Here is a 72089-nt window from a genome sequence, read left to right on the forward strand (position 1 = left end):
CTTTTATTTATGTTTCCAAGTGCTGTATCCAAAGCCTCACAAGGGTGGATGTGTTTGCCCAGCCTCTTAGCTTTAGTGGATTCTTTTTCTCCTGTGGATTGCTCTGAATGAAGGTAAGTGTGATTTTCTTAAGGTCTGACTTCAGGTTCAGAGGAGCCTTGTAGAGGCCAAGCCCAGAACTGACAATGGGTTTGAACTCCTCAAGAGGGTTTTGAGAGGGAGGTCATAGAGGAGAGCAGCCCTGGATGCTGGACGGGAGCAAGGGAGGCAGTTAGCTGGATGAGCCTCCACAGTTGGGATTCGGGAAAGAGTAGGGCCTGTGCCCAAAACTCTGCCAATCTGCTGAACTCTCCCTTGGTGCTGTGTGCTTGTGTCTATGTGCATGGGAATGTGGGTAGTAGCCAGGCATGGCCATTGGCAGGGCTTGGCTCTTTGATCTATGAGCCCACCCTGAGTCACCTGGAGCCAGAGACTGAGGCTTCCCTGTGCGTCTGCTCTCACACCCTGAAACATGAGGATCTCTCTACAGTGTCTTGCTAACACCCATGTTCAGGACTCCCCTGAGTCAGGTTTAGTTGCAAACATGGTGCTGTTCTACTTCAGATCCCTTCCTGGCCATGCACACTATGTTTGCATGAGGCATCTACAACAAACAACCACTGCCAGTTGTGGGCTTGCTGGTTTTTTTGTGCATTGTCTCCATTTAATGAAGCAATGGGGAAAAGGAATGCAGGATATAGGAATGTTTGTGTATACAGCTGTTCCATTGTGAATAACTACAAAAATGTGTGGAAGTACCTTCTAGTACTTGAAACTAGTGTCCATTGCACCCAGATCACCTGTTTGTCCTCCACAAAGAAGCTGAGTGCCCACGAATGTTCTTTGCTTTGCTTTGCTTGCTTTGCTTTTGTCTCATTTATAAATAAAATTATCAAGCAATATTCTTGTCCAAACTATACTCAAGGCTGGGGTTGTGGCTCAGGGGTCTCACTCTCGTCTAGCAAGCGTGGGGCCTGGGTTTGATCCTGAGAATCACATAAAAATAAAATAAAGTTCTTGTGTCCACCCACAAGTAATATATATATAACTGTACTCAAGCATAAGCCAGTGAATGCTGTGAGTGAACTCTCTGTTGAAACAGATAACAGTGAAGCACATACTAGGAGCCTGATCTTATCTCTGGTAGTTCCAAGGCAACTTTCATTTGGTACATACAGAAGAGTCTAGGCAACATGGAAGCATTCAGTGAATAGCGCTTGACCTGTGGAATCCACAATTGAAAGAGGTGTGCTTTAAGATTATTTCTAAAGCTCGAGTCCCAATCCTTTGTTCCAGTGAAGTTAATAAGTTCTTCAGAGAGCCTGAGTAGACATCCAATGGCACCCCAGGTAGAGTGCACAGTGAGGGCCACTGTGGGCCTCTGAAGTCCCAGGAGAGCTATGGGGCATGGTGTCCTGCTGGGGAAGGCCCAGGACTCAAGCAGGGCCCTGGCCCATCCCACTCACATCCTTTCCCCACACACCACTAGGCCTGGAGTTTTGTTCCTCTCCTCAGTGCTGTTCCTCCCACAGGGTACAGAGCAGAACATGACAGGTATGACCCCAAAAGAACTTACCCTGAATCCCCAGCACTTTCTCCAGGGAGTAGCTCACCAAGCTGGAAAGAGTCCAGGTGAAGAGGCAGGCCATGAGGCTGACAGTGACTCTCATCAGTGTGAATGAGAGCCCAGGAGGGACAAGAAGAGGGCCAGGCAGTAGTATGGAGCCCCTGCTCCCAGTCTTTCCCAGGGAGGGCACTGGCATAAGCCAGTGTATGCAGTAGGAGGCTCAGGGATGGATGCAGAAAATCTCAGCCTCAGGGCTTCTTTCAGCACAGCCAGCTCTAGCACATGGCAGAAAGGTGCCCAGCAGAAGTCTCAGCAGCCCCAGACCTACACACAGTGAGAGTCCAGACAACCCAGGTAGGACAGCTAATGTCTCCAGAATCATCACATTTCCCCAAATGTGATTAAGGGTCACCATGGATTTAGAAGCACTCAGGAATTACACATGAACAAGGAAGCCAAGATATTCAAACAGGAGCCCAGAACCGAACCCACAAGCTGTATGACGACAAGAAGAACAGGAAAGACTCCCTCAACAAAGATCAAGGCTGCACAGGGAACTGAAGGAACTACACTGAACATATTTTCATAAAGAAATGGCACTAGAGAAATGTGGTACACACGAGCAGGTGAAAAATTACCAATGGCAATGAACACGAATTGGCTAGCCCAGGTCACAGAAGCCTGAGAAATACTGAGCAGGGGTGCTGGGACTGGGAAACTCACCAGAGGACCCAGAGGACACAGGACACTGGTGCAGAAGGGGCACCCAGACACAGAGGACTGCTGGGCAAGGGGCACTGCATGCAAATATGCAGGGCAGATTGAGCACTGGTGGGTGAGGGTCGCTCAGACACAGGAGTCCGAGGACCCACATCAAGGTTGGGTGAAGGGAGATTTCAGGAAAGGAACACAGAACTGAGCCCTTTTACGGAGGGAACAGGAGCCACAGGAGACTGAGCACTGCTCAACCACAGTTCTCACAGGAACCTGAGGAATGATGGCGGTGGGGAGGTGAAGGACAGGACTCATAAAAGACTCACCCATGCTACCTCAGGGACATTCTCCCACAGGATCAGAAGACACTGAGTTCTGGTGGGTGTGGGCTCTCAACCACAGCTCTCAGCATCCCTGGAACATTTCCAGAGTATCTGTGAAGCCGAATCTCAGTTTCCTCAGAGATGGTGTGAGAGTGGGGCTTTTGAACAGGTCAGAGGAACTCCTCCAGGTTGATGGGAGATTGTCCTCAGCCTGGGTTCACACTCTCCTGTCAAGGTGTCTGATACAATTGATCCCCGGTTCCTAGAGAGTTTGTTTCTTAGGTAAAGTAGGACATCCATTGGCAATTTAGGGAAGATCCACAGTGCGGTGGGCAACGTGGTGTTAATCCACTGGTCCAAGGGACCGCAGAAATCCAGAACACTTAAATCATCCATGAGAACACAGCCATTTGAGGAAAGGTTTGCAAATACTGTACAAAGAATGACAGAACCAGGCCTGTGTACAGTTGGATTGAGATCCACTGACAGGTATCTCCTGCCTTCAACCATCAATACTAGGCCTGAGGGCTTGGCATCAGCAAAGGACAAGTCCAGTTGTTGGAGGAAAGAAGCATCCACATTACTTCAGAAATTCAATCTAGTGTTGACCTTGTCACTCAGAGAAGTCCAGGAGTGTTGTAGAAACAATATGGAGACAGGGTCTCAAGGCAAATAATTCAGGAATGAAACAGGTGGTCTAGGGATCAGAGCAGCCATGTCACTGCTGGGTGAAGTGGGCCCAGCCACACACCCAGAGGAGCCTGAAAAATGCCTGAGGAGGGGCGCTCACCCCCGGGGTTCAGAAGTCATTGAGCAAGGTGAGGGAAGGGAGATTGAAAGCAGGAACCAGAGAAGACTAGGCCCTGTTAGGCTAAGGGCACTCACCCAAGGACCCAGAAATGCCTGGGGAGACATCATTGATTTGAGAAACTCAGCACAAAAGACAGAGAAGTTGAGGAGAGTTGGGCCCAGTGCAATCACTCAGGGAAGACAGAAAAGAGACAGCACTGCTGGGTGAGGGGCGCTTAGGCAGATGTCCCCCAGGAGACTGAGCAAGGACGGTGCTAGAGCAACATAGCACAGGGCACAGAAAAGACTGAGCTCTCTCCAGGAGGGCAGCTCACACATAAGACCCTGCGCACACTGGGTACTGCTGAGTTAGGGGCGCTAAGCCAGAGTCCCAATGGCGGCTGAGCCGGGAGTGACTAAGGAAGGGAACAGAGCAAATGAGGGGAGGAGAAGGAAGACTGTTTGGTGAGGTTCTTTAACCCAGAGCACCCGGAGGACAATGAGCAGTGCCGGAATAGGGGCAGTCCTCCAGAGGAACCAGAGTTCTGAGCACACCTGGGCCAGGGCCACTCACCCAGAGGAACCAGAGGACACAAACCACTGGTACAGAAGATTGGTGAATGGAAGACACAGAGACAGAGGACTGGAGGTTAAGGGGCACCCCATCCGATGATGCAGGAGAGACTGAGAACTGTTGGGTGGGGGGCGCAACCCACGGGACTCAGAGGACCCGCAACAAGGATGGGTGAGGGGAGATTTTAGAAAAGGAGCCGAGGAGACTGAGCAATGTCACGTGACGTGGCACTCCGTCACAGGAGTGTCTGGAGACTGAGCACTGCTGGGCGAGGGGCGCTCACCCACAGCACTCAGAGGACCCTGGGAATGGTGGGGTTAGGGAGATGAAGGATAGGACTCAGAGAAGACTCCCCCATGGTTCCCTGGGGACATTCTTCCACAGGATCACAAGACACTGAGTTCTGGTGGGTGAGGGACGCTCATCCACAGCTCTCAGCACCCATGAAACCTTTCCAGAGTATCCCTGAGCACAATCTCACTTACCTCAGAGATGGTGGGACAGTGGGGCTTTTGCACAGGCAGAGGAACTTCTCCAGGGTGCTGGGAGAGTGTCCTAAGCCAGCTTCACATTGTGCATCAAGGTGTCTGGTGCACTTGATCCACAGGACCCAGAAGGTTGTTTCTCTGGTAAAAGAGGGCATCCATTGGTATGTCAGGGAAGATCCAACTGCGGTTGGTGATTCGATGTTCATCCACTGGTCCGAGGGACCTCAGAAATCCAGGCAAGGTCAAATCATCCATGAGAACATAGGCATTTGAGTAAACGTGTGCAAACAGTGGACAAATTATGAGTGAAGCAGGACCTGAGGTCAGTCGGATTGTGATCCAGTGAGAGGTGTCTCCTGGTGTCAGTCATAGGTCATAGGCACTTGGTCATGGCAGCAGCCAAGGACAAGGTCAGTTGCAAAGAGGAAGCGTCCACCTTTCTTCAAGATTCCATCCTAGTGTTGACCTTGACACTCACAGAAGTCCAGGATTGTTGTAGAAACCATATGGAGACAGTGTCTGACCCACAGAGTTCAGGAATACAACAGGGCTCAGAGCATATAGGTCACTGCTGTGTGAAGTAGACCCGGCCCCAATACCCCAAGGAGACTGAGATCTGCTGGGGGGCGAGGGCTGCCCACCCATAGGACAGTGGTGGGGGATGGGACATTCAGGACAGGACCAGGAAAAGAGTGAGCCATCTTAGGCTCGGGTTCCACACCCAGAGGGCCCAGAGGAGACCGAGGAGTAATATTTGCATTGGGGAACCAAGCACATAAAACGGAGAAGACTGAAGACAGGCCCTGGACACTCACCCAAGGAGCCAGAAAAGACTGAGCACTGCTGGGCAAGGGGTGCTCACCAAGTGGTCAAAGGAGATTGAGGAAGGCTTGTGCTAGGTCCATGTAGCACAGGACACAGAAAAGGCTGAGCTCTGGAAGGTGAAGGGTGCTCACCAACAGGACTCTGGGGACACTCAGCACTGCTGGATTAGGGGTGCTAACCCAGAGGACCAAGTGATAACTAAGCAATGAGTGGCTAAGGCAGGGAAAAGAGCAAAGACAGGGAGGAGAATGAAGTGTGTTTGGGGAGTTTCTTTAACCAAAAGTACCATGAGAAGACAGAGCAGTGCCGGAAGTGGGGCAGTGGCCCACAGGAATCAGAGATGTCTGAGCACTGCTGGGCAAGGGGTGCTCACCCACAGAACCCAGAGGAGATAGGACTCTTGTGGGGAAGTGGTGCTCAGTGGTGCTCAGTCCCAGACACAGAGGACTGGAGGGCAAGGGGAACTCCACCCTACGATGCACGGGAGACTGAGCACTGGTGGGTGAGGGTCGCTCAGACACAGGACTCAGAGGACCCGCACCAAGGTTGGGTGAAGGGAGATTTCAGGAAAGGAACACAGAAGACTGAGCCCTGTTAGGTGAGGGGCAGCCCTCCACAGGAGCCACAGGAGCCTGAGTGCTGCTGGGAGAGTGGCACTCAACCAAAGGTCTCAGAGCAACCCCAGGAAAGATGGCGGAGGGGAGATGAAGGACAGGACCCAGAAAAGACTCACCATGCTACCTCGGGGACATTCTCCCACAGGATCAGAAGACACTGAGTTCTGGTGGGTGAGGGGCGCTCATCCACAGGTCTCAGCATCCTTGGAAACTTTCCAGAGTATCTGTGAAGCTGAATCTCAGTTTCCTCAGAGATGGTGTGAGAGTGGGGCTTTTGAACAGGACACAGGAACTGCTCTAGGTTGATGGGAGATTGTCCTCAGCCTGGGTTCACACTCTCCTGTCAAGGTGTCTGATACAATTGATCCCTGGTTACTAGAAGTTTGTTTCTCAGGTAAAGGAGGACATCCATTGGCAATTTAGGGAAGGTTCACAGTGCAGTGGGCGACGTGGTGTTAATCCACTGGTCCAAGGGACAGCAGAAATCCAGGGCTTCTTACATCATCCATGAGAACACAGCCATTTGAGGAAAGGTGTGCAAATAGTGTACAAAGAGTTTCTGAACCTGGTCCTGTGTACAGTTGGATTGACATCCACTGACAGGTATGTCCTGCCTTCAACCATCAATGCTAGGCCCGAGGGCTTGGCACAAGCAAAGGCCAAGTTCAGTTGTTGGAGGAAAGAAGCATCCACATTTCTTCAGAAATTCACTCTAGTGTTGACCTTGTCACTCAGAGAAGTCCAGGAGTGTTGAAGAAACAATATGGAGACAGGGTCTCAAGGCAAAGAATAAAGGAATGAAACAGGTGGCCTAGGGCTCAGAGCAGCCAAGTCACTGCTGGGTGAAGTGGGCCCAGTCACACACCCAGAGGAGCCTGAGAAATGCTGGAAGAGAGGCGCTCATCCCCATGGCTCAGAAGACCTTGAGCAATGGTGGGCGAGGGGAGATTGAGGGCAGGACCCAGAGAAGACTAAGTCCTCTTAGGCTGAGGGTACTCACCCAGAGGACCCAGAAATGCCTGGGCAGACATCATTGACTTGGGAAACGCAGCACAAAAGACAGAGAAGTTGAGAAGAGTTGGGCCCAGTGCAATCACCCAGGGAAGACAGAAAAGACAGAGCACTGCTGGGTGAGGGGCGCTTAGGCAGATCTCCCAGAGGAGACTGAGCAAGGACGCTGCTCTAGAGCAATATTGCACAGGGCACAGAAAGACTGAGCTCTGTCCAGGGAGGGCGGCTCACCCACAAGACCCTGAGCACACTGGGCTCTGCTGGGTCAGGGGCGCTAAGCCAGAGTCCCAATGGCGGCTGAGCCGGGAGTGGCTAAGGAAGGGAACAGAGCAAATGACGGGAGGAGAAGGAAGACTGTTTGGTGAGGTTCTTTAACCCAGAGCACCCGGAGGACAATGAGCAGTGCCGGAATAGGGGCAGTCCTCCAGAGGAACCAGAGTTCTGAGCACAGCTGGGTCAGGGTCACTCACCCAGAAGAACCAGAGGACACAAACCACTGGTACAGAAATGTTGGTGAATGGAAGACACAGAGACAGAGGACCGGAGGTTAAGGGGCACTCCATCCGATGATGCAGGAGACACTGAGAACTGTTGGGTGAGGGGTGCACACCCACGGGACTCAGAGGACCCGCACCAAGGATGGGTGAGGGGAGATTTTAGAAAAGGAGCCGAGGAAACTGAGAAATGTAAGGGAGTTGGCACTCCTTCACAGGGGTGTGTGGAGACTGAGCACTGCTGGGCGAGGGGCGCTCACCCACAGCACTCAGAGGACCGTGGGAATGGTGGGGTTAGGGAGATGAAGGATTGGACTCAGAGAAGACTTCCGCATGGTTCCCTGGGGACATTCTTCCACAGGATCACAAGACACTGAGTTCTGGTGGGTGAGGGACGCTCATCCACAGCTCTCAGCACCCATGAAAACTTTCCAGAGTATCCCTCAGCCCAATCTCACTTACCCCAGAGATGGTGGGACAGTGGGGCTTTTGCACAGGCAGAGGAACTTCTCCAGTTGCTGGGAGAGTGTCCTAAGCAGCTTCACATCGTCCTGTCAAGGTGTCTGGTGCACTTGATCCACAGGCCCCAGAAGGTTGTTTCTCCGGTAAAGGAGGGCATCCATTGGTATGTCAGGGAAGATCCAACTGTGGTTGGAGATTCGATGTTCATCCACTGGTTCAATGGACCTCAGAAATCCAGGCAATGTCAACTCATCCATGAAAACACAGGCATTTGAATAAACATGTGGAAATAATGGGCAAAATTTGATTGAAGCAGGACCTGAGGTCACTCGGATTGAGATCCACTGACAGGTGGCTCCTGGTGTCAATCATAGATCATAGGTGCTTGGCCATGGCAGCAGGCAAGGACAAGGTCAGTTGCAAAGAGGAATTGTCCACCTTTCTCCAGGAATTCACCCTGGTGTGTTGACCTTGGCAATCCCAGAAGTCCAGGCATGTGGTAGGAACCATATGGAGACAGTGTCTGACCCACAGAATTCAGGAATACAACAGGTGGCATAGGGCTCAGAGCAGAGAGCTCACTGCTGGGTGAAGTGGGCCCAAACCGAAAACCCCGTGGAGACTGAGATCTGCCAGGCCAGGGCTGCTCACCCATAGCACTCAGAGGACCCTGGGCAATGGGGGGTGATAGGAGATATAGAACAGGATCAATTAAAGCCTGAGCCCTTTTGGACCGGGTCCCACATCCAGAAAACCAGAGGTGACCAACGAGCAATTTTCGGCTTGGGAAACTGAGCACATAAAACGGAGAAATCTGAAGACAGGTGGGCCCTGGACACTCACCCAGAGAAGCCAGCAAAGACTGAGCACTGCTGGGCGAGGGGCACTCACCAAGTGGTCAAGGAGTTTGAGGTAAGCTTGTGTTAGGGCCATGTAGCACAGGACACAGAAAAGGTTGAGCTCTGTAAGGCGAAGGGTGCTCACCAACAGGACCCTGGGGACACTCAGCACTGCTGGATTAGGGGTGCTAACCCAGAGGACCAAGTGATGACTAAGCAGTGAGTGGCTAAGGCAGGGAAGAGAGCAAAGACAGGGAGGAGAATGAAATGTGTTTGGCGAGCTTCTTTAACCAAAAGTACCATGAGTAGACAGCAATACTGGAAGTGGGGCAGTGGCCCACAGGAATCAGAGATGCCTGAGCACTGCTGGGCAAGAGGCGCTCACCCAGAGGACCCAGAGGATATAGGATGCTGGTGGGGAAGGGCTGTTCAGGTGGAGGATCCAGACACAGAGGACTGGAGGGGAAGGGGCACTCCACCCTATGATGCTCGGGAGACTGAGCTCTGGTGGGGGAGGGTCGCTCAGACACAGGACTCAGAGGACTCGCACCAAGGTTGGGTGAAGGGAGATTTCAGGAAAGGAACACAGAAGACTGAGCCCTGTTAGGTGAGGGGCAGCCCTCCACAGGAGCCACAGGAGCCTGAGTACTGTTGGGAGAGTGGCACTCAACCACAGGTCTCAGAGGAACCCCGGGAAAGATGGCGGAGGGGAGATGAAGGACAGGACCCAGAAAAGACTCACCCATGCTACCTCAGGGACATTCTCCCACAGGATCAGAAGACACTGAGTTCTGGTGGGTGAGGGGCGCTCATCCACAGCTCTCAGTATCCCTGGAACCTTTCCAGAGTATCTGTGAAGCTGAATCTCAGTTTCCTCAGAGATGGTGTGAGAGTGGGGCTTTTGAACAGGACAGAGTAACTGCTCCAGGTTGATGGGAGATTGTCCGCAGCCCCGGTTCACACTCTCCTGTCAAGGTGTCTGATACAATTGATCCCCGGTTCCTAGAAGTTTGTTTCTCAGGTAAAGGAGGACATCCATTGGTAATTTAGGGAAGGTTCACAGTGCGGTGGGAGACGTGGTGTTAATCCTCTGGTCCAAGGGACTGCAGATATCCAGGGCTTCTTAAATCCTCCATGAGAACACAGCCATTTGTGGAAATGTGTGCAAATAGTGTGGAAAGGTGTGCAAATAGTGTACAAAGAGTGACTGAACCAGGTCCTGTGTACAGTTGGATTGAGATTCACTGACAGGTACCTCCTGTCTTCAACCATGAATGCTAGGTCCGAGGGCTTGGCACCAGCAAAGGCCAAGTTCAGTTGTTGGGAAAGAAGCATCCCCATTTCTTCAGCAATTCACTCTAATCTTGACCTTGTCACTCAGAGAAGTCCAGGAGTGTTTTAGAAAAAATATGGAGACAGGGTCTCAAGGCAAAGAATTCAGGAATGAAACAGGTGGCCTAGGGCTCAGAGCAGACAAGTCACTGCTGGGTGAAGTGGGAACAGCCACACACCCAGAGGAGCCTGAGAAATGCCTGAGGAGGGGTGCTCACCCCCAGGGCTCAGAAGACCTTGAGCAATGGTGGGGGAGGGGAGATTGAGGGCAGGACCCAGAGAAGACTAAGCCCTGTTAGGCTGAGGGCACTCACTCAGAGGACCCAGAAATGCCTGGGGAGACATCATTGACTTGGCAAACGCAGCACACAACACAGAGAATTGAGGACAGTTGGGTCCAGTGCAATCACCCAGGGAAGACAGAAAAGACAGAGCACTGCTGGGTGAGGGCGCTTAGGCAGATGTCCCAGAGGAGACTGAGCAAGGACGGTGTTAGAGGAACATAGCACAGGGCACAGAAAAGACTGAGCTCTGTCCGGGGAGGGCGGCTCACCCACAAGACCCTGAGTACACTGGGCTCTGCTGGGTTAGGGGCGCTAAGCCAGAGTCCCAGTGGTGGCTGAGCTGGGAGTGGCTAAGGAAGGGGAACAGAGCAAATGACGGGAGGAGAAGGAAGACTGTTTGGTGAGGTTCTTTAACCCAGAGCACCTGGAGGACAATGAGCAGTTCCAGAATAATGGCAGTTCCCCAGAGGAACCAGAGAGCGCTAAGCACACCTGGGCCAGGGCCTCTCACCCAGAAGAACCAGAGGACACAAACCACTGGTACCCAATGGATGCTCAGGGGAGGACAGAGAGACAGAGGACTGGAGGTTAAGGGGCACCGCACCCTATGATGCAGAGGAGACTGAGAACTGTTGGGTGAGGGGCGCACACCCACGCGACTCAGAGGACCCGCACCAAGGATGGGTGAGGGGAGATTTTAGAAAAGGAGCACAGGAGACTGAGCAATGTCAGGTGACTTGGCACTCCTTCACAGGAGTGTCTGGAGACTGAGCACTGCTGGGCGAGGGGCGCTCACCCACAGCACTCAGAGGACCCTGGGTAATGGTGGGGTGGGAGATGAAGGATAGGACTCACAGAAGTCTTCCCCATGGTTCCCTGGGGACATTCTTCCACAGGATCACAAGACACTGAGTTCTGGTGGGTGAGGGACGCTCATCCACAGCTCTCAGCACCCATGAAACCTTTCCAGAGTATCCCTGAGCACAATCTCACTTACCCCAGAGATGGTGGGACAGTGGGGCTTTTGTACAGGCAGAGGAACTTCTCCAGGGTGCTGGGAGAGTGTCCTAAGCCAGCTTCACATTGTCCGTCAATATGTCTGGTGCACTTGATCCGCAGGACCCAGAAGGTTGTTCCTCTGGTAAAAGAGGGCATCCATTGGTATGTCAGGGAAGATCCAACTGCGGTTGGTGATTCGATGTTCATCCACTGGTCCGAGGAACCTCAGAAATCCAGGCAAGGTCAAATCATCCATGAGAACATAGGCATTTGAGTAATCGTGTGCAAATAGTGGCCAAATTATGAGTGGCAGGCCCTGAGGTCAGTTGGATTGAGATCCAGTGAGAGGTGTCTCCTGGTGTCAGTCATAGATCATAGGTGCTTGGCCATGGCAGCAGCCAAGGACAAGGTCGGTTTCAAAGAGGAAGCGTCCACCTTTCTCCAGGATTCCACCCTAGTGTTGACCTTGTCACTCACAGAAGTCCAGGATTGTTGTAGAAACCATATGGAGACAGTGTCTGACCCACAGAATTCAGGAATACAACAGGTGGCATAGGGCTCAGAGCAGACAGCTCACTGCTGGGTGAAGTGGGCACAGCTGCAATACCCCGAGGAGACTGAGATCTGCCCGGCGAGGGCTGCCCACCCATTAGACAGTGGTAGTGGATGGGACATTCAGGACAGGACCAGGAAAAGAATGAGCTTTCTTAAGCTCGGGTCCCGCACCCAGAGGATCCAGAGGAGACCGAGGAGTAATATTTGGCTTGGAGAACCGAGCACATAAAACAGAGAAGTCTGAAGACAGGCCATGGACACTCACCCAAGGAGCCAGAAAACACTGAGCACAGCTGGGCAAGGGGCACTCACCACGCGGTCAAAGGAGATTGAGGAAAGCTTGTGCTAGGGCCATGTAGCACAGGACACAGAAAAGGCTGAGCTCTGTAAGGCGAAGGGTGCTCACCCACAGGACCCTGGGGACACTCAGCACTGCTGGATTAGGGGTGCTAACCCAGAGGACCAAGTGATGACTAAGCAGTGAGTGGCTAAGGCAGGGAAGAGAGCAAAGACAGGGAGGAGAATGAAGTGTGTTTGGCGAGTTTCTTTAACCAAAAGTACCATGAGAAGACAGAGCAGTGCCGGAAGTGGGGCAGTGGCCCACAGGAATCAGAGAAGTCTGAGCACTGCTAGGCAAGGGGTGCTCACCCAGAGGACCCAGAGGATATAGGATGCTGGTGGGGAAAGGCTGTTCAGGTGCAGGACCCAGACACAGAGGACTGGAGGGGAAGGGGAACTCCACCCTAAGATGCATTGGAGGCTGAGCACTGGTGGGGGAGGGTCGCTCAGACACAGGACTCAGAGGACCCGCACCAAGGTTGGGTGAAGGGAGATTTCAGAAAAGGAACACAGAAGACTGAGCCCTGTTAGGTGAGGGGCAGCCCTCCACAGGAGCCACAGGAGCCTGACTACTGCTGGGAGAGTGGCACTCAACCACAGGTCTCAGAGAAACCCCAGGAAAGATGGTGGAGGAGAGGAGATGAAGGACAGGGCTCAGAGAAGACTCACCATGCTACCTCGGGGACATTCTCCCACAGGATCAGAAGACACTGAGTTCTGGTGGGTGAGGGGCGCTCATCCACAGCTCTCAGCATCCCTGGAACCTTTCCAGAGTATCTGTGAAGCCGAATCTCAGTTTCCTCAGAGATGGTGTGAGAGTGGGGCTTTTGAACAGGACAAAGGAACTGCTCCAGGTTGATGGGAGATTGTCCTCAGCCCGGGTCACACTCTCCTGTCAAGGTGTCTGATACAATTGATCCCCGGTTCCTAGAAGTTTGTTTCTCAGGTACAGGAGGGCATCCATTGGCTCTTTATCGAAGATCCACAGTGCAGTGGGCTACGTGGTGTTAATCCACTGGTCCAAGGGAACGCAGAAATCTAGGGCTTCTTAAATCTTCCATGGGAACACAGCCATTTGAGGAAAGGTGTGCAAATAGTGTACAACGAGTGACTGAACCAGGTCCTGTGTACAGTTAGACTGAGATCCACTGACAGGTATCTCTTGCTTTCAACTATCAATGCTAGGCCCGAGGGCTTGGCACAAGCAAAGGCCAAGTTCAGTTGTTGGAGGAAAGAAGCATCCACATTTCTTCAGAAATTCACTCTAGTGTTGATCTTGTCACTCAGAGAAGTCCAGGAGTGTTGTAGAAACAATATGGAGACAGGGTCTCAAGGCAAAGAATTCAGGAATGAAACAGGTGGTCTAAGGCTCAGAGCAGCCAAGTCACTGCTGGCTGAAGTGGGCCCAGCCACACACACATAGGAGCCTGAGAAATGCCTGAGGAGGAGGTGCTCACCCCCAGGGCTCAGAATGGTGGGCTTGCGGAGATTGAGGGCAGGACCCAGAGAAGACTAAGTCCTCTTAGGCTGAGGGCACTTACCCAGAAGACCCAGAAATGCCTTGGTAGACGTCATTGACTTGGGACAGGCAGCAAAAAACACAGAGAAGTTGAGGAGAGTTGGGCCCAGTGCAATCACCCAGGGAAGACAGAAAAGACAGAGCACTGCTGGGTGAGGGGCGCTTAGGCAGATGTCCCAGAGGAGACTGAGCAAGTACGGTGCTAGAGCAACATAGCACAGGGCACAGAAAAGACTGAGCTCTGTCCGGGGAGGGCAGCTCACCCATAAGACCCTTAGCACATTGGGCACTGCTGAGTGAGTGGCGCTAAGGCAGAGTCCCAATGGCGGCTGAGCCGGGAATGGCTAAGGAAGGGAACAGAGCAAATGAAGGGCAGGAGGAAGAAGACTGTTTGGTGAGGTTCTTTAACCCAGAGCACCCGGAGGACAATGAGCAGTGTCGGAATAGGGGCAGTCCTCCAGAGGAACCAGAGTTCTGAGCACACCTGGGCCATGCCACTCACCTAGAAGAACCAGGGGACACAAACCACTGGTACAGAAAGGTTGGAGAATGGAGGAGACCGGGACAGAGGACCGGAGGTTAAGGGGCACCCCATCTGATGATGCAGGAGAGACTGAGAACTGGTGGGTGAGGGGTGCACACCCATTGGACTCAGAGGACCGGCACCAAGGATGGGTGAGGGGAGATTTTAGAAAAGGAGCACAGGAGACTGAGCAATGTCTTGTGACTTGGCACTCCTTCACAGGAGTGTCTGGAGACTGAGCACTGCTGGGCGAGGGGCGCTCACCCACAGCCCTCAGAGGACCCTGAGTAATTGTGGGTTAGGGAGATGAAGGATAGGACTCAGAGAAGACTCCCCCATGGTTTCCTGGGGACATTCTTCCACAGGATCACAAGACACTGAGTTCTGGTGGGTGAGGGACGCTCATCCACAGCTCTCAGCACCCATGAAATCTTTCAAGAGATTCCCTTAGCACAATCTCACTTACCCCAGAGATTGTGGGCAGTGGAGTTTTCCATAGGCAGAGGAACTTCTCCAGGTTGCTGGGAGATTGTTCTGAGCCCCGGTTCACACTTTCCTGTCACGGTGTCTTGTGCACTTGATCCAGAGGACCCAGAATGTTGTTTCTCTGGTAAAAGAGGGCATCCATTGGTATGTGAGGGATGATCCAACTGCGATTGGAGATTCGATGTTCATCCACTAGTCCAAAGACGTCAGAAATCCAGGCAATATTAAATCATCCAGAGAGCACAGGCATTTGAGTAAACGAGTGCAAACATTGAACAAATTATCAATGAAGCAGGACTTGAAGTCCATTGGATTTAGATCAACTGAGTGGTGTCTCCTGGTTTCAGTCATAGGTCTTAGGCGCTTGGTCATGGCAGCACCCAAGGACAAGGTTGGTTGCAAAGAGGAAGCATCCACCTTTCTCCAGGAATCCACTCTATTGTTGACCTTATCACTCACAGAAGTCCCGGATTGTTGGAGAATTAATATGGAGACAGGGTCTGACCCACAGAATTCAGGAATAAAACAGGTAGCATAGCACTCAGCACAGACAGGTCACTGCTCCCTGAAGTAGGACCAGCCCCAATACCCCGAGGACACTGATATCTGCCAGGCGAGGGCTGCTCTCCCATAGGACTCAGAGGACCTTGGGCAAAGGTGGGGGATGGGAGATTTAGGACAGGTCCAGGAATAGACTGAGCCCTGTTAGGCCTGTGTCACTCACCCAGAGGACCCAGAGGAGACCGAGCACATAAAACGCAGAAATCTGAAGAGAGATAGGCCCCGGACACTCACCCAGAGAAGCCAGAAAAGACTGACACTGCTGGGCGAGGGGCACTCACCAAGTGGTCAAAGGAGATTGAGGAAAGCTTGTGCTAGGGCCATGTAGCCCAGGACACAGAAATGGCTGAGCTCTGTAAGACGAAGTGTGCTCACCCACAGGACCCTGGAGACAGTCAGCACTGCTGGATTAGGGGTGCTGACCCAGAGGACCAAGAGATGACCAAGTAGTGAGTGGCTAAGGCAGGGAAGAGAGCAAAGACAGGGAGGAGAATCAAGTGTGTTTGGTGAGTTTCTTTAACCAAAAGTACCATGAGAAGACAGAGCAGTGGTGGAAGTGGGGCAGTGGCCCACAGGAATCAGAGAAGTCTGAGCACTGCTGGGCAAGGGGCGCTCACCCAGAGGACCCAGAGGAGATAGGATGCTGGTGGGGAAGGGGTGCTCAGGTGCAGGACCCAGACACAGAGGACTGGAGGGCAAGGGGAACTCCACCCTAAGATGCACGGGAGACTGAGCACTGGTGGTTGAGGGTCGCTCAGACACAGGAGTCAGAGGACCAGCACGAAGGATGATTGAAGGGAGATTTCAGGAAAGGAGCACAGGAGACTGAGCCCTGTTAGGTGAGGGGCAGCCCTCCACAGGAGCCACAGGAGCCTGAGAAGTGTTGGGAGAGTGGCACTCAACCACAGGTCCCAGAATAACCTGAGGAATGTCGGAAGAGAGGAGATGAAGGACAGGGCTCAGAGAAGACTCACCCATCTTCTGATGTGAGGTTGGTACTACTGTGTAGGTCTCCTGGGAATCTCTCTGAATGTCTGCCTCATAGTGTCCTCTCCCTTGGTGCTTTAGGAACAGTCTCCAGGAAGCGTGTTGGGCTCTGCCCACCCTGTCTTCTCTCTAGTCATTATGTTTGTGATGTCATTATGGCTTTGGGGGTGGGGCAGGCTCTGTTGCTGATGCCACTGTGGTCTTGGAGAGTGGGGGGTGGGTCCTCACGACTGACTGTGTCCCCCAGTCTAACCTTCCTTGGACCTTATGCCCTCTCCCTCTACTGATTGTAGTCAGAGGCCTTAGAGTCTTAGTCAAATTGTTTGACACTGTTGTGACTTGATTTCTGTGAATGATTTTGTTGATGGTGTCCTGGGGATCAGGGTTTGGGGCTCAAAATGTGACTGTGGAGATTGGGTATGAGAGCCTCAGTTTCCCTTCTAGCTTCTGCTGAATTGAGACGTCTCTTTGCCTCCGCTTTCAATAGGGCCCCCAGGCATGGTCTGTAAAACTTGTTTCCTCTGTACTCAGTTCTGAGACCCTTGGTTCTCCCTTCCTCTTCCCTCCACTTCTTCAGCCATTACCTGTCTCATGCCTACTGCTTGGTGCCTGGCACTGCTGGGAACCCCATCCAGTCATGCTGCTTGGGTCTTCTGACCCTGAAAGCAGGTTTCCCACAGACTTCTGTGTGGCTCTCATCGAACGGTGAGAAATAAGTCCCACCACAGGGCCATGATCTGTTGTAGACCCTTGGCCAGTGGCCCACACCGTGTCCCCAGTGCTACAGAGCAGGGGTGTGTCCTTGGTACCCACATTCCTTCCCTCACTGACTTTCCCAGGGAGCTGTGGTGTTGAGAGTAGGGTGGTATCTGTGCTGCTAACTGTCTCAAGGACAAACAGGACTGCTGGGCCCCTGTGCTTACCAAGGTTGTAAAGAGATATTTGTCCGAGGAATGTGCGGTTGCCTGTGTCGGGGTACCGCGGACCCCACCCTAGCCTGGCTTTCAGGGACTTCAATATGGCACCTGGCATTGAGCCAGAATGGCCTGGTTTGCAACAAACAGCTGACACTGCTTAAGGAAGTTGACCTGATTGGACGAGGTGACTTGTGCTTGCTGCGTGCTCTCTTCATGCCCCTAGTGTATTCTATATAGTAATCATGCTCTCCCCACATGCTCTGTAACCTGATTGGCTCATGATTCATATATAATGACTGTGACTTCCTTGTTAGGAGAACAATAAAGAGCTCTGACGAACAACCAGTGTGTCGTGTCTCTCTCTGCGGGCAGAGGGAATGCGATAAGTGGTGCCAAAACCCGGGAAACAACAAACCAGCAGCAACTACCTAGGTAAGTTTTAGAGATTAATGTTATAAATAATAAAAAAGGAGTGATAAAGGCAGCCTTGACGTTCGCGGTGAAGCGACTATCAGGACACACGGAAGGTGGTCCGGGGACACGCGGAACGCGGTCCGATTAAAGTGAAAGTAAGGACACACGGAAGGTGGTCCGGGGACACGCGGAACGCAGTCTGATTAAAGTGAAAGTAGGCACGTGGAAGGCGGCCGCTATAAGCTAGAGCATGGGTTCAGAAACGTCCAGAGTTCGCATGGAGGGGCCTCTAAGAGCTCTATTAAAGGTTAATGGAACGCCTTTGAAGGCCTCCTCAGCGAGGAGATTCTTACATACAGTAGAGAATATAGCTCCTTGGTTTCTGGATGAAGGGTTATTAAATGTCCCACAGTGGGAACACTTGGGCGAAGACTTACACAAAGCTAATCAACAGGGAACATTGCCCACTGGCACTATGGCTATATGGGCTCTCGTAAAAAGTTGTTTAACCTCACAAAAGGAGAAATTTCAACCCCCTTTAAATGAAGGAAATAACATTTTAGAGGAAGTGAAAGAACAAAGATCGTTATGTTCCTTTCCTCCCCTTAAGTCTGACCATAGCGAGTCAGAAGAGGAACTATCAGATGAGGAACTTGAACGAAGGGTCAAAGATATGCAGTTGACGCCACCTGGTGGTAGGAAACTATATCCATCACTTAAAGACTTAGAAGGGAATATACAAAAATCATTTAGTGGCCCATCTACACGATTGATTCCACCACCTCGTAGCTCCTATACACAGCTGAATCCCTCAGAACCTACAGCACCACCTCCTGAGTATAATTTATATTGCCCAGAGAACCCCCCAAGACGATCCTGGAGGGAATGTGAGCCCAATACAAGTTCTTGTTTTCCTGTATTTGAGAACCCACAGAATCAGAGATATCACCAACCGTTGGATTTTAAATTAGTAAAGCAACTAAAAGAAGCAGCTGGTACTTATGGCCCTCAAGCTGCATTCACCATGTCACTTGTAGAGACTATTTCTTCTTTAAATTTGATCCCTAGAGATTGGGAGAATTTAGCTAGGGCTACTTTGACTGGTGGACAGTATTTAATGTGGAAAACAACTTGCCATGAGATCTGTTTAGACACAGCTAGAAGAAATGCAGCAGCAGGCAACCCTGCATGGAACATGGATATGCTCACAGGGCAAGGGCAATATGATAATATTCAGGCTCAAATTCAATATCCTCCCGCGGTGTATCAACAAATTGCTACTGCCGCAGTAAGAGCTTGGAGAACTCTTCAAGGCTCGGGGGATTTACAAGGTCAATTGTCTAAAGTGATACAAGGTTCTAATGAACCATATGCAGATTTTGTAGACAGACTGATACAGACGGCTAGTCGAATCTTTGGGGAAGCTGATCAAGCTATGCCTTTGATCAAACAATTAGTTTATGAGCAGGCTAATAAGTGGTGTAAAGAAGCCATTAGACCCTGGAAAAATAAAGATTTATCCGCATATTTAAAGGTTTGCAGAGATATAAATGATTCTACTATCCAGGGACAGGTGTTAGCTTCTGTCATTATACAAGGGTTACAAAAATCTAACCCTCATAAAACCAGCCCATTGTATAAAACAGCCCCCGGGGCTTGTTTCCTTTGTGGGCGATTTGGACATTACAAAGCCAATTGTCCAAATAAAAACCAAAAACCACATGATCCAGGATTATGTTCTAGATGTAAAAGGGGTAATCATTGGCCAAATATGTGCCAATCAGTTAAGGACAAAGATGGTAATTATTTAGGACCTAACTCAAAGCTGACAAAAAACGGGAAACAGGGCCTACCCCGGGGCCCACGACAAATTTGTGGGGTAATTCAACAGGTTCCAAGACAATGGTACCCCCCTACAGAGAAGGGAGGAAATCCAGAGCTACTAGAGGGAGTGCAGGATTGGACATCTGTGCCGCATCCAGACTGGTCTTAACTCCTGACATGGGAGTTCAAATGATAGATTCGGATTGGAATGACAAAATACCACAAAACTCGGTAGGACTATTACTAGGAAGAAGCTCAACTACTCTAAAAGGACTTATAGTTCATCCTGGGGTTATTGATCCCAATTTTGAGGGAAAAGTAAAAATTATGGTTTCATCTTCAAGAGGAATTACGGTAATATCTCCGGGAGATCGCATTGCCCAGATGTTAATTCTGCCAAGTAGCCATATCCTATGGCCCAGTAGGGATAGAGTTAGGGGATCTCAAGGATTTGGATCTACTGGGGATCCTCTCGCTTGCCTTACCATGAATCTTGGGGATCGTCCATTATTAGAACTTACCATAGGGGGAAAGAAATTTACAGGATTGCTAGATACAGGAGCAGATAAAAGCATTATCTCTTCCAATGACTGGCCAAAGGGCTGGCCACTTGTTACAGCCAACCAGACCCTAAGAGTACTGGGCGTAGCTTCCAGTCCTGACCAAAGTGCAGCTTCCTTACAATGGAAAGATAATGAAGGTCATTCTGGAGTATTCCAGCCATATGTGTGTAATTTACCCATCTCCCTATGGGGAAGGGATATTTTGCAACAGATGGACATGAAACTAACCACTGATCAGATCTATCAAGGAACTCCAGTGAAAAATATGTTACAACATATGGGGTATGAGGAAGGGAGAGGTTTAGGCAAGCACAATCAAGGTAGTACTTCCCCTCCAAGTATGCCTACTCCAAAAACTAATACCACAGGGCTGGGTTTTTCCTAGGGGCCACTGAAACAGATAAAATTCCAATAATTTGGAAGAATGATGAGCCTCGATGGGTACCTCAGTGGCCCCTAACCAAAGAAAAATTAGAGGCTGCTCAGAATCTAGTCAAGGAACAGCTTGATGCTGGTCATGTTCAACCCTCTACCTCTCCTTGGAATACAACTATTTTTGTTATTAAAAAGAAATCAGGGAAATGGAGACTGCTTCATGATCTCAGGGCAATTAATGATCAGATGTACCCTATGGGGCCCATTCAGTGTGGCCTGCCTTTAGTTTCAGCTTTGCCCAAAGGGTGGCCTACTATTATAATTGATATAAAAGATTGTTTCTTCTCCATACCTTTACATAAAAGTGATTGCTGGAGATTCGCTTTCACCTTGCCTTCTATCAATCATGCTCAACCTGATCAAAGATTTGAATGGGTAGTATTGCCCCAAGGTATGGCTAATAGTCCTACCTTGTGTCAAATTTATGTGGATAAAGCTCTAAAATCCACTCAAGAAAGATATAAACAGCTTTTAATTTATCATTACATGGATGATATCCTCTTATGTCATAAAGAAGAAACCCTTTTAAAGGAGTCTTTAATGTTCATGACCAAAGAATTGACATCATGGAGTTTAACTATCGCCCCAGACAAAATACAAACAGGAAATCTACAAGACTATTTGGGAACTAAATTATCAGCTACTACAGTACGACCTTTAAAACTTACCATAAGGGTAGATCACTTAAAGACGCTTAATGACTTTCAAAAGTTATTGGGGGACATCAATTGGATTAGGCCTTATCTAAAACTGTCTACAGGAGAGCTAAAGCCTCTCTTTGATTTACTCAAGGGAGATCCTAACTTAAATTCTATAAGAGTTCTAACACCTGAAGCTAGACAGGCTATTCAGCTAGTTCAGAAACGTCTGAAATCTTGTCAGGTATCTCGCTGTGATCCAACTCAACCCCTGTCATTTATTGTCATTCCAGAAGCACACAGTCCATCAGGTGTTATCTGGCAGGGGGGTCCTTTATGTAGCCTTAATTTGCCTAGTTCTCCCTCAAAGATGCTTCAATCCTACCCCGATGCCGTGTCCCAGCTAATATTCAAAGGTATAGAAAGTTGTATATCTACGTTTGGGACACATCCAAGATTTATTATTACACCCTATACTGCTAAACAATTACAATGGTTAATTAGTTATAATACAGATTGGACTATACTTAGATGTTCTACAAATGCAGAATTTGACAATCATTATCCTAAACATCCCTGGATTCAATTTTGCTTAAACACTCCTATTATTTTCCCTAAAACAACGAAGGCTAATCCCATACAAGGAGGTGTTATGGTGTTTACTGATGGATCCAAAAATGGATCTGGAGCTGTAATTATTGATAAAGAGGTACATACTACTATTATTCCAGCCTCTTCTGCCCAAATTGCTGAATTAGCTGCAGTTATTCTAGCCTTTAAATTATTAAAAGATAAACCATTTAATTTGCTTACTGATAGCTGTTATGTTGCAAACTCGTTGGCTGTGTTAGAAACAGTGCCTTACATTTCTCAACGCTCCACCGTTGCCTCCTATTTTAGCAGCTTACAACAGTTGATCCATGAAAGATCCCGTCCCTTTTATGTGGGTCATATTAGAGTTCATACCAAGCTGCCTGGACCTTTAACAGAAGGCAATAACTTAGCCGACATAGCTACTAAAGCAACCTATGTTTTCTCAGTTACAGAACAGGCCAAACTTTTCCATGATAAGTTTCATATAAACTCCACTACCCTACGCAGAAAATTTCCTATTACAAAAGATATTGCCAAATAGTCAAAGATTGTCAACACTGTGCACCCCTTATTCCAGTTCAATCACTTGGAGTAAATCCACGTGGCCTTTTGTCTAATCATATTTGGCAAATGGATGTCACCCATGTCCCTGAATTTGGAAATCTAAAGTATGTCCATGTGTCTATTGACACATATTCAGGAGTTATTATGGCCTCTCCCTTAACCGGAGAGAAAGTAAACAATGTTATTCAACATTGTTTACAAACATTTGCTTGTTGGGGCATTCCAAAAATTATTAAGACAGACAATGGACCTGCTTATACCTCTAAAAGTTTTAAACATTTTGCTGACACATTTGATATACAATTGGTGACTGGAATTCCCTACAATCCTCAAGGCCAAGGTGTCATTGAACGCACCCACCTTACTCTCAAAAATTGTTTATTAAAACAAAAAGGGGGGATTGGGGTCTCCTATAGATCCCCCAGGGATAAACTTAACATAGTTCTTTTCATTTTAAATTTTTTAACTTTGGATGACAATGGGCGATCAGCTGCTGACTGTCATAGTTCTCCTAATTCCACCTCTCAACAATGGGTTAAGTGGAAAGATATCCTCACTGGGCAATGGAAGGGTCCAGACCCTGTCCTCCATTGGGTCCGAGGGTCTGTTTGTGTTTTTCCACAGGATCAACAGGTTCCAGTGTGGGTCCCAGAACGACTGACACGAGTCACCACAGTGCCTGCACAAGCCCCCGTCAAACAAACCATTGAAGATGACACCTCCGATACTTTTCCTGGGGGTAATCCTACATTTATTACTTCCCTTTCTGATATCGGGAACTAGTCCCCACATCCCTATGTCACTTATATGGCAAATTTATTCCCAGGCTGGTGATGTAGTCTGGTCAGTGGGAGGTATACATGCCCCCAGAACATGGTGGCCAAATCTACACCCAGACATATGTCAACTAGCCATTGGATTGGACACCTGGGATTTGCCAGAGGTAGATAATCCCAATAATATCCCTTTGCAGGGTCCAGGGATAGAAGACTACCCCCGTAATTATTTGGGAGATTATAGGGGGTGTCGGAACCCACAGCGACGATGCTTTCTTGGAAACACAGATTTTATGTGTGTCCCAAAGATGGTCGAAGTCACCAACAAAAGAGAATATGTGGGGGGCCTGAGTCCCTGTACTGTGCTGTCTGGGGGTGTGAAACTACAGGGGACGCATATTGGAACCCTTTGTCCAGTTGGGATTGGATTGTGGTACACCGTAATTTTACCCCTCCAGGGAAAGATAATTGTTACACCTCCAAATTATCACAGACTACTTGTGGCTTTAATCCTCTCTGCAATCCACTAAGGATTTCCTTTACTAATCAAGGAAAAAACAAAGATAATTTGCCTAACTGGCTTAAAGGAAGAACTTGGGGTCTCCGGTATTATGCTCCTGGATATGATTTTGGCCTTTGGTTTACTATCAAACTACGACAAGAAACAATCCCAGTAGCCGTAGGCCCTAATACAGTACTAAAAGATCAAAAGCCCCCTTCTCAATCGATACTTCATTTACCTAAACAACAGGTTACCCCAACTGTCACTCCTTCTAAGTCTCCGAGCACTGTTATTTCACTCGAAACCACGCCTGCCACTCCTGGTACTGGGGATCGTTTACTTAACCTGGTCAAAGGCGCTTTCTATGCTCTCAATCATACAGATCCTAACCGAACCAAAGAATGCTGGCTATGTCTTACCTCCAACCCCCCTTATTATGAAGGAATTGCCCTAGTTACCAATTGGACTAATAGTAGTAATCCTGATCTGAAATGTGCCACTTTACCCGGCTCCAAGCTTACTATCACTGAGGTCTCTGGACAAGGAACCTGTATAGGAAACATACCCCCTTCACACTCACATTTGTGCAGTATTAATTTTATTTTAGGTGAAGGTAAAGGAAATAGTTATCTGTGGGGCCCAAATGGAACTTATTGGGCTTGTAATACGGGACTGACTTCTTGTGTGTCTACCACAGTTTTAAACTCCAGTTCCGATTTTTGTGTTTTAATTCAATTATGGCCTAGAATTTCCTATTTAACATCCGACTATGTGTTAGGGTCCCTTGAAGGACGGAGTCGTTACCCTAGAGAACCTATAAGTATGACCATAGCCCTCCTTCTGGGCATAGGTGGGATAGCTGCAGGCATAGGGACTGGAACTGCCGCCTTTGTGCAAGGGAGCCAATTGTTGCATCTCCAAATAGCTATGAATGAAGACTTAACGGCCATGGCAAAATCTATTACCGCGTTGGAAAAATCTCTAACCTCTCTCTCAGAGGTTGTTTTACAAAACAGGAGAGGCTTGGATTTACTTTTCTTACGTGAAGGGGGCCTATGTGTAGCACTAAAGGAACAATGTTGCTTCTATGCAGACCATACTGGAGTAGTCAGAGAAACCATGGAAAAGGTCACTGAAAGATTAGCTAAGAGACAAAGAGAATTTGAAGCCCAACAAGGATGGTTTGAACATTGGTTTAATAAATCTCCTTGGCTCACCACCCTCCTATCCACTATAGCTGGCCCCCTTATCATCTTACTCTTAATTCTGACCTTCGGGCCATGTATTTTAAGTAAATTAGTCCATTTCATAAGACTTAGACTTGACACTATTCAAGCCATGATGATAATTCACCAACACCAAGTTTAATCTTCTTTTGATAACTATTTTCCAGCTTCAGTCTCTCCTACAGATACAGCCTTGCCTCTTCTTTTCTCCAGCTTTGAAGAAGCTCCAGCTTTCCTACCATTACCTTGTCCAACACCTTACATCACTTCCTTCCTGGTCCTGACTGCCATTGAGGCTAGAGGCTTCCCCCCATATATGGCAAATATGCTAGGCCGGTAGTCAACGACAGGTAATGTAGGAGGTGGCCATGTACCAACCTAAGACAGAAGCTGTAGCATGCTCTACAGTCTTTGATGACAGGTAAGGACATGTGCTGGACCCCTCAACCTAAGACAGGCACGGTCTCAAGCCTTTTCTTTTAATGAAAGAAAGGGGGAGCTGTCGGGGTACCATGGACCCCACCCTAGCCTGGCTTTCAGGGACTTCAATATGGCACCTGGCATTGAGCCAGAATGGCCTGGTTTGCAACAAACAGCTGACACTGCTTAAGGAAGTTGACCTGATTGGACGAGGTGACTCGTGCTCGCTGCGTGCTCTCTTCATGCCCCTAGTGTATTCTATATAGTAATCATGCTCTCCCCACATGCTCTGTAACCTGATTGGCTCATGATTCATATATAATGACCCTGACTTCCTTGTTAGGAGAACAATAAAGAGCTCTGACGAACAACCAGTGTGTCGTGTCTCTCTCTGTGGGCAGAGGGAATGCGATATGCCTGGAGACCTTATCTGTCAAGGACAGGAGCGGGGCTTAGCCCCGACTCATCTCCTGCATAGTTCACCCCTTCCCTCCTCCCTTCTTCCACTAGGACCGTTCAGTTCTAGCAGGACCCAATGAGAATCAAATAGATTGGCCGGACCCAACCAGAGGAGGACTAATGTTTAACTGTTCAAATGTTAACCAATTAAAAGAACACTGTAAAACTGCTTGCCTTTCATTATAAAAACCCTGCTAACGAGGGCTCGTGGCCTCTCTGAGCGTCACCGGTTTTCGAGGACGCAGAGGACCAGGTTCGAACTTGGTAATAAATGACTCTTTGTTGCTTGCATTGATCGTGGTCTCTGGTGGTCTTTGCAGGGTCTCGAGCCTTTGGGCAGAACATATGGGGGCTCGTCTGGGATGCCCCAAGCCCACCCAGACACCTGATCATAGAGTCATAAGTGACACCTTCGGCCGGTGAGTAAGGCATTGCCGTGTGTTTTCTGGTCTGGATTGCCTGCAGGTTCTGGTTCTTGGCTGGCATAGTCCTGGCGGACGCGCTATAGGACCCCAGCAGGGTCTCGGGAGACGTCCCCTCGACCTGTCGGGCGACTTTGTCACATCTGGTGACTCTGTTACATCTGGGAAGCTTCTGTGCTGCATCTGGGCAGCATCTGTGCTGCATCTGGGCGACTCTGTTGCATTTGGGTGACTCTCACATCTGGGCAGCTTCTGTGCTGCATTGGACGACTTTGTCGCATCTGGATAACTCTTTGTCCCATTTGGGCATTGTGTTGCGTCTGGGCAACTCTTTGACACAATCGGAAATTGTTTGTTTTTGTTGACAAAGTACCAGCTAGCCAATTTTTGATTTAGCGTACTACGTGTCTGTCTGTTTGTGTATTGTACTATATGGTCTTTACTCTTGCCTTCTATTAAATTCTTCATTGTGTTAATCTGATCTTAGGCTTAGGGATACCCATTGCAGGGTACTTTACAGTCCTTCTCCTTGTTCCTTGTTTACTCCAATCCCCCTAGGCAGAGAGCTTAGCAGCTCCATTCCTCAAAAGTAGTAAGAAATAATGTTTTGTGATTTTCTGCATTCAAACCTAACCTGATTTCTCAACCAGGAAGAAAAAGGGTTAAAAAGCCCTAGGTGATCCCTCCCTCCCCCCTGCCTGGCCTTGCTAAAGCCTGCATTGGAATGTAAACTGCAGCAGTCTCAGGTGGAAAGGGGGGTAACCTGAAGAAAAGAAAAAAAAAAAGGTGTCCATTTTAAACTCCTGGGCTGCTACACAGAACTAACTCATTCTCTAGGATTCTTGTTTTGTTTTGTTTTTCTCTAATGCTGTATTTTTGAGCTCATAATTTTGATCCTGCATACCTAGGTTAATGATTTTTTTTTTTGATCAGTTCTATTTTTATTCAACTAGAGTTTTTGAACATCTGTTACATTGCAATGGAGATTCACCTATAAAGTTACAAGGCCTTTGATTTTGTATTATTTGTATGTCATGCTAATGTCATGTTTTGTCTGTATCAAAACTGAGCGCTCCTAAAATTAAAATTTAAAAATGGATCCAAATACTTTTATTCACATGATTTAAAAGGATTCAATTTAAATTGGGTAAACTAATAAAAGTAAAATGTCTTTAGAAATAACTCGCAAGTCTCTAGGTGGTCAAACTAATGGAATGTTGATGTTAAACAATGTCTAATATCAATTGTTTCTAGGACTTTTCTTCAACAGGAAAGAGACAGCAAATACTGTTCAGGACACTTGTCTGATATCTTGGTTTTTACAGAATAAGTGAATTAGAGTTAACATGTATGGGATTACTCAAATGTGTTTGTTGGTGACATCTGATTAATTTGCAAAGTTAAAATGCTCATTGTTAAATAACATCAAGTACTTTTAACTCCTTAAATTACATGGGGTAACATACTTAAACATTATTGGTGTCTTCATAGGTTGGTAAATTAAAAAGGGTTTAAAATTGCTTTGTGTCATTACTAAAAACAAGGTTATTAAGAGTTATGTTCTAACAGATAAAACCTCAACTCGGAGGGTGAACGTTCCATCTGCTCCCTTACCACTTCCCCCTGCTCCCCCTCCAGTTCTGCAAAGCTCCAAGGAGCTCTTAGATTTGGATTTAGAGCTACCATCTCCCCTTTCACTGTGTTTCAGTTAGAGTACTATAAACCACAAAGTATTTTATCTTGTTAAATCGGAGTAATTTGTCTAAATTCAAAAATTTCATAAGAGTTGTTTCAGAATGTGGACAAAAAGGGGTCAACAGATAGGAAAGAGAAAATAAAAGGTTCTGGGTTTGGAAATATATTTAATAAAAAGAAAGGAAAATGTTTCTGGGTAAGAAAGTGCCTGTGTGGTGGAATACATGAGGGTCTAAGTAAGTGCTAAGAAAGTCTGTGTGTAAGTAAAGGGCAAGTTTCAACAGGTCTGTGTGTAACTAAGTTGGTTGTGTGTATGTGAGACAGCTAAAGCTATTTAAGGTTTTTCCTAAGGTGAAATACTAATGTTCTGATATAAGCCAAAGTTTAATCTATATGGTAAAATGACATGGTAAAATAATAAGGATTTCTTAGAAACACTAATTTACTCTTAACTTTGTGTCTATTAAGTTTTATTCTTTAAAACAATTAGTCTTAAAAATTGGGGTTTATACAATTATGGTTAAACAACTGTTAAGAGTATTGTACTATGTTACAGAGTCTAAATTTTTCTTTAAAAACTGAATTTAGTAAGATTAAAGTGTCAAGGTAATTGTGAAATGGTCACTCCTTGTATATATTAAATGTATTCATATTTTCCAGGTATACAAGTTTTTAAAGCAGGAAATTTGTCAAGCTGCTATTCTCCAGAATAAACTTGTCTGTATTGGTAATATTAAACTTAAAGAGTACATTTTATTGGGGATTTATTTCTATCATTTAATGTTCTATTATGGGACATATTATCAGTAAGGTATATGTAAAATTGGTTACTTATTTCACTGAGATAAAAATGTAAATGTAAATGTATATCTAAGAGTTAGTGACAGCCTGATTTGTTTAAAGGTTCATATTGTAGAAGGTGAAAGCATCGTGCTACACAAAAGAAAAGTTAAAGGCTCTCTCAGCCTTTCTTTGATTGATTCCTGTTCTGGATATAATGTTAGACTGTGTTAACTAATGTTCATATGGACTCAGAAATCAATATATGTAAACTTCTTAAAATGACATTTAAGAAAGAGTATAATGCACAATAGCAAAAATGGGACAACAATGACTGAGATGGGGATCCCTGACTTCATGACTGTAGCATGCCTGGTGCCTGGGAGTGTTCCTGTGTAGGAGCACAAGATGCCTAACTGCTGTGGCAGTAGCCTCCCTGGGGAGGCTCTGTACAGGAGTCCTATCAGCTCTTACATTGATCTCAGGCACACAGCTCTTGGGCAGAAAGAAATTGTTTTGCTAGATAACCAGTGTTCATCAGTTCCCTTCTCTAGTTCCTGCCCACCTTACAGTAACTTTGGACAGTGGACTTCTTTGAGAGCTACACGGAGTTCCTAACATTGTACTTTGCAGTTGTGGGAAAAAGTTATGTAGATGGTCTAGTCTCTGTAACTCTCCTGAAAACAAAGAATAATGCTTACATAGTCTTTAACCTAATAATAAGACATGTATAAATGTTGCTAACATAACTCTTTAGATCTGCATTTCCATCAGAGAACAGAGCTCCATCTGATCTCAGCTTAATCTTCAAAATCTGTGTTTATAAACCTTTATTTTCTAATACTCCTTTGACCCTCACTGAACTTGAAAATTTGGTCATGCTGGTCATGGCAAAAGGGGCAAAAATTAGCTTTAGGATTAGAACATTTTACTTAAGACTTGTGAAGAGCCCTGCCTTACCTGAGATAAGGCTCTGCCTCACCCTGCTACATGTTAGAATGACTCCAAAGTAAGCCAGACTTTAACTCATTTAAAGTTGTGCTCAAAAATTTGATGTTTGTTGTAAAGATTACTGTGATCTCAAACAGGGTATATAATGTAGAACTCAGCCAAAATTCAAGATAACTATTATACAAGCTAAATATGTTTTTACTCTTGCTAATTTCATTTTGTAAAATGGTTGCCTGTTACTATTTTGCAGAAGGAGCTGCTTCCAGAACATACAACCTAGGTAACTTGTGATAATAGGCCATCACCTTCAAAATAGATAGTATGTGGTAGTACTTTAATAAAAGGGTAAATGACTGTAAAGTTATGGACATTAAAGTTAAAGCCCAGTACTCTTACTGTATGACTGGTGAGACTGGCTTGCTGGATGATTAAGATCAAACTTAGAAATTGGAATTAAATACAGAGGCCAAGAAAAAAACAGTATCTTGCCCTCAAAGTCAGCCTGAACCCAGGGAATAAGAGGACTTCTCTAAGGAGTGCTGCAACTCTGGGTCACACAACCTCCTGATCAAGGAGATTGTTGAGACTAGAGGATGAAAATCACTCAGTGCATCTGCTGCAGAGGAGGATCATGGAAAAAGGGAGACACCCCTAATGCTTTCAAGGAAAGCCACCTCATCGAGAAGACCCTGCCTAACCAATGGCACTAATAGAGCTAAGAAGTTGCTCTTAAGTTCTCTATGAGTGGCCCCTGTGGTAACTCAGCTGACTCTTTAACAAGACAGGAACCAGGTCAATTTGACCAGCTTGATCTTGGACACCCAGCAAAACAGTTAAAACCAAAATATAGCCATTCTTGGGCATTTAAAAGAAATAATAGTTAAAAGTAACTTAAGATGTACACGTGTTAACCCACTAAAATTAAGAGTGGAAGCTACAAAAGAAAGATTCTTAGGCAAATGTGCCTGATAACTATGAAGGAAAACTGCTAGAGTCAGAAGATTTTAGTCAGTTTAAGGCCTATAGTCACAGGTAGGCTTTATCTATGTTTGCTAGTATGATTATCTAGCCCTAAGTAACAGAAATATAGAGATCTCTACTTAACACAGGCTATACCAATAAAGGGATATTGTATAAAAATCAGATGACATTAAGTAGCTTAACTATATTTTCTGGGGACCTCAATGACATTAAGAGTTAAATATTGTGTTTACATTCCTGATAACCTGGACAATGTTAAAGTCCCCGAATAGAGGCCTTGTCCCCTCCAGCCTTTGCTAGGCCTTGTTATGGCAACGACTTCTCAGTTCTTCCACCCCCTGGTGAGGAATTATTGACTTCTGTCATCTTTATGATATTCATTGGCATGTTCCAGATTCTGCAACATTTATATTGTATCAATCTCATTTCATTACTCATGTCTTTCTTTTTTTTTTTTTTTCTTTTTTTTTCTTTTTTTTTTTGCGGTACTGGGGATTGAACTCAGGGCCTTGTGCTGGCAAGGCAAGCACTCTACCAGCTGAGCTATCTCCCCAGCCCTTCATGTCTTTTTGTTCTTCTCTCATAGAAGCACCCATCCCCAGATGCCTTTACAGACTGCTCTTCCCCAACCAGACTTCTACCTTGGACCCCTCAGTTGACCCGATTTCTAAAAAGGGAACTCCAAACTTCTTGCCCCACGCTGCCCACTTCCAGCTCGAAGAAGCCAGATAGGTCATCGCCCATTTTCCCTACAGCAGTGAAGGAGTTCCTAGTATTAGAGGGGTAAATGAAGTCAGAATTGGGGACAGGCAGTTAGTATAGAAATATGGGATCGGGTCAAATTAAGAAAGTGAAGGCCATGAAGGCCATCTGCTTCTGGAAGTTGGAGACTGCCCCTGGGAGAATAAAATGTTAAGGATCTCCTAAGCTCATTAATTACCAAATTTACCTGCCTTTAAAGACTGTAAGCAAGGAGGTCTATGTGCAGCTCTGGGAGAAGAATGTTGGTTTTATGCTAATCATTCTGGAGTAGTGAGGGAATCCATGGCAAAAGTCAGAGAAGGACAAACAAACAGAAAGAAAGAATGGGAAGCTAGTCAGAGCTGGTTTGAATCCTGGTTCAATTTTTCCCCTTGGTTAACTACTCTGGTGTCCGCTACAGTGGAACCCCTAATATTGTTGTTACTCGCTTTAACTATAGGACCTTGTATAATCAATAAGTTAATTGCTTTGTTAAAGATAGAATAAATACAGTACAGCTAATGGTGCTAACGGCCCAATATCAGCCCATTAAACAGCAAGAATTAAAACAATAGAGACCCAAGATTGGCTCTCTAAATGTTCTTGGAAAGGGAGGAATGTTGAGAGTAGGGTGGTATCTGTGCTGCTAACTGTCTCAAGGACAAACAGGACTGCTGGGCCCCTGTGCTTACCAAGGTTGTTAAGAGATTTTTGTCCGAGGAATGTGCGGTTGCCTGGAGACCTTATCTGTCAAGGACAGGAGCGGGGCTTAGCCCCGACTCATCTCCTGCATAGTTGACCCCTTCCCTCCTCCCTTCTTCCACTAGGACCGTTCAGTTCTGGCAGGACCCAAAGAGAATCAAATAGATTGGCCGGACCCAACCAGAGGAGGACTAATGTTTAGCTGTTCAAATGTTAACCAATTAAAAGAACATTGTAAAACTGTTTGCCTTTCATTATAAAAACCTGCTAACGAGGGTTCGGGGGCTCTCTGAGCGTCACCGGTTTTCGAGGACGCAGAGGACCAGGTTTGAACTTGCTAATAAATGACTCTTTGTTGCTTGCATTGATGGTGGTCTCTGATGGTCTTTGCGGGGTCTCGAGCCTTTGGGCACAACAGTGGTGTTAGAGGAGGCTGAGCTGTCTGGGCCCCCTGGGGATGGGAAGGGATCCTGGTGTGGTTGCAGGATAGCAGCACCACCTAGGGGTGTTACCTTGGGTGCAGGGGGGCCCAGGTTCTCTCTCCTCCTCACTTCCCTCTTCCTCCTCCCTCAGAGTTTGTGGGATTTACCAAGAAGTGCAGGGAGCCTGGCGATGATTCAGAGGGCAGTGTTCTCAATCCCCAATGCCCTGAAAAGATCAAACTGATGATGCGCTCACTTCACAGGGGCAGCTCAGAGCCTGGACCCTGCCCTGAGTCCCTCTCTCCTTCAGCTCATCTCTGTGGTCATGGTGGGGAGGGGCCCTGAGGCTTGGACCTGGTGTTGCACTACTCTTGAGCTAAACCCCAGCCTTCTCTGGTTTTTATTTTGAGACCAGGTCTCTCTAAGTTGCCCATGGTGGCTTCAGATTTGACCCTCTTACCTCAGCCTCCTGAGTATTATAGGAATTATAGGTGTGGGTCTCTGAGCCCAGCTTCAGCTCTCTTGTTAAACAGGAGACCTTCCTTCATAATGGCCTAATGTCGGGGAAGCTGGAAGAGTCAGACCCACACTGATGCCAGCCAGGAAGCACAGTAGGTCTAAAGTCACAGACACATACTAGTGCTCACACGTGCATGTCAGGCTGAAGCTTGCTCGTCCCCTTTGAGTAGGGCGAAGTACAGGGCTCCAGGGTCTCCTGCGACTACCACCCCACCTTCCAGCCCTCACCTGAGGGAGCTCCAGGCTGGGGCCACCTCATAGGGCTGGTCTCACAAAATTCCCAGCAGTGGTCTCTGGGCCCCAGAAAGGAGGCAGGCCCACCACGTCCCAGTGAGGTGTCCCCTGGTGTGGGTTCCCCACAACATCTCCCACTGGAGGTCCTTATCTGCAGCTGGGGAACTTTGAGAGATAAGGAATGCTTTCCTGTCTGGGTTCTCAGACCATCACTTTTCTCTCTGTCCTAACATGCTTCACCAACTAGGCTTTTGGCATGAGGGACCACAGCTGGAGACTCCCAGGGGGGCTGCCATCCCCACTCCTGAGGACTCAGACCAGTTGATGGATTTCCTGTTGTCCTTGGGAACCCTGAGCAGGGGACCTTACCTCCCACTTCAGCAGAGGACGGAACTAGTAGCCGATGGGGACACAACCCTGGCCTGGTCCTTTCACTTCCAGAGCTAGCCCCCAGGGTGACTTACCTTCAGGAGTCTGGAAATTTAAAACTCAGAGGCTCTCCCAGCCCACGTGACCTCCTGCAACTAGGAGAGACACAGAGGTCTTATTGCAGTTCTTACACTGAAGAACTCAACACAGCTCTCCTGGCAAAGGCCAGGGTTCTCCTGGGAAGGCTCTGGTGCCAGGTGCCTGCACTGTTCAGAGTACTCCTGCTTTTGAACCTGACAGGTCACAGGGAGGCCCGAGCACCTGGGATCCTTGTCCACAGATTCCAGTTTTTTCAGGTCACATCAGGCAAGATTCTGCCCTTGACCAATTGGTCTAGGCTCCTATTGTAACGGGATTCCTTAAAACTAGGATTTCTTAAGAAGCCTCGAATTTCTTTTTCCTAGCCCTAACCAGGGTCTCACTGACCTGTTCCTTCTTGTCTCTGCTAGGTCTTGGGAGAGGCAATGCCCTCCTGCTGAGGAGGTGAGCACTGGCTCTGAGGCCAAGAGGGTGCAACAGAACTCAGGGGACTGCAACCCCAGCTCTGTTCTGCTTAGCACCAGACAAGCCTCCACCTGAAAGGCCCCTCCTAGGAGTTGGGGGGTAGATTTGCTGTCTTCCCAAGAAGACCAAGCTGACTTCAATTTGGTGTTCCTTTTCATGTTGATTTTCTCTCGTCCCCGATGCATTCTGACCACCAAGTCCAGTCCCTGGGAATCCCAGGTTCAGGACTCTGGTCTAGCCCTGGCCAGCAGTTCTCTTTTTGCTCTGGCATTCAGAAATCCAAAATCCTCCCAAACATCCTCCCAAAGTCTTGGGTTCCCCTCCCCTTGGGTGCCCTGAAATGCCTTGGGGGAAGGAACCTGTCCAGGGATCCAGGGTGGCCAGAGCACTGGTCCTGTGTGGAGGCAGACACTGGGGACCCAGGACCACTGTGACGTGCAGACTGATGGACCCACTGCCTGCTCTCAGCTGATGATTGAGGATTGCCATCCTCCCCAGGGTTCCAGGACCTGCCAGACCCACCTACACTCCCTGGAAGATGGCAGCCATCTATGGGGATCCCATGTGATCTCCAGATGTCTGATTCCTCTGTGATTCGTGCACCAGGGGAGTCTTGGTTGACATGGCAGCAGGACTCCCTGGAGAAGTGTGGCAAACTTCTTGATCCAGGTGCTGGGAGTCCAGGCTGAGCTGCTGTGGCCTAAGGAGAGTGGAGAGAGCTCGCAGCACTTGAGCTCTCCACACTGAACCTGTTGTACACTTCACCAAAGTGGGGTTTTTAAACAGCACTTAGAAGAGGAAAAGGAGAGGCAATCTCTGTGGGAAGGGAAAGAGTTTTCTAGAAAACAATATCTAGCTTAGCTAGGCCGGAGGGGCGCCTGGGCGTTTGCCACACCATTTTGGCACTGCCTCTTCCCTTCTGCAGTGAGTCACAGCCCCAGGTCCTCTAAGAATTCTAGGAGGATGGAGGTGGGGAGATGAGAGAGGAGCCTCAGACAGGGGGAAATCCCCTGCAGCAGGGACTCCAGGATAGTTGAAGGGGGCCACAGGGGAAGAGAAAGCACATCTGGGCTGTGGGGAACTGGGGTCCAGGCAGGAGTGGGGGAGTCTGAGGGAGTGAGTGGCAGGGAGGCTTCCTAATCCTACACAATTCGGACAGCATACACCTCTGCCGGGAAAGAAGAGTTAAAACAAAATCTCCTGCCAACCCAGAAACATTCTTCACAAAAGAAGGCGAAGAAGACAGTTTAGCCTCAAATAAGCACTGAACCAGGACAAGACGTACCTCACAGCCATCTGCCAGGAGGCTGCACAGGAGACTCCCACTCACCGTCCCCTGCCCCAGCACCTCCACCCAGGGCACACACTTTGTGGAGGTACTGCAGCAACACCTGGGGCAGGAGGCCTCTAAGGCCTCACTGTCAGTTCCCGAATTGTCCTGGCAGTTGGGCCACTGTGTTTGTTGAGTGCCCTCCTTCAAAGGGAAAAGCAGCCTCCCTTGTGCAGTCGTTGTTTTCAGGTGCTGGTTACCAACCTGGGTGCTCCACCTACAGAGCCCCACACCCAGTTCTTCTCTTTGTTCTATTTTTCTTTTAAGACAAGGTCTCACTAATTTGCCCAGGCTGACTCAAGCTTGTGATCCTCCTGCCTCAGCATCCTGAGTGGCTGCTGTGACCTCTGTGTGCCACCAACACTCTTACCAACAAGGTAGGTTTGCTCCCTGTCCCTGAGGAAGTCAGGCCTCAGCCCCTGGGATCCAGGCCTCCCCACTCTGTGCCTGCACTTCCTCTGAGGCTCCAGGGCCCAGCAAACTGGTCTGGGCTGTGAACACATCAGGAAGCCCTGAGCTTTTGCAGGCTCCAGACCTCAAAGAGGGGAGGCTGGGCTCACAGGAGGTAGGCCTCCTCTTTCCTTCTATACTCAGGGAGGATGCAAGCTTTTTCTTGGTTTTGATTGGCATTGCCTTATAAAGCCCATTGGGACTAATGACACATTAACTAACTCAGGCTGTCTCCTTAATCTCTGGCGAGTGAGCAAGATCAAGTCCTCAAAGGCAGTTTCAATAGTTAATGACGAAAAATCGGAACACCATTAGGGATTGGTTAACAACAGTTCTGCGAATGTGATCAGCTCGTGCTTTCCATATAGTCCTATGGGACTCTTGCCTGCGTGACCCGCCCCTTCCCCGAACCTTGCTGACTTTTAAGATGATTGGTTCCTGCCTAGCCCCCACCCTCCATAAAAGCTGTGTGATTTCCTCAATAAATGAGATTCCTGCTATGCCTCGTAGGCTCACAGACCTCCCAGCTCTGGTGTGTTTCCTTTGCTGTGACACTCATCATCCTGTTCAGCCCTGTATTCTCATCAGGCAGACCCTTAAGAGGTACATCAGACTTTGTTGCCCGACAGGGAGCAACAACTGGTGCCCTGTTGAGGAAGACAAAGTCGCCAACAGGCCAATCAGACTCCGGGTGAGTGTACTCCCATAAAATATGGGATAGACTAATTCCAAGTGTGACCACTCCCTTAACTCCCTTAGGATTCTCCTTAGAAGTAGAGGATTGGAACTCTCAGATAGCCAGGTGTTTCAGACCTGGAAGGCCCTCACTGAGTCAGCCCCTTGGCTGCCTGAAGCAAACTTGTTTGACTGGTCCACATGGGATTGTGTAGAACAACTTGTTAGGAAGAGGGAAATCAGTTTAGAGGAGGATCCCCCATTGGGAGTCTGCCCTACATTATCCGCCCTTAAGGCCTGCTTCTCTCCAGGACCTCCCAAAGGGGACTCCAAGGTTCCCCGCAAAGAGCTGCTGTCTCCAGATGGCAGGAAATCTTCCCGACGGCCATTTTATGATACTGGGCAAGAACTCACTGACTCTAACCTACCCACTCCCTGTATGGCATTCCCGGTAAATGTTAAAATGTTAGTTTGAGAAGGAATGACTACTGATCACAAATTGGCCTATGCAGGGAAGAAAGATCGCTCCATGGGAAGGTGGATTGTGGCTACCGAAGATATTGGCACACAGCTTCCGCAAGTGAGCGGGCAGATGGAAAGGGATTCCTTATCTTCAAGTCTCTTCTTTCTTCAAGTCTCTTCTTTCTTGTGCTTCTCTGCTCCTCCTGCAAACTCAAACGCCTCCTTCTTCTCCCCCTCCTAATCCCTCCTCCTCCTCCAACTTTGACTCAGCTGTTTCTGCTTCCATTCCCCAGACTCAGCTGTTTCTGCTTCCATTCCCCAGCCCAGCCCACCTAGTCCTCCTGCCTCGAGGTCCCACATACGCCGATGTGAGGGAGTAACCAGCCCAACGATCAGTGGCATGTCCTAGTGAGGAGTATGATATAGTAGCCCCATTCCCCACAAGTAGTGGGAGATAATTGTTTCACAATTTTCTGGGTCCAAACCTGAATTGAACCAGGAAAAAAGGTTAAAATGCCCTAGGCACAAAGTTTCTGCTAAAACCTGTCAGCTCCTTCCAGATCTCAGACAAGACTTACATGGAAATGTAAATGGAGGAAGCCAGAATGCTTAGTAAGAGAGTGGTCTCAAATTCAAGAAAAAAAAAAAAAAAAAAAAAAGAGCAAAAAGAGTCTGATCTAAACTCCAGCAAAAGTAAATTTTATGGTGTTTTACTAAAGTAATTAACGGCCATATCATTTTTCTAGGGCTCTTTTTTTTTTTTTAATTCTACATTCTTTTTAAGCTCATGACTTTTCTGATCAGTTCTATTTTTTTTATTCAACTAGAGTTTTTGAACATCTATTACATTGCAATGAGATTCACCTATAAAGTTACAAGGCTTTTGATTTTGTGTTATTTGTATGTTGTGCTGTCTGATGTCATGTTTTGTTTGTATCAAAATTGAGCGCTCCTAAAATTAAAATTTAAAATGGATCCAAATATTTTTAATTCACGTGGTTTAAAAAGGTTCAGTTTAAATTGGGTAAACTAATAGAAGTAAAATGTCTTTAAAATTAAATCACAAGTCTCTAGGTGGTCAAACTAATAAAATGTTGATGTATATAAAATGTCTAACATCAATTTTTATAGGACTTTTCTTCAACAGGAAAGAGATGGCAGATACTGTTTACACTTGTCTGACATTTTTGTTTTTTTTACACTTGTCTGATATCTTGTTTTTTTTTACAATAAGATGAGTGAATTAGGGTTGACATCTATGGGACTACTCAAACGTGTTTGTTAGAGACATCTGATTAATTTACAAAGTTATTCCATGGAGTAACATACTTAAAAACATTGTTCTTTGTATATTAAATGTGTTCATATTTTCCAGGTATATAAGCCTTTAAAGCATAAAATTTATCAGGCTGCTATTCTCCAAATTAAACTTGTCTGTAAAGGTAAACCTATCATTTAATGTTCTATGTAGGAAAAGCTCTCTCAGCCTTTCCTTAATTCATGTTTTAGATATAATGTTACGTTGTGTTAACTAATGTTCATATAGACTCAGGATATGTAAACTGCTTAAAATGACATTTAAGAAAGAGTGTAACGCGCAGTAGCAAAAATGAGACAACAGTGATTAAGATTAGAGTCTCTGACCTCATGACTCTGGACAGTGGACTTCCTTGAGAGCAACATAAAGCTCCTAACATTGCAATTTGCAGCTCTACCATCTGAGATCTACAGGTTCAACTTGATTCCTTGGCCGCTGTTGTCTTGCAACAGCGAAGGAAGGAGGGCTTTGCCTGTTCCTTGGTGAAGAGTGTTGTTTCTACGCCGACTGCTCTGGCATTGTACAAGATAAAATCAAAAACCTACAAGAAGATCTGGAACATCGTAGGACTGAGCTCCACTCTTAATTTCTTCTGGACTTGGTTACAGGGGTGGCTCCCCTACCTCCTCCCACTTATGGGCCTGCTAATCACCATTATCCTTGTGTTCACCTTTGGGCCTGCGGACTGCACAAGAAAGGCATAAAATATAGCTTTCCATTTCTATGACAAAATACCTGAGATTAACAGCTCACAAGGAGGAAAGGTTTCAGAGGTTTCAGTCCATGGTTATCTGACCATGAAGCTCTGGCCTGTGGCAGCACAGCACATCATGGTGGAAGTGTGTGGCAGAGGAGGCCTGAGCACCTCATGGCAGCTGGGATGAAAAGAGACAGGAAGGGCCAGGTCCCCAAAGCCCTCACCTCTTCCCTCCAGGCCTGCCTCCCAATAGCACCACCAACTGGGGACCAACTTCAATACATGGGCCTCTGGGTGGACACTCACCTATACCACAGCAGGGCACAGGCAGCCTGCAGAAGGAGGGTGTGCAAGTGCAGGGCTCAGTCATGGTCAACGCGTGTGCTGGGCAGGCACTGGTCTCTGACCTGGATCATAGGGTCAGCTATCCCTGTCCTGAGAGATTTCCCAGCACAACTCCAGCAGACACTGGCCTGGGGGTGGCGCCACCCCAAATGAACCCTCTCCCACCTTTTTGTAGTCTGAATGTTTGCCTGCCCCAAATTCATGTTGACTCCTCAACCCCAATGCCATGTTATCAGGAGGGGCTTTTGGGAGATCCTAGGTCAGGAGAATGGATGCTTCAGAAGTGCCATATATAAGGGCCCACAGGGCTCCCTGCTCCATCCATCAGGTGAGGAACAATGGGGAGACCAGACTCCAAATCTGCAGTGTCTTGATCTTAGGTTACCAGCCTCCAGAAGCCTGGATGTGAATTTCTGTTGTTTAAGAGCTGCCCCGTGTGGGTTTTGTTGCAGAAACCCGAATGCACCAAGACATGTAGTAATGGGAGTGGACTGACTGTAACAAACATGTAAAGTGTGTTTTGGAGATGAGTGAAGGTTAGCGACCCAAGGAGTTGAGAGGTGCGTGCTGGAGAAAGCCCGCATTGCCACACATAGACCTTTGCTAAAGAAAAAAGCAGGTACAAATGTACAGTAACTCTGCAGGCTGAGGCAAGAGGATCACAAATTCAAGGCCATCCCCTTTTAAAAACATAGCAAGGCACTCTCTCAAAATGAAAAATAAACAGGATCGGGGATGTGGTTTAGTGGATGAGCACCCTTGGACCGACTCCAGTAGCAAAAGAAAGTGGGGAAAGAAGATAAAGGAATGAATAATACTTACTAAAGTATCACAAGGTGAACTATTCAGGACATGACAGGTACAGGGACCACAGTCACTAGGTTTTGCAGTGGGCAAAAAAGATTGGGCTCAGCCCTTAATACTGCAAGGACAGGGGGCTTTGTAGCCAAGGGGCAGGTAGAATCCATGAATGCAAAATGGATGAATGGTGTGGACATGAGATGTCCACCAAAGCTCACATGTGAGACAGTGCAAGGTCCTTCAGAGGTGGAGTGGTCAGATCATGGGAGCTGTGGGTGTGACCTAATCAGTGTCATCATCCATTGCTGGATTAATTACTTAAATGGGCTAGTAGGCAGTCAATGCAGGCAGAGGGGGTGGCTGGAGGAAGAGGGTCACTGGAGGTGCACCTGTGGGGACTATACCTTGGCCCCTTGGCCTGCCCTCCACCCACTCTCCCTCCTTCCTGACTGCCATTAACAGAGCAGCTTTCCTTGGCCATATGCTCCTGCTACAACCTTCTCACCTTGAGTCCACAGCAATGAGTCGGCCAACTATGGAAGGAACCTCCAAAACAGTGAGACAAAAAACTTTTCCTCCTCTACATTGTTCATGACAGACATTTTGGTCACAGATCAAGAAGCTGACTAGCACAATGACCTGAAACAGCAGAAATGAGGGGGACTCTGGCTAAACTGAACCAATAGGAGTCTGACAAAGGCAGGCCAGAAAGACCACAAGTCACCTGGGGGTACTGGGAGAGAACAGACTTCATCAAATAACCAGGGTGATCAGATATTGAGGGTGGGGTTCTTCTTAACTGACTTGGCAAGTCATTGCTAAAACCAGACTCCAAAGGAAGCATACAGCAGGGCACAAGAGGGGTTCCTGGTACCTGACTGCAGTGGGGGCCATCAAAGCACCTTTGTCACCTTCAAGGGTGACTCTGCACATGATCAGGAAGGAAATACTTGCAGAAAACCTCAGGCTGCTGCAGGCTGCCTATGAAATATGGGCAGTGAGGCCACTCTGGTCAGTGTCAAGACAGGAGTGAGGAGCATGACTGGACATAGGAGGAGGGGCCAGCCTTGCTACAGGACAGCCAAGAACTGACCTAACTGCTCTGCCCCAGTGTTTCATGGCACAGAGGACCTGGGAGCAAAGAGAGAGATGTTGACTGAACACATTTCTCAGCTCTGTGCTGAAGATGGAGCTTGGTGTGCTTTTGAATGCTTCTCATAAAACAGAAGAGAGTCAAAGGTGAGAATTTTAGTCAACAAAGAAGCATCACTTAAAAATTTGTAAAGTTCTAGTCTACTCATCAGAGGGTTAGGAGTGAGTTTAGGAAAGGAGGAGAGTGTGGCCCACGCCTACTGAAGGAGATGAGGACAGATTCACCCTGAGACAATACAACAGTGGCCCCAGGGCACTGGAACGATGTCGGCTGCCCCCTCCATCACACGCCTTGAGGACACTGAACCCAACAAGGGGCTGCTTCCTGGTGCCCGACACATGGCAGCTCCACCCCACACTCCTTTCTCAGCACTCTGTGCACACAGCCACCCCACCTGGACTGCAATATGTGAGTTTGGGGCAGAGAAGCACCATGGGCAAGGACACCGCAGAGCCTCACAGAGGCAACTCACAGGGGCCTGAGTCACAGAGGTAGAGCCGTCCCCAACTCCTCACGCCAGTGTGGACACTGGCATACAATTCCAGCCTGGGGTGGGACAGCGCATGACTCAGGCACAGAGGCACTGCACGACACCCAGGGCATTGCTCTGCCACACAGCAATAGGGCCAGGGCTGCCACCTCTGCCTCTGAGCATTAAGCCAAACAGTTGCAGGGGTTTTGTTGGTTTGCTCTTGTCGTTTTTGTTGTTAATGGGGATTAAACCCAGACGCTTTTCCACTATGTTACATCCCCAATCCTTTTTATGTTTTTAATTTGAGACAGGGTTTCATTAAATGGCTGAGGGCAGTCTCAAACTTGCAATCCTCCTGTCTCAGCCTCCAAACTCACTGGAATTGCAGGTGAGCACCACCAGGCCCAGCAAAAATTGGTTCTTGAGCCTCAAGCTTCAGTATCTCATTGGGCTCTGGGTTTGCTTGGGACATTACACTTCCCTGTTTTCTTGCTTCTCCAGGTGGAATGGGAGTTACTGCCTATGCCTCTCCCCAATTGGCTTTGGAAGCACATAACTCTTGGGACCCTCCAGCCATGCAGGAAGAGCAGTTCGACTCAGGATGAATTGTGCCTGAGTCTCACCTGCTGTGATGGACATGTTCACCCAAGACTCTGGACTACCATGTTGGACTTTGGGGGCTACTGGAAGGGAATGAAGGTATTTGACATGTGTATTCAGATGTATATTTTGGGAGGAACAACATGGTTTTAATGCTTGGTGACCCCTTCCCCAAAGTTTAATGTCCAAACTGAGAATTGAACCCAGGGCCACTTTACCGCTGAGTTACAGCCCTATTTCTATTTTATTTTGGGACAGGGTCTTGAAGTTACAGAGGCTGCCCTCACACTTACCATCCTCCTGCCTCAGCCTCCCTAGGTGCCACTGGCCCCTTGATGACTTTTTAAAGAATCTCAGAATCTTGTCCTGATTTAGAGCTCAAGGGTTCTCAAAGAGATTCATAGCTCAAGGGTTCTCCAAAACAAGGGTCTCTTAAAATTCTCTTATTTCCCACTTCAAATTATACTACATATTAGTAACTTAAACCCCCAACTTGCCTTGGCGATGCCTCGCTGGCCGGTGAGATTTCCTCCTGAACCGTTGGTTGCGCGCGCAGGCAGCTTTATGCACAGCGCGGGGACCCGTTTCCACAGGACAGGCAGCAGAGGGCTGACTGAGGGCTCGCAGGAGGCTTCACAAGTAGACGAGGGTGCAAAGAGCCAGGTGACACCAGCAAGGGATGAACACAGGACAGCTTGAGGATCCCGGAGTGCTGACACCTGCCCTTGAGGACCTCCTTCAGGCCACGCCTCTGATCCCAGCCACCCTGGAGGCTGAGGCAGAAGGATCGCAAGTTCAGGCCAGCCCCAGGAACTTATGGAGACTGGGGCTGCTGCTCAGCGGTAGAGTGCCCCTGTAGGCAGGTGCTCTCCAGGCCTCAGGACACACCTGATCAGTCCATTTCCATCCGGGAACCTGCCTCCCCCACAGCAGACAGTTAGAAAACCGGCCTTCAGTGGGGTTTGAGATTGGTCTGCCCCCGCTGCCTGGCGAGGAAGCCCCCACTAGCGAGGAGTGGGAAAAGAGGCCGTCCCGCAAGGTGGCACTGGCTAGGGAATCATTGGCAGTGGCCCCAGCAAGCGGCCTAATGAGGGACACCTTTGCCCATGTGGAGGTTCAGAAACTTGGAAAGTGGGTGCAATGCCTACGAGGACAGCCACCTAGCCAGTGGTCCCTAAGTTGTACCACCCTCCAGAGGGAGAGTGAGACCGTTCAGGGGTTGATGGGCAGGTAGGAGGAGTGTGAAGGTGTGAGAAACAGAAAGTGTGGTGGTCCATTTTCAGAACATAGTGCTTAGCTAGCCTAGTGTCAGAGCCAATTGCAGCCATTTAGACTACAGCCCTTCCCCTTATCTGCCCCAGTTTAAAAATTAGCCAATTGTATAGACTGTAGTCCCCTCCTCCCTCCCCAGAACTTCCTATCAGACCAAGGGGCAGTGCTGTCTGGGGCATAAAAGAGGCAGCCTGCCCCCGGAAGGGTGCTTGCTCTCTAGACTGTTCATAGCACGTCCTTCTGCAGAAATAATGTTTGCTTTGTGGAATAACTTGAGCACATGCCTCAATTCTTTCAGCACAGGGTACTCCCAACAAAGGGGCACACAGCCTAAAGGCCAATGTGGCTGCAGGGCAGGCACTGCAGGGAGCCTGGAACATGGGGTGGGGACACTGGGTGCCTGAGGGACTGCAGAACATTCCAAGCTCAGACTCCTGCCCCACTGGCTGCAGCAGCATCTGTGTATCAGTCACCTCAACCCTCACCATGCACTCTGTGCCCTGGCCTGAGTGGGGAGACAGGCCTTGGTTTTTATTATCGTTTGTATGTCGTCTCAGTCTAATCTTGAGGCCCCAGCTGGAGCTGGCCAGTGCCCTCCTTGAGCAGCCAGTTAAGTTCAGCCCCCAACCACTTCCCTCCTCCTGCTCCCTCTCCAGGCCACTACACTCCCACCCTAGTAGCCCCAGGGTCTGGTGAAGGACAACTGGGACAGTCCTATGCCCCTTTGTCCACCGAAGTTGTTCACATTATCCAATCCACAGGGAGCAGGAAAAACACAGCTACCCCAGGCCTGCCAGCCACTGTCAGTTAGAGCTTTGCCTTTCATCTCCCCAGAGTCACTGTGTGAGTCCACATTGAAAGACTAAATCTTCTGTGACAGGGGTCCTGGCAGCCTCTAGCCCCAGCCCCAGGAGGATGTGGCACGGTGTTCCCAGGAAAGATGGCCTGAGTGTGCAAAATAGAAAATCTGGTGGTTCTTTTTCAAAATCTAGTATTTAGCCTTAATTGAATCCAATCGCAGCCCTTCCGTTTTGCCCGCCTTAATTTGAAAATTAGCCAATCGCGTAGAGGGCCACCCGGAACTCCTCCAATCAGAGTGAAGAGCGGAGCTGCTTTAGGTTAGAGATACAGAAACCAGTGGACTGGCTTCAGGCTCTTGCTGGCCACGTTTCTCAGCAGCCCTTGTGCAGAAGTAAAGGTTGCCTTGCCCACCCGCTTTCAAGCACGTCTTTGATTTCTTGCAGCATCTTGGTTTTTCTAACAATTTTGGCACCCAACTAACTTGGGGCTCCATGCACCAACTAGGGGTCATGGTACCCTCGTCTTGGGAGACGACACACCCCACTGTTTCTGTGGTGGTATTTTGAGTGCACGCAGAAATTGCCATTCACGAGGCTGATGGAGGACCCACGATTCAAAGAGGATCAAAAGTGGATCGGCAACGCAGGAAAAAGGTCCAGGCAAGTACCACAACAGCCAAGTGATTCTATTTATAGACCAAGGTGGGAAAATCTATTTTCGGACTTGATGAACTGCTTGGTGGTCAGCCCATCTCAGAGGGTCGTGTGAGTGTGACTCAGAAACACAAGATTGTTACCGAAAGTTCAGTCCTTGTGCCCAATGCCAATCCAATAGTGAGCACATGGTTGTGAGAAAAAGGAAAAAGAAGTTTTATGTGTTTGCAAGCAAAGGAGGAACACAGGGGACTCCTGTCCCAGAGGCTGTGATTCTGCCCCTCAGGGAAAACAGGACTTTTGAAGAAGCTATTCAAAGGCTAATTTCAGGTGAGACCTGACAGGTGCACCTTGATGGTGTGTTGAAATTCACTTGTTAATTTGGAATATAGTCACTTCTAGTTCTTCAGGTGACATCTGCTTCCTTGGAGGACAGGGAACTCAAGGTGAGGATAAGGAGGGGGAGAGGGAGAAGAGGAAAAGAAAAAGAAGTTCCTTTAAAACTAAGCAGCAAGGACTATAGTCAAAGGTGAAGTGAACCACTGTTGCAAGATCACACCCAGAAAAAGAGGATGGAAGGGCAGGCACAGGGTGAGGTTCCCAGTGTAACAGTGGTCTACTTTCTGCTTTGAATATAGGCTTTGCTGCTCTGCCACTGCAACTTATTTTTAAAATGGGATATGCTTCTTTCTCTTCCTCTCTCCCTGCTTCTCCCTAATCTCTCTCCCTCCCTAACCTCAGGGGAATCAGGATTATGTTTCTTCCCCATCCTAGGCAGATTTCTCTGTGTTTGAGGACACATCCACTGTAGGAACATAGTAATTTAGACTTTAGGGACAGTAGCAGAAGATATCAGAAATGACTATCTGAAATAAACAAGTGAATTACAACTGCCAGGAGAAGGTGTACAATGTAGCCTTTGAATGACCTCTTTAAAAACCCAGTTCCTAGATCTTGAACTCTACTACAAAGCAGTAGTAACAAAAACGGCATGGTATTGGTACCAAAATAGAAAGGTGGATCAATGGTACAGAATAGAGGGCACGGACACAAACCCAAATAATTACAATATTCTCATACTAGACAAAGGGGCCAAAAATATGCAATGGAGAAAAGATAGCCTCTTCAATAAATGGTGCTGGGAGAATTGGAAATCCATATGCAACAGAATGAAACTAAACCCATATTTCTCACCATGCACGAAACTAAACTCAAAATGGATTAAGAATCTCGGAATCAGACTAGAGACCTTGCATCTTATAGAAGAAAAAGTAGGTCCAGAGCTTCAACATGTCGGTTTAGGACCAGACTTCCTCAACAGGACTCCCATAGCACAAGAAATAAAAGCAAGAATCAATTACTGGGATAGATTCAAACTAAAAAGCTTTCTCTCAGCAAAGGAAACTATCAGCAATGCGAAGAAAGAGCCTACAGAGTGGGAAAAAATCTTTGCCAATCATACTTCAGATAGAGCACTAATCTCCAGAATCTATAAAGAACTCAAAGAACTCTACACCAAGAATGCAAATAATCCAATTGACAAATGGGCTAAGGAAATGAATAGACACTTCACAGAAGAAGATCTACAAGCAATCAACAAACATGTGGAAAAATGTTCAACATCTCTAGTAATAAGAAATGCAAATCAAAACCACCCTAAGATTCCATCTCACCCCAATTAGAATGGCGATTATCAAGAATACAAGCAACAACAGGTGTTGGCGAGGATGTGGGGAGAAAGGTACACTCATACATTGCTGGTGGGGTTGCAAATTAGTGCAGCCACTCTGGAAAGCAGTGTGGAGACTCCTTAGAAAACTTGGAATGGAACCACCATTTGACCCAGCTATCGCACTCCTTGGCCTATATCCAAAGGACTTAAAATCAGCATACTACAGAGATACAGCCACATCAATGTTCATAGCTGCTCAGTTCAAAATAGCCAGATTGTGGAACCAACCTAGATGTCCTTCAATTGATGAATGGATAAAGAAACTGTGGTATATGTATACAATGGAATATTACTCAGCCATAAAGAATGATAAAATTATGGCATTTGCAGGCAAATGGATGCAATTGGAGAACATCATGCTAAGTGAGATAAGCCAATCTCAAAAAACCAAAGGAAGAATGATATCGCTAATAAGTGGATGATGACACATAATGGGGGGTGGGAGGGGTTAGTGTTAGGGTTAGAGTTAGGGTTAGGGAGGGGGGCAAGAATGGAGGAAAGAAGGACTGTATAGAGGGAAAAGAGGGATGGGAGGGTGGGGGGGAAGGGATAAAATAACAGAATGAATCAAACAACATTACCCTATGTAAATTTATGATTACACAAATGGTATGCCTTTATACCATGTACAAACAGAGAAACAACATGTATCCCATTTGTTTACAATAAAAAAAAAACAAAAAACAAAAAAAACCCAGTTTCTGCTCATGGTAAGAATCACAGCCTTCAGGAAAGGAGTCTCCTGTGTTTCTTTTATTTTAGCAAAACAGTAAACCTTTTTATTCCGTTTTCTCAAAACTATGTCCTTGTTATTGGATTGGCATCAGGGACAAGGGCTGAGTTTTTCCAACAAATTTAATGAGCCAGATGGGACATGGGAGCTGCCCCAGCTCTTTTGGTCAGGCTTGTCTCTCCAAGGGACCCCACTTCCATGCTGAGGATTCATGGTGCCAGTGAACTTGTTGAGAGCCAACTGCAGGAGAGTTGGGAGACAGGTGAGTTTGCCTCCAGTTGAACCAGAGGAGCTATTCCTGTGGGTAAAGGGAGGGACAGAGGGACCATCCCAGCAGCTGCCGAAACTCCTCTTGCTTTGGGGAGCTTCCACTTTCTCCCGCTGAGGACTATAGCTTGCTCCATCATGGTCCACTATTGAGAGAAAGGAAACTGAACTCAGGAACGTCGTGACAACTTTGGACATTTGTTAAGCCCCCTGCTGAGGCCCTTGATTCCACACACCTGATTCCTTTTTGTGGGAACACCTGGTCCCTCTTTCTCGGGACATCTGTGGTGCCACTTGTGTAGGAGTCATAGTTAAGTGGGATTTGTACTCCATTCTCATCTTTTATGTTGTCATCTGTTTGTTGGCCTTGGGCTTAGGTATTCCTTTTGGTTGTGTCTTTTGTGTGTATCTACTACTGCCCCTTTTAAGACACCCCCAGCACTGCTTTGATTCTGTGGACAATCTCTTAGAAAAGATCTTGGTTGTTCAATTTCAAGGTTCCCATCTCTCAGTCATGGTTTGGGGGCTCCTCTCCCATCATCTCTCTCTGTGTTTCTTTTTTTGTAGAAACTTGCAATTGGAGTTGGTCTGTCAGAGGTAAAGTGAGTTGAAGAAAGGGCCACTTGTAAGTCTGTCTAAGATAATGTTTTACTGTTAATGATGTGACTTTTAAATAGCTTTCTAGATTACAGTACAATCTTGCCTTGAAATGTAAGTGGAAGAAATTTGTATGTGGAGGTCTGTTTTAAAGGTTCCCGTCTATCAGCCCTGGTTTTTGTGATCCTCTCTTGTCCGTTTTTGTCTGTTACTGGCCCTTTAAGACATGGGCCATGCTGCATTGATCTTACCAGTACTCTCTTGAGTAGAGAGACCTTGGTTACATGGGCCAGCTGTAGGGATAAGCCTGTCTAAGAGAAAGCGGGTTTACTGTAACACAACCTTTTCTTTACATTTTTTTTCATGATGTTGAGGTTGGTCTGTTAGGGGGAAAGTGTATGAAAGAGATTCTGTATGTGCAAGGGGTTTATGCAGTTGGATGATATGGGATCTGAACCATTGTTGCCAAAATCTTGGTCCGTGTCCCTGATGCCAATCCAATATGAGTATCTGGTTTTGAGAAAAAGGAAAAAGAAGGTCTATTGCTGTGCTAGCAAAGGAGAAGCACAAGAGACTCCTGTCACAATGTCTGTGCTCCCCATCAGCTGGAACAGGGATCTTTTACAGAGGTGATTCAGAGAAAGTGATATTATGAAGGAGAGATCAGGAAGGAGAAGATCAAGGAAAAGATCAGGGAGAAGGAGGCTGGGAAAAGAAAAACAATATATCTGTTCAAAGCCACACGTGGATCCGTGTTACTCCATCAGGAATCAAGATGAAGGTGCCCAAAGGCAATGCCTATGGTGCAAGGATAGCAGGACACCAGAAGAGATAGTTAAAAAGATTTAAATCTTTTAACCCAGGGATGGCACTGCTCACACTATCACTGTGGCCCCAGCAGCCACAGTTCATCTCACTGAGGTCAAGGACAGTAGCCCTAAACTCAGGGGAAGGGGGAATCCCAGAAAAGCTGCTCGGGCTGTAAAAAATTGGTCAAAGACCACCTGGCCTCTGTCCTGTCTTCCAGCTCCTTTACCTCTGAATGGATGTGGAGGCTACTGGCCACATGCTGTCAGTGGGTTCCAGCACTGTCAGTTTAAGATGTGGGGACAGGAATAGTCTCCCCTTTTAAGATCTCAGTGGGTGCTCCATTTGACCAGGAGATATTTATCACTGGGGCAAAGCAATTCTTGATATAATAGTATCCCATCAAAATAAATGCCTGGAGAGACTGGCAGAATAAATAACCGTACCCCAAAAAGAAAAAGACATAAACTAAGGCCAACCTGTGTTTTGTAGGCAGTTTCTGCAAATGGATCTTCAAGGAAGCTTAAAGAAAAGGAGGAAAGCCAGGCCTGGTGGTGCATGCCTTTAATCCCAGTGGTTCAGGACGCTGAGAGAGGAGGATTGGGAATTCAAAGCCAGCCTCAGCAAGAGAGAAAGGCTAAGCAACTCAGTGAGACCCTGTCTCTAAATAAAATACAAAATAGAGCTAGGGATGTGGCTCAGTGGTCAAGTGCCACTGAGTTAAAACTCTGATAGACCCACACCCCTCAAAAGAGCAAAGGATGGAAAAGCTCTCCTTCATTGTATAGCAATATGCTTACTATAAGTAAAGGCCCAAGAAGAGCCTCTGGGTACAACTGTCTGTAGGGAATTCACTTAATTTTATGGCATTGTGATAATGATAATGAAGACAGGTCAGGCTCAAAATTATCCTGTGCTCCAACCCCTTGAATGCAACCAGGGAGAAAAATATTAAAGCAGTTTTTTTTTTTTTTGGGGGGGGGGTGAGGCGGTTCTGTTTTGTTTTGTATGTGCTAGATTGTCCAATCCTCTCCTGGGATGAAATTTGTTGTGTACATTAAATGCACAGAAAAGACTCATAAGGTCTGTTTCAGAATATGAATTTAAGCAAGGGTCCAAAATTAGAAAAGATAAAAGAAAGGTTTTGGTATGGAAATATTTTAGTATGGAAAATTGGAAGGTAAGAGAAATGTTTCCGGATGAGAAAGTATTTTGTCTGGTAAAGTAATATTCTTGTGTAAAGTCCAAGATGAAAGAGGACAAAAATTGCATGTAAAGTTGTGAATGTCTAAGTGAGTCACAGAAGGTTGGTGGAAGAAAAATCTGAAAAAAAAGTTTGTGTATGCAGTTAAATTGGCTGTTATTAGCAGTCGGTAAAATTATTTAAACTTTACTGTGCTGATATGAAGGAAATTCTGAATCATTGATCTGCTCTTATCTGTTGATCATTTGGTTTTTGTTGAGTTTTGTTACTTGGGGAAACTAATACTTAAAGGCATTAGGGTTTTTGCCTGTCTTAAAAGTCTTAAATGATTTCTTTCTAACTGGTGAAACATCTACCTGTTAGGATAAAGCAGTATTGTTGACACCCTAAATATATGTGACTAGGTATATGTATGCATTTGAAAACTATAAGTGTGGTCTAAGTGTTTTATAAAAGCTTATAAGATGAAAGCTTATGTAAGTTTACAGGGAAGATAACCAATAAGTGCTCTCTTTTATACATTGTGTCTGACGTAGAAGGGCCACACTATTATTTGACGACCTGTCTTCAACTAAGTCAATATCTGATCATTAACACTTTCCTAAATGTATAAGTGATTTAAGTCTATCCTTTGATTTTTGCTAACCCATGGAGAACTTTATTGTTGCAGACCTTTATTTATAGTTATCATATCTTGGATTCTAAATCGTACTTAAAAAGATAAACTTAGTTAAGTGTAAAGCTTAGGAGAGCACTTTGCCAAGTTGGTTATCCAAATTATCTGTAGCAAAAGTCTTGGTTTTGTATGGAAATAATGTTTGGTCGGTATTTATTCATATTCCTTTTTTGTTTTATAGCTGAATAAAGTAACCGTTTTCAATAAGTTCTATATACAATTTTGTGTTACTGTTCACACTGGAATTGGAATATAAATGCATTTCTGGAAGATAATGAGAGCCTGATCTGTTGAAAGGTGACATCATAAAACATGGAGACATTTTGCCACTTTTTCCACATAAAGAAAAGTTAAAAGTTTTCTTAGCCTTTCTTTGATTCATGTTTCAGATATAATGTTGCATATGTTATTGTGAAGAGTCTCATCTTATCTGAGATAAGGATTTACCACCCACCTTAACTCCATGTTAAAATGGCTCCTAAATAGACTAGACTTCAGCTCATATAAAGTTGTGTTCAAAAGACCGTTATTTGTTGTAAAGGTAACTGTGATCTCAAACAGAGGGTACAATGTATAAAAAAGTTCAAGATTGTAGAAGTCATTTTTCTTGGTTTGTAGTTATTACACAAACTGAATATGTGTTTGCTCTTTTAATTGTATTTTGTATTTTCCTTGTAAGCTTTGTAACGGTTGCCTGTTAGTGTTTTGCATAGGAACTGCTTCAAAAAACAAAACAATACAAACATACAAAAACCAACCTGGGTGAATTTGAGAAAATAAGCCATTAACTACAGCATTAACTACATGCTGACATCCAGTACTAATATTAACCCCAGTTAAATGAAAGGAGTATCTGTAAAATTAGAGATATTGACCTTATAACCTATTATTCCCTCTTTAAGACTAGTGAAACTAGCTTGCTGGATATTTAAATCCAAAAACTTGGGAGACCAAAGTCAAGGAAGTAAAGGCGCCAAGGACAAAGCAGCCATCATTTTGGCCCTTGCTCTCAAAAGTCAGCCAGGATGAGAGAATGACGGACTCCTCTCTGGGCCTGGCAACACTGGGGGGTTACCAATCTGCTGATCAGGGAGATCAAGAAGACCCCACAGGAAGCTGACCAGTGCACATTTTGCAAAGGGGACAGGGTCATTGGAGATGGAAATGTCCTTGATGCTTCCAAGAGAAGCCACATACGATCAGCTACATGTGGGATGTTTGTGGGGGACTTTGGGTCCTGCTGGAGGGGCTCACTTTCCCTTGAGGTTTGCCCTCCTCTCCCACCACAGTTGCCTCTGGCAATATGCTGAGGGATCAGGGTCCAGCCCTCGTGCTGCCCCTGAACCCTGGCCACACCTCGGTATCCACAGGACAGCAATCACACCACACAACTCAGCATTCCCATGCCCTAGAGCTGTGGGCTCTCTCCACCCCTCAACCTTTGCATTTGCTGACCCAGATGTCAGTGGCTTCCTACCAGGGACTCTGCCCCATGTCCTTCAAATTTCTCCAGTGGGCTGGACTCCAGCTGTTGCCTCCCAAATGCAGAATTGGGGAGGGGGAGAATAACCGTGGGGTGGGCCTGCAGAGTGGGGTTCAGAGGCCCTCTTGTCTTAAGTCTCCCCTTCAGCTCTGACTGTGCCCCCAGGGACCCCGCCCAAAACCCAGGAGCAGCTCTCAGTGGTCTGGGCAGGTGGGGCTTCCATGCCCTTAGGAGTACTTTCTGTGGGGGCTTGACACAAGGGGAGAAGGAAAGAATGCTGGGAAGTTCAGGAGGGGATGACAGACCCTGGAAGCTGGGACACCATAGGCCCAAGCTGCCCATGGCCACTGACTGTGCAGAGGACATGGACATCACCTCAGTGAGGGGCCCAGGATCTGAAGGCTGGGGACTCTTGGGAGTCCCAGCAGAGGAGCAGGCATGGGGGAGGAGTTTTTCTATTTCAGTGGCCCAAGAATCTGGTGTCGCTGTCGTTTGCATTGGGGGCATTTGCCAGTGTCAGAAATAAGACAATATAAAAAGGAAAATGAATTTAACCACAATTTGGAGAAAGCAAAGAAGAAAGTGATCTGCCTCCAGTGTTCCACTGTGATCCACAGGAACAAAGCCAGGAAACACACATGTGTAGACCTGATGGTCCCTGCTAGGGAGCACGTCAGTTCCCTGTAGCCCTCCTTTCCTTCCTGGGCCAGGGCTTTGACCTGCCTAGGCATGGGACTTTGGCAGGAAACAGTAAGAACTTAGAAAAATGCATTTTGGAGCTTCTTTGAAATTTTCTTGTTTTAACTGGGTTCCGGCATTGTCCCCTCATTTTGTCCATCCCACAGTCTTGAGGGATGTGGAGCTGCATGTCATCTGACCCTTTATTACAGGTTTGGTGCAGATATCACTGAAGGGTGCCCAGAGCTTTTGAGTGAAAGGAGTCCACATGCAAAGATGCCCAGCAGCTCCTCCTAGTGGAGACTTTGGAACCCTGCTCCCAAGCTTCTGCAGCACCTGGAGTGGGTAGGGTAGGTGGCATGTGGCCAGCTTCACTTTGACAATACCCCCACCCCATGAGTTTTTCTGAAGACATTACTGATTGTCCACTGAGTGGTCTGGGCTCATATTGCTGGGATGGACTTGAACCACCCTTTGGTCTGATCTGGCCCTCATCAGAGGGGAAGTGAAAGACTGAAGGAGTCAGTGTCAAAAGATCCTTTTTAGCCAAATTCGAGCAACAACACAGGCTTATGAAGAGTGGTTCGTAGGCTAATCTTCTAACTGGAGTCCTGACACACCTGCCCAGGGGTCTTCCAGGTGCAGCAGCAGTGGGCTTGCAGTAGAGGATTGGCACTGCAGCATGTGCCCTCCTGCTCAGCCTACACTCCAGGTTCCTTCTCTGCAGTCACTGCCCTGTCCAAGTTCCCAGGACCTCCCTTTCACCTCATATTGCTACATTTCTCTCCAGGGCTTTGTGGGTGTCCACCATGAAGGGCATTCGGGACATCTGTGAGGTTGTGGGGCACCCAGCAGGTGCTCAGATCTACCTCCCATCTCACTCCCCATCCTCTCAATCCCATGTGCTAACTGAGCTGTGGACCCTCTCCTCATCCACCCTCAGGGTACATGCAGTCCCAAAACCCAGACCATTTCTCTACTGGTAGAGCTAAGACTTCCCACATCTGCTTTTCCTCATTCTCTCTCTTCAAAAGTGTGGATCCTGCAGTTGTAGCTGAGAGTCCATCTATGATGGTGGCAGGCTCCTGTGGTCCCAGTTCTGGGGTCAATGTGATGTCAGCAAAGTGACCAAGTGACTCTGCCTCCCAACTCACACTCTGGGTCATTAATTGTATTGTACCTCCAATTAAATTATTATTTTTTATTGTGTTACAGAAACAGCACAGATTGCCGTGGAAACCTTGGGGAAGATGTAGGAGGTCAGAGCAGGTGGAACCAATGGCCTGCAAGGAAGTGCACCTGAGACCTTTGCCCAAGCCACGTGGGCATCTCTGTGGTCTATGAGCAGGGAGATGGAGGCCAGTAGAAGCAGCCAAGCCTTGCACATTCTGCTGCCCAAGATGACCAGGAACACACTTGGCAGACATCACCACTCCAACTGTGAACAGGGCTGGACATTCCCCTCGCCTCCTCTCCACTTGGCAGGGCTCCAGAGGTCATCATCATGGAGGGAGGGAACATCCGAGGCCTTTGAAACTTTGCCTTTGCATCTGGAGGATGATTTACCTTTCACTACAACCACTTCTTCCCTGCAGAGGCACAAGTGCCCTCAGGTCACTGTCATTCCTCAAACCACAGGGGTCAGATCCTTTTTTCAGTTAGGTCTCCATCATTCTGTCCCTTTCATCTGTGGACTGGACCCACTCTCAGCCCTGGTCAGGAGCACAATCTGCAGCTACATTCCCAGCTAAAGACAAAAACTACTGCAGGCCCCACTGTCCTCTAAAGACTCAGGAGAGTCCCAGAACTTGCCAGAAGAGAACTCAGAGCTCCCTGCAATCTGCATGAGACTTCCACTGAGTTTGGTACCTGAGTTAAAACATCTGTAGAGCCTGGTGCAGCGGCCATGCCTGTGATGGCAGCTACTGGGAGGCTGAGGCAGGAGGATCACACATTTGAAGCCAGCCTGGCTGAATTAGTGAGAACCTGTTGAAATTAAAAAAAAAAAAAATCTAGTTTCATACCCTGTGCCACAAATCAACAAATACATGTATGCTTCTTAAACATCCATAGACTAATGTGGCAAGAGCCAGCACCAGGACCAAAAATGATCCCAGAACCACTTGTGGAGGAAGTGAGTTCCCAGCAGCACCATGCCTTGCCCTGCTTCAACATGTCTGGCTCTCCTGCCTGTCACAGTTGTCTACTAGGCTTGTCTAGGTGTGTCTAGGACTGAATTGCCCTGGTCTTTATCTTGGCTTTCAACCTTGTCTTCACCTGGCTCAGCTCAGCCCTGAACATGGTTGGGAGCTGACCCCAGCCTTGTGCCTTATCCTGCTCTGTACACATGGGTGTACAGGTGCTCCTGAATTTCACGTATAGCCAGAAAATCCAGGACTCTGAATGAGCCCACCAACCTATGGAGCTCCATCAGGGACAACTGCTTGGTAGGCTGCGACTGTCATCTCACCTGAACACCCAGGAAGAACAGTTTGCAGATAACAGGACAGGACCCGCTCCCTTCTTGACCGACTCCTGTCTGCATCTTCCCCTGTAGGTGGCTGGTAGTACCATACATGGCTCTAGAGTCAGACGCATCTGGGTTCTGGTACCTACTCTGTACCTCATTGTTTGGTTACCATTGTAGAAGTCACATCAACCCCGAGCATCCTTTGCCATTTGGAGACTGAGGATCTCACTGCTCCCTTATACACTTGAGGCCGATGGTCCATGACATCAGGTATGTGGAGCATCATGCCAGTGTCAGGGCAGAAATGGTGCTCTCAACCAGCGAAAGCTCTGCCTTCCCCAGTCTTACATACAGGATGGAGCTGGGAGCTCCTCCTGCCCTCACGCCCTAGAGTTGCTTCCCACTGGTTCCCTCCCCTGCCAGCTCCCTGCAGTTCCTGCCCACACACTCCTCACTTGCTCTTTGTTCACATAATCTCCCTCTCCCCCTCCAACTTTAACTCCCTGGCTTCCTCTAACTTCTAGAATACCCAAAAGGAGGCTCGGTCCCACTCCTTTGGCTGGTTGTAGGGTGGAGGACAGTCCTGCAGCTCAGGGAGAGCCCAGCCTGGTCAGGAAGATGATGGTGCCAGCTCTGTGGCCATGCCCTGCTTGAGATTGGCATGCAGGTCTGACCAGGGCAGTGCTGAGGGATGGAACCTTGCAGAAGAATGCTACAGGACTGCTGGGAGAGTGGCCAGGGACTGGCAGGCAGCAGTGCAGGCCTCTTGAAGTAGAGGGCAAAGGGCCAGAGAAGAGACCCCACCCATGTGGGCGAGGTTCATCCAGCTAATGAATCTTCCACGAACACCTACCTATTGACAAAGGCACACAACTCCACGGGAAAAGCTGCAGAACCAGAAATATGCAGAGCCAGAGGTGTCTCAGCCTGAGTCCATCCCACAGGTGGTCTGTTCCTGCTCCCTGTGGTGTTCTCTGAAGCTGCACTGTGGCCCTGCACAGTTTGTCCAACTTCCCTGCTTCTTCCTCTTCAGTCTTCATCACACAAACTTTACCTCCCTTGGTCTGAAAAGAAATTTCTGTATCACATTTCACCACATGTTTAGGGGCACATCCTGCCTTAGCTGGATAAACACCCTCCTCCTCCCCCTTTCAAGTGCTTTGCAATTTCTAGAAAGGGTCAAGTGGGCAGAGCTTCCTGATTGCTGTGTCTGTGTTAGTGAGCCCAAGGAAGGGAGCATGAGGCTAGGTCATGTGCTTGTCCCATTACCAAAGTGTTTTCCACGTTCTTCCTACTGAGTTGTTGGGCTTGTGGTGTATTTGGAAATGCCCTTTCCAACTCATCTTCACTGGCACTTGATATTTCATTTTAAGAAAGATCTTTTCTAATCAGGATGGTGAGATCTGATCTCCAGATTTGACTTTTATTTAAGTTTCCAAGTGCTGTATCCAAAGCCTCACAAGGGTGGATGTTTTTGCCCAGCCTCTTAGCTTTAGTGGATTCTTTTTCTCCTGTGGATTGCTCTGAATGAAGTTAAGTGTGATTTCCTAAGGTCTGACTTCAGGTTCAGAGGAGCCTTGTAGAGGCCAAGCCCAGAATTGACCATGGGTTGGGACACCTCAAGAGGGATGCGAGAGGGAGGTCACAGGAGGAGAGCAGCCTGGATGTTGGTGGGGAGCAAGGGAGGCAGTTAGCTGGATGAGCCTCCATAGTTGGGATTCGGGACAGAGTTGGCTCTGTTCCCAAAACCCTGCCAATCTGCTGAACTCTCCCTTGGTGCTGTGTGCTTGTGTCTATGTGCATGGGAATGTGAGTAGAAGCCAGGCATGGTCATGGGCATGGCTTGGCTGTTTAACCGGTGGCTGTGCCTACCCTGAGTCACCTGGAGCCAGGGACTGAGGCTTCCCTGTGCCTCTTTTCTCACACCCTGAAACATGAGGATCTCTCTACAGTGTCTTGCTAATACCCCTGCTCAGGACTCCCCTGAGTCATGTTTAGTTGCAAACATGGTGCTGTTCTACTTGAGATCCCTTCCTGGCCATGCACACTATGTTTGCATGAGGCATCTACAACAAACAACCACTGCCAGTTGTGGGCTTGCTAGTTTTTGTGTGCATTGTCTCCATTTAATGAAGTGATGGGGAAAAGGAATGCAGGATGCAGGAATGTTTGTATATACAGCTATTCCATTGTGAATAACTACAAAAATGTGTGGAAGTACCTTCTAGTACTTGAAACTAGTGTCCATTGCATCCAGATCACCTGTTTGTCCTGCACCCAAAAGCTGAGTGCCCACAAATGTTCTCCTTGCTTTGTTTTGTCTCATTTATAAATAAAATTATCAAGAAACATTCTTTTCAAAACTATACTCAAGGCTGGGGTTGTGGCTCAGTGGTCTCTCACTCGCCTAGCAAGTGTGGGGCCTGGGTTTGATCCTTAGCATCACATAAAAATAAAATAAATTTATTGTGTCCACCTACAAGTAAAAAAAAAAATTATATATATATGTGTGTGTGTGTGTGTGTGTGTGTGTGTGTGTGTGTGTACTCAAGCATAAGCCAGTGAATGCTGTGAGTGAACTCTCTTTTGAAACAGATAACAGTGAAGCACTTACTAGGAGCCTGATCTTATCTCTGGTGGTTCCAAGGCAACCTTCATTTGGTACATACAGAAGAGTAACATGGAAGCAACATGGAAGCTTTCAGTGAGAAGGACTTGATCGATGGAATACATAATTGAGAGAGGTGTGCTTTAAGATTATTTCTAAAGCTCGAGTCACAATCCTTTGTTCCAGTGAAGTTAATGAGTACACTAGTGCTCTTCAGAGAGCCTGAGTCAGACATCCAATGGCACCCCAGGTAGAGTGCACAGTGAGGGCCACTGTGGGCCTCTGAAGTCCCAGGAGAGCTATGTGGCATGGTGTCCTGCTGCTGAAGGCCCAGGACTCAAGCAGGGCCTTGGCCCATCCCACTCACATCCTTTCCCCACACACCACTAGGACTAGAGCTTTTCTTCCTCTCCTCAGTGCTGTTCCTCCCACAGGGTATGGACAGAACATGACAGGAATGACCCCCAAAAGAACTTACCCTGAATCCCCAGCACTTTCTCCAGGGAGTAGCTCACCAAGCTGGAAAGAGTCCAGGTGAAGAGGCAGGCCATGAGGCTGACAGTGACTCTCATCAGAGTGAATGAGAGCCCAGGAGGGAAAAGAGGAGGACCAGGAAGGAGCCCCTGCTCCCAGTCTTTCCCAGGGAGGGCACTGGAAGAAGCCAGTGTATGCAGAAGGAGGCTCAGGGATGGATGCAGAAAATCTCAGCCTCAGGGCTTACAGCACAGCCAGCTCTAGCACATGCAGAAAGGTGCCTAGCAGAAGTCTCAGCAGCCCCAGACCTACACACAGTGAGAGTCCAGACCACCCAGGTAGGACAGCTAATGTCTCCAGAATCATCACATTTGGAGAAATGAAGGGTCACCATGGGTTTAAAAGCACTCAGGAATTACACATGAACAAGGCAGCCAAGATATTCAACAGGAGTCCAGAACCGAACCCACAGAAAGCTCTATGAGGGACAGGCAAGACAGGAAAGACTCCCTCAATGAAGATCAAGGCTGTCCAGGGAACTGAAGGAACAACACTGAGCATATTTTCGTAAAGAAATGGCACTAGAGGAACGTGGTACTTACCAGCAGGTGAAAAAAGATCAATGGCAATGAAGACAAATTGGCTAGACCAGGTCACAGAAGCCTGAGAAATACTGGGCAAGGGGTGCTGGGACAGGGGCACTCACCCGGAAGATGCAGGGTAGATTGAGCACTGGTGGGCAAAGGGCATTCACGCCGAGGACATAGGTCCCTGAGCACTGGTACATGAGGGGAATTCACCCACCAGAGAAGACACTGAGCACCAGAAGACCATAGACAATTACCTGCAGGACAACGTACTCTGAGAAATGGTGGGTAAGGGGAGCATAGAGAAGAGACCAGGAGAAGACAGCAGTGTTATCTGAGGCACCTCAAGAACAGGAATCTGAGGAGACTCTGCACTGCTGGGACAGGAGCTCTGACCCAGAAGTACAAGTGGTGACTGAGGAGGGATTGGCTAAATAAGGGAACAGAGCAAATGACAGGGAGAAGAATGAGGATGGTTTGGTGAGGTTCTTACTCCCACAATACCCTGAGGAGACTCAGCATTATCAGGCAAGGGGCGGTCACCCAGAGGATCAAGAGAAGTCAGCACTGCTGAGGGGGGTGCACACCCAGAGGACCCAGAGGATACAGAGCACTGGTGGGGAATATGTGCTCATTGCAGGTCCCAGAGACAGAGGTGTGGAGGGCAAGGGGCACTCAACATAGATGAAGGGGAGACAGAGCACTGGTGGGTGAGGGGCGCTCACCCACAGGACTCAGAGGATCCTGTGTGATGGTGGGGGTGGGGAGATGAAGGATAGGACTCAGAGAACACTCACCCATGTTACCTTGGACACATTCTTCCACAACACCAGAAGACACTGAGTTCTGGTGAACAAGGGGTGCTCATCACAGCTCTCAGCATCCCTGGAAACTTTCAAGAGTGTCCCTCAGCCCAATCTCACTTACCTCAGAGATGGTGGGAGAGTCAGGTTTTGCACAGATCAGAGGAATTCCTCCAGGTTGATGGGAGATTGTCTCAGCCCAGGTTCACACTGTCTTGTCAAGGTTCCCGATGCACCTGATTAACACTTCCTAGACTGATGTTTCTCTGGTAAACAAAACTTCCATTGGCATATCAGGGAAGATCTGCACTGTGTTTGGAGATTTGGTGTTCATTCACTGTTCAATGGGACATCAGAAATCCAGGGTATGTTAGATCATCCATGAGAACACAGTCATTTGAGCAAAGGTGTGCAGAGAGTGGACCAATAGTGACTGAACCAGTTCCTGATTGCTGTTGGATTGAGATCCACTGACAGTTATCTCCTGGTTCCAGCCATTAGTGCTAGGTTCATGGGCATGGAGCAACCAAGGCCAAGCTCAGTTGTTGGAAAGAGGAAGCATTCACATTGCTCCAAGATTCCACTACAGAGTTGAGATGGTAATTCACCGAAGGCCAAGATTGTTGTACAAATATTATCAAGTAAGGAACTAACCCACAGAATTCAGGAAAGAAACAGGTAGTCTAGGACTCAAGCAGACACAAGACTGGTGGGCAAAGTGGCCCCAGCACGAATACCCAGAAGAGACCGAGAATAGTGCGGTGATGGGCACTTACCCACAGAACTCAGAGGAACCTCAAAAATCATGGGGGAAGGGAGATGCAGGGCAAAATCCAGAGAAGACTGACTACTGTTAGACCATGAACGCTCACCCAGAGAACACAGGAAAAAACCTGGGAATAATGATTGCATTGGGGAACCATGCACAAAACACAAAGAAGTTGAGGAAAATTGAGTTCTGGGCACACACCCAGAGAAACCAAAGAAGATTGAGAACTGCAGGTAAGGGGTGCTCACCAAAAAGGCCCAAGGAGATGAGAAAAGATGTGCTAGGGCAAAGGAGCACTGGACACCAAAAAGGTTGAATACTATGAGGTGATAGGTGCTCCCCACAGGACACTGAGCACACACACACAGCTGGGTTAGGAGTACTAAAACGGAGGATCAAATGGCAACTGGGCAGTGAGTGGCTAAACAAGGGAACAGAGCAAAACATAGGGAGGATAATGAAGACTGATTGGTGAGGTCCATTAGCCAAAAAAACCCTCATGAGATGGAGAAGTGGCAGGATAGAAGCATTTCACCAGAGGAAACAAGGAGGTCTGAGAACTGCTGGGCAAGGGGTGTTAACCGAGAGGACACAGAGGAAACAGGACACTGGTGGGGAAGGGGTGCTCAGATGCAGGAAAAAGACACAGAGGACTGGAGGGCAAGGGGCACTCCACCCTAAGATGCAGGGGAGGATGAGCACTGGTGTGTGAGGGCGATCACCCAAAGGACTCAGAGAATCTGCACCAAGGTTGGGTGAGGGGAGATTTCATGAAAGGAGCACGGAAGACTGAGCCCTGTTAGGAGAGGGGCAGCCCTCCACAGGAGCCACAGGAGCCTGACTACTGCTGGGAGAGTGGCACTCAACCACAGGTCTCAGAGATAACCTGAGGAATGTCAGAGGAGGGAAGATAAAGGAAAGGACTCACCCTTGGTACCCCCAGGAAGTTCTCCCACCCGATCACAAGACACAGAGTTCTGGTGGGTGAGGGGCGTTCAGCCACAGCTCTCAACACCCCTGACCTTTCCAGAATATCCCTCAACCCAAACACAGTTACCTCAAGATGGTGGGAGAGCAGCGTTTTGCACAGCTCAGAGGAACTCCTCCAGGGTGATGGGAGATTGTCCTCAGCCCAGGATCACACACTCCAGTCAAGTTGTCTCATATAATTGATCCATGGTTACTAGAAGGTTGTTTCTCAGGTAAAGGAGGGCATCCATTGGCAATTTAGGGATGATCCACACTGCAGTGGGCGACTCGGTGTTAATTCACTGGTCCAAGGGACCCCAGAAATCCAGGGCTTCTTCAATCATTCGTGAGAACACAGCCATTTGAGGAAAGGTGTGCAAAGAGTTTACAAAGGATGACGGAACCATGTCCTGAGTACAGTTGGATTGAGATCCACTGACAGGTGTCTCCTGCTGTCAACCATCAGTGCTAGGCCCCTGAGCATGGCAGCAGCAAAGGCCAAGTTCGGTTGTTGGAGGAAAGAAGCATCCACATTTCTCCAAGATTCAAGGAACATGTTGACTTTGTCACACACAGAAGGCCAGGATTGTTGTGCAAGCCGAATGGAGAAAGGGTCTCGAAGCAAACATTCAGGAATGAAAGAGGAGGCCTTGGACTCAGAACACACAAGTCACTGCTGGGTGCAGAGGGCCCAGTCACAATCCCAGAGGAGAATGAGAAATACCCGAAGAGGGGCGCTCACTCACATGGCTCAGAGGACCCTGAGCAATGTTGGGGAGGGCACATTCAGGACCGGACCCAGAGAAGACTGGGCCCTTGTAGGCCAAGGGCACTCACCCAGAGGACCCAGAGAAGCCTGGGGAGAAATAACTGGCTTGGGGAATCCAGCACAGAACACAGAGAAGTTGAGGAGAGTTGGGCCCATTGCAATCACCCAGGGAGCACCGCTGGGTGAGGGGCACTTAGGAAGAGGTAGGTCCCAGAGGAGACTGAGCAAGGACGGTGTAGAGCAACATAACACAGCGTACCCAAAGGCTGAGCTCTGTCCGGGGAGGGCTGCTCACCCACAAGACCCTGAGCACACTGGGCACTGCTGGGTTAGGGGCGCTAACCCAGAGCTCCATATGGCCACTGAGCCATGAGTGGCTAAGTAAGGGAACAGAGCCAATGACAGGGAGGAGAACGAAGACAGCTTGGTGAGGTTCTTTAACCCAGAGCATCCTGAGGAGGCTGAGCAGTGCCAGAATAGAGGCACTCCCTCAGAGGAACCAGAGAGTTCTGAGCACTCCTGGGCCAGGGCCACTCACCCAAGAAGATCCAGAGGACACGAGCCACTGGTAAGGAAAGGGTGCTCAGTTCTCGACCCAGAGACAGAGGACTGGAGGTTAAGGGGAACTCCACCCTAAGATGCAGGAGAGACTGAGAACTGTTGGGTGAGGGGCGCTCAGCCACAGGACTCAAGAGGATCCTGGGCAATGGTGGGGGTGGGAGATGAAGGATAGGATTCAGAGATGACTCCCCCATGGTACCTCGGGGACATTCATCCACAGGCTCAGAAGACACTGAGTTCTGGTGGGTGACAGGTGCACATCCACAGCTCTCAGCACCCCTGAAGCCTTTCCAGAGTATCCCTCAGCCCAATCTCAGTGACTTCAGAGAGGGTGGGAGATTGGGGCTTTTGCACAGGTCTGAGGAACTCCTCCAGGGTGATGGGAGATTGTCCTGAGCCCATGTTCACACTGTCCTGTCAAGGTGTCTGGTGCACTTGATCCACAGGACCCAGAAGGTTGTTTCTCTGGTAAAAGAGGGCATCCATTGGTCTGTCAGGGAAGGTCCACACTGCGGTTGGAGATTTGATGTTCATCCACTGGTCCGAGGGACCTCAGAAATCCAGGGAATGTTAAGTCTCCCATGAGTACACAGCCATTTGAGTAAACGTGTGCAAATAGAGGACAGAAAATGACTGGACCAGGTCCTGAAGTCAGTCAGATTGAGATCCACTGACAGGGGTCTCCCGGTTTCAGTAATCAGTTCCAGGCGCTTGGACATGGCAGCAGTAAAGGTCAAGCCTGGTGGCCAAGAGGAAGCATCCACCTTTCTCCAGGAATCTACTTTGGTGTTGACCTTGTCACTCTCAGAAGCACGGGAGTGTTGTAAAAACAATATGGAGACAGGGGCTGACCCAGAGAATTCAGGAATGAAAAGGTGGCATAGGGCTCAGAGCAGACAAGTCACTGCTGGGTTAAGTGGACCAAGCCCTAGTCTGAATACTCCGAGGAGACTGAGAACTGCTGTGTGAGGGGCTCACACAAGGACTCAGAGGACCATGGGGAAAGCTGGGAGATGGGGAGAATCAGGACTGGAACCAGAGAAGACTGAGCCCTGTTAGGCCCGGGTCACTCACCCAGAGGACCCAGAGGAGACCGAGGGGTAATATTTGGCTTGGGGAACCGAGCACATCAAAGAGAGAAGACTGAGGACAGGGGGGCCCTGGGCGCACACCCAGAGGATGCAGAAAAGACATAGCACTCCTGGGTGAGGGGCGCTCACCAAGTGGTCCCAGAGGAGATTGAAGAAGGCTTGTGCTAGGGCCACATAGCACAGGACACAGAAAAGGCTGAGCTCGGTAAGGCGAGGGGTGCTCACCCAAAGCACCCTGGGGACACTCAGCACTCCAGGGTTAGGGGCGCTAACCCAGAGGACCAAGTGATGACTGAGCAGTGAGTGGCTAAGGAAGGGACCAGAGCAAAAGACAGGGAGGAGAACAAAGACTGTTTGGTGGGGTTCTTTACCCCAGAGCACCCTGAGGAGACGGAGCAATTCTGGAAGAGGGGCACTCCCCCAGAGGAACCAGAGAGGTCTGAGCTCTGCTGGGCAAGGGGCGCCCACCCATAGGACCCAGGGGAAACAGGACGCTGGTGGGGAAGGTTTGCTCTGGTGTCGGACCCAGACACAGGACTGGAGGGCAAGGGGCACTCCACCCTAAGATGCAGGGGAGACTGATCACTGGTTGGTGAGGGGTGCCCACCCAGAGGACTTAGAGGATCTGCACCAAGTTTCGGTGAGAGGAGATTTCAGAAAAGGAGCACAGAAGACTGAGCCATGTTAGGTGAGGGGCAACCTTGCTGGGTGAGTGGTACTCAACCTTTGGCCTCAGGAAAAAGTAAGCAATATTGGAGAAAGGGTGATGAAGGAAAGGACTCAGATAAGATTCCCCCATGGTACTCCGTGGACATTCTCCCATAGGATCAGAAGACCCTGTATTCTCGTGGTTGAGGGGCGCTCTACCATTGCTCTCAGCATGCCTGAAACCTCTCCTGAGTGTTCCTTAGCCCATTCTCAGTTACCTCAGAGATAGTGGGAGACTTTGGCTTTTTCACAGGTAGAAGATCTCCTCCAGGGTGATGGAAGACTGTCCTCAGCCAATGTTCACACTGTCAAGGTGTCTTATGCTGTCTGTCCTCGGTTCACAGAAAGTTGTTTCTCTGGTAATGAGGGACCTCCAGTGGCCCTTCAGGGAAGATCCACCCTGCGGTAGGTGACTTGGTGTTAATTCACTGGTCCAAGGGACCCCAGAAATCCAGGGCTTCTTCAATCATTCGTGAGAACACAGCCATTTGAGGAAAGGTGTGCAAAGAGTTTACAAAGGATGACGGAACCATGTCCTGAGTACAGTTGGATTGAGATCCACTGACAGGTGTCTCCTGCTGTCAACCATCAGTGCTAGTCCCCTGGGCATGGCAGCAGCAAAGGCCAAGTTCGGTTGTTGGAGGAAAGAAGCATCCACATTTCTCCAAGATTCAAGGAACGTGTTGACTTTGTCACACACAGAAGGCCAGGATTGTTGTGCAAGCCAAATGGAGAAAGGGTCTCGATGCAAACATTCAGGAATGAAAGAGGAGGCCTTGGACTCAGAACACACAAGTGCAGAGGGCCCAGCCACGATCCCAGAGGAGAATGAGAAATACCCGAAGAGGGGCGCTCACTCACATGGCTCAGAGGACCTTGAGCAATGTTGGGGAGGGCACATTCAGGACCGGACCCAGAGAAGACTGGGCCTTGTAGGCCAAGGGCACTCACCCAGAGGACCCAGAAAAGCCTGGGGAGAAATAACTGGCTTGGGGAATCCAGCACAAAACACAGAGAAGTTGAGGACAGTTGGACCCTGTGCAATCACCCAGGGAAGACAGAAAAGAGAGAACTCTTCTGGGTGAGGGGCACTTAGGAAAATTCCCAGAGGAGACTGAGCAAGGACGGTGTAGAGCAACATAGCACAGGGCACAGAAAAGGCTGAGCTCTGTCTGGGGAGGGCTGCTCACCCACAGGACCCTGAGCACACTGGGTGCTGCTGGGTTAGGGGCGCTATCCCAGAGCACCTAATGGCCACTGAGTCATGAGAGACTAAGTGAGGGAACAGAGCCAATGGCAGGGAGGAGAATGAAGACTGTTTGGTTCTTTAACACAGAGCACCCAGAGGACAATGAGCCGAGCCTGAATGGAGGCAGTCCTTCTGAAGATCAAGAGATTTCTGAGCACTCCTGGGCATGGTGCACTGAACCAGAAGACCAGAGGACACAAACCACTTGTATGGAGTGGGTGCTCAGTGCAGGATCCAGAGACAGAGGAGTGGAGGGCAAGGAGCAGTCGACCCTCCGATGCAGGGGAGACTGAACAGAGGTGGTGAGGAGCACATAAGTTTGAGCATTCTTCAATGACGGGGCACTCCTCCACTGGAGCCATAGGAGACTGAGCACTGCTGGGCAGGTGTGCTCACCACAGAACTCAGAGGACCCTCAGCAATGGTGGAGTGGGGATGAAAGACAGGACTCAGAGAAGAGTCATCCATGGTACATTGGTGACATTCTTCCACAGGATCCAGAAATCCCTGAGCTCTGGTGGGCAAGGGATGCTCATCCACAGCTCTCAGTATCCCTGGATTCTTTCCGAGTATCCCTCAACCCAATTTCTTCAATTTCCTCACTTATGTTGGCATATTCATTGTTTTTCACATCTCAGTTCTTCCTTCACCGTGATGGGTGATTGTTTTGTCAAGATGTCAGTTTCACCTAATCCCTAGATCCTAGAGTGTTTTTCTCTGCTGAATAAAGTGCATCCTTTGGCATGTGTGTTAAGTCTGGAATGTAGTTGTACATTTGGTGTTCACACACTGGTCCCAGGGACCTGAGATGTTCTGGGCATGATTAGTCATTCATAAGCACACAGCCACTTTAAGAAATGTGTGGAAATGGTGGACAATGTGAATGATCCAATTTCTCAGTTTGTTTTGTATTGAGATCCCTTAAGAATTATCTTGTGGTTCCAGGCATGTGTGAGAATCCTTTATGATGCTTATGTCACTCAGGGTTATGCTGGATTTTGGAGGTAATTATCCACATCTCTACAATTTCACAGTTGTATTGACCTGGACACTCAGATAAGTCACCCTTTGATATGGTAACATTTCTCTGAGCTCTGGTGGCAGAGGGGCACTTACCCACAGGTCTCAGTATCTTGGAATCTTTTGGAGATTATTCCTCAGCCCAAGGTTCAGTTTCCTTAGTGATGACGGGAAAGTGGTGAATCTTTATTGGTGTTACGAAGTCCCAAATCATAGTGGGAAATTATCCTTGGCCATATTTCACACTGTCCTCTCAAGTTTGCAAATTCGCCTGATCCACAAGTCCCAGGGTGGCTTGTTACACAAGCTCTTGACAATACTTGGCAATTTGGATTTCACTCACTTGTCACTGGGACTTCAGAAATCCTAAGCATGTTTGAATCATCCATCAAAGTACAGTGACTTGAGGATGTTTGTGTAAATACCGACCAATGAGTGATAGACCAGGTCCTCTGTGCTGTTTGAATTTAGATCAACTAATAATAGTCTTTGTAGTTTCAGGCATTGTGAGATGCATGTCTGCATTTTGGAACAAAAGGCCAAGGAAGGTGTTTGGAGAGAGGACTATCCTTATTTTTCTTAAATTTCCTCAGTAGTGTTGACCTGGACACACTCCTTAGGCTGAAGAGAGTGCACATGCATTGGAGGGAAAGGCACTCATCCACAGTGATTAAATGAGCCAGGTGTCATAGGGCTCAGAGGAGACTGAGCGCTGGTGGGTGAGGGGCGCTCACACACAGGACTCAGAAGACCATGAGTGAAGGTGTGTGACTGGAGCTTAAGGACAGGACCCAGAGAAGCCTGAGCACAGGTGGGAGAGGGGTGCTTACTGACAAAACTCAGCAGCGACTGAGCACTACTCGGTGAGGGGTGCTCACTTACAGGACCCAGAGACAGAGCATGGAGGACAAGAGGCACCACCCACAAGATTCAGGGGAGATTGAGCACTGCTGGGCATGGGACACTCACCCACAGGACATAGAGGACCTGAGCAATTGTGGGTGTGAGGAGATTAAGGACAGGACCCAGAGAAGACAGCACTGTTAGGGTGGGGTGCTCACCTACAGTACCTAGAGGAGACTGAGCACTGTGGTATGAGGTTCACTCACCCTCAGGGTACATTGAGACTGAGGACTGGTGGGTGAGGGGTGCTCACCAAGAGGACTCAGTGGAGTCTGAGAACTGGTGGGCATGGGGTGCTGGCTCACAGGACAGTTAATGTTCTCAGTACTCACGTGAATGTAGTACTCAGTGTTCTCTGATTGTCCCATGTTCTGAGGTGAGGTTGGTGCTGGTCTGTAGGTGTCCTGGGAACCTCCCTGAATCTCTGCCTCATAGTGTCCTTTCCCCTGGTGGTCTGGGAACAGTCTCCAGGAAGTTTGTTGGGCTCTGCCCACCCTGTGTCTTCTCTACCCATGATGTTTGTGATGTCATTATGGCCTCGGGGGAGGGACAGGCTCTGTTGCTGATGCCACTGTGGTCTTGGAGAGTGTGGGGGCCCTTCACGACTGACTGTGTCCCCCAATCTATACTTCCTTGGACCTAATGCCCTCTGCCTCTACTGGCTGTAGTCAGAGGCTTTAGAGTCTTAGTCAAATTGTTTGAAACTGTTGTGACTTGAGTTCTATGAATGATTTTGTTGGTGCTGATCAGGGTTTGGGGGTCAAAATGTGATGGTGGAGATTGGGTATGAGAACCTCAGTTTCCCTTCTAGCCTCTACTGGATTGAGAGGTCTCTTTGTCCTTGTTTTATCAAGAGGAACCCCAGGCCTTGTCTTTAAACCTTGTTTCCTCTGTACTCAGCCCTGAGACCCCGGATTTCCCCTCTTCTTCTCTTCACTTCTCCAGCCATTACCTGTCCCATGCCTACTGCTTGGTGCCTGGCACTGCTGGGAACCCCATCCAGACGGGCTGAATGGGTCTTCTGACTCTGACAGCAGGTTTCCCACAGACTCCTGTGTGGCTCTCATTGAATGGTGGGAAATAAGTTCCACCACAGGGCCAGGATCTGTTGTAGCCCCTCGGCCACAGGCCCACACAGTGTCCCCAGGACTACAGAGCAGGGGTGTGTCCTTGGTACCCACATGCCTTCCCTGACCAACTTTCCCAGGGAGCTGTGGTCTCAGTGGATGCTGAGCTGAGGCCCCTGGGATGGGAAGGGATCCTGGTGTGGTTGCAGGATAGCAGCACCACCTACGGGTGTTGCCTTGGGTGCAGGGGGCCCAGGTTCTCTCTCCTCCTCACTTCACTCTTCCTCCTCCCTCAGAGTTTGTGGGATTTACCAAGAAGTGCAAGGAGACTGGCGATGATTCGATGATTCGGAAGGCAGTGTTCTCAATCCCCAAAGCCCTCCAAGATCAAACTGATGACACGCTCACTTCACAGGGGCAGCTCTGAGCCTGGACCCTGCCCTGAATCCCTCTCTCCTTCGGCGCATCTCCGTGGTCATGGCGGGGAGGGGTCCTGGGGCTTGAATCTGGAGTTGCGCTACTCTGGAGCTACACCCCAGCCTTCATTGTTTTTCATTTTGGGACCAGGTCTCTCTGAGTTGCTCATGGTGGCTTCAGAATTGATCCTCTTGCCTCAGCCTTCTGAGTATTATAGGAATTATAGGTGTGGGTCCCTGAGCCCAGCTTCAGTTCTCTTACAGGAGACCTTCCTTCATAATGGCCTAATGTCCGGGAAGCTGAGAGAGTCAGATGCACACTGATGCCAGCCAGGAAGCACAGTAGGTCTGAAGTCATACACACATACTAGCGCTCACACGTGCATGTCAGGCTGAAGCTTGCTCATCCCCACTTTGAGTAGGGTGAAGCACAGGGCTCCAGGTTCTCCTGTGACTATCACCCCACCTTCCAGCCCCCACCTGAGGGAGCTCCAGGCTGGGGCCACCTCATAGGGCTGGTCTCACAAAATTCCCAGCAGTGGTCTCTGGGCCCCAGAAAGGAGGCAGGCCCACCACGTCCCAGTGAGGTGTCCCCTGGTGTGAGCTCCCCATAACATCTCCCACTGGAGGTCCTTATCTGCAGTTGGGGAACTTTGATAGATAAGGAATGCTTTCCTGTCTGGGTTCTCAGACCATCACTTTTATCTCTGTCCTAACATGCATCACCAACTAGGCTTTTGGCATGAGGGACCACAGCTGGAGGCTCCCAGGGGTGCCATACACACTCCTGAGGACTCTGACCACTTGATGGATTTCCTGTAGTCCTTGGGAACCCTGAGCAGGGGACCTTACCTCCCACTTCAGAAGAGGACGGAGCTAGTAGCCGATGGGGACACAACCCTGGCCTGGTTCTTTCCCTTCCAGAGCCAGCCCCAAGGGTGACTTATTTACAGGAGTCTGGAAACTTAAAACTCAGAGGCTCTCCCAGCCCACGTGACCTCCTGCAACTAGGAGAGACACAGAGGTCTTATTGGAGTTCTGACACTGAAGAACTCAACACAGCTCTCCTGGCAAAGGCCAGGGTTCTCCTGGGAAGGCTCTGGTGCCAGGTGCCTGCACTGTTCAGAGTACTCCTGCTTTTGAACCTGACAGGTCACAGGGAGGCCCGAGCACCTGGGATCCTTGTCCACAGATTCCAGTTTTTTCAGGTCACATTTGACAAGATTCTGCCTTGACCAATTGGTCTAGGCTCCTATTGTAACAGGATTCCTTAAAACTAGGATTTCTTAAGAAGCCTCGAATTTCTTTTTCCTAGCCCTAACCAGGGTCTCACTGACCTGTTCCTTCTTGTCTCTGCCAGGTCTTCCGAGAGGCAATGCCCTCCTGCTGAGGAGGGGAGCACTGGCTCTGAGGCCAAGAGGGTGCAACAGAGCTCAGGGGACTGCAACCCCAGCTCTGTTCTGCTTAGCCCCAGACAAGCCTCCACCTGAAAGGCCCCTCCTAGGAGTTGGGGGCCAGATTTGCTGTCTTCCCAAGAAGATCAACTGACTTCAATTTGGTGTTCCTTTTCATGTTGATTTTCTCTTGTCCCTGATACATTCTGACCACCAAGTCGAGTCCCTGGGGATCCCACGTTCAGGACTCTGGTCTAGCCCTGGCCAGCAGTTCTCCTCTTCCTCTGGCATTCAGAAATCCAAAATCCTCCCAAACATCCTCCCAAAGTCTTGGGTTCCCCTCCCCTTGGGTGCCCTGAAATGCCTTGGGGGAAGGAACCTGTCCAGGGATCCAGGGTGGCCAGAGCACTGGTCCTGTGTGGAGGCAGACACTGGGGACCCAGGGCCACTGTGACGTGCAGACTGATGGACCCACTGCCTGCTCTCAGCTGATGATTGAGGAATGCCATCCTCCCCAGGGTTCCAGGACCTGCCAGACCCACCTACACTCCCTGGAAGATGGCAGCCATCTATGGGGATCCCATGTGATCCCCAGATGTCTGATTCCTCTGTGATTCGTGCACCAGGGGAGTCTTGGTTGACATGGCAGCAGGACTCCCTGGAGAAGTGTGGCAAACCTCTTGATCCAGGTGCTGGGAGTCCAGGCTGAGCTGCTGAGGCCTAAGGAGAGTGGAGAGAGCTCACAGCACTTGAGCTCTCTGCACTGAACCTGTTGTACACTTCACCAAAGTGGGATTTTCAAACAGCACTCAGCAGAGGAAAAGGAGAGGCAATCTCTGTGGGAAGGGAAAGAGTTTTCTAGAAAATAATATCTAGCTTAGTTAGGCTGGAGGGGCGCCTGGGCATTTGCCACACCCTTTTGGGACTGCCTCTTCCCTTCTGCAGTGAGTCACAGCCCCAGGTCTCTGAGAATTCTAGGAGAATGG

Source organism: Sciurus carolinensis, chromosome 1, assembly GCF_902686445.1.
Source record: "Sciurus carolinensis chromosome 1, mSciCar1.2, whole genome shotgun sequence".
NCBI lineage: Eukaryota > Metazoa > Chordata > Mammalia > Rodentia > Sciuridae > Sciurus > Sciurus carolinensis.